General features: G+C 42.1%; 1 protein-coding gene and 2 non-coding genes across 3 annotated transcripts; all 3 read right to left on the bottom strand.

Moving 5' to 3' along the window:
• Positions 1-18,625: 18,625 nt before the first annotated feature.
• Positions 18,626-55,711, bottom strand: chd1 (chromodomain helicase DNA binding protein 1). The gene is made up of 37 exons (XM_036976723.1): positions 55,310-55,711; positions 53,599-53,733; positions 47,246-47,429; positions 46,761-46,868; positions 46,443-46,495; positions 46,187-46,333; positions 45,349-45,623; positions 44,363-44,588; positions 44,081-44,181; positions 43,695-43,873; positions 42,800-42,924; positions 42,193-42,409; positions 41,393-41,482; positions 40,607-40,797; positions 39,597-39,785; positions 37,174-37,336; positions 35,707-35,859; positions 35,155-35,226; positions 34,777-34,926; positions 32,727-32,875; positions 31,962-32,058; positions 31,438-31,533; positions 30,927-31,103; positions 30,478-30,638; positions 30,222-30,263; positions 29,992-30,125; positions 29,294-29,432; positions 28,126-28,276; positions 26,636-26,758; positions 24,552-24,689; positions 23,867-24,118; positions 22,865-22,993; positions 22,580-22,758; positions 21,377-21,476; positions 21,148-21,199; positions 20,711-20,951; positions 18,626-20,458 (listed from the first exon to the last, which is right to left on the bottom strand). Exons 2-37 carry the CDS (start codon positions 53,649-53,651, stop codon positions 20,092-20,094), a joined length of 5,403 nt encoding a protein of 1,800 aa, XP_036832618.1. The 5' UTR covers positions 53,652-53,733; positions 55,310-55,711; the 3' UTR covers positions 18,626-20,091.
• On the bottom strand, positions 24,194-24,321 carry LOC118964779. Its single transcript, XR_005051972.1, has one exon. It is a non-coding gene; the product is annotated as a small nucleolar RNA ACA64 (small nucleolar RNA).
• Positions 37,790-38,008, bottom strand: LOC118964774. The gene has a single exon (XR_005051967.1). It is a non-coding gene; the product is annotated as a small nucleolar RNA SNORA53 (small nucleolar RNA).
• Positions 55,712-56,290: the final 579 nt, after the last annotated feature.

Here is a 56,290-nt window from a genome sequence, read left to right as displayed (position 1 = left end):
GTAACTAAGATCAGATCAATTTTTTTTGACATACTTTATTATTGCCACTGTATATGATCACGCAGCATCCGGTCAAAAGGGTTGTTAAACCTTGATGGAGATTGCATGGTGGGTTTGCAATTTACACAGTGTTGTGTAGAACAGCACCGTGTCCTTTGTCGATGAGCCATATGAGAGCGGTTACACAGAGATGTTGGTGTTGATGGTGGGGGAAGGGAGATTTGCAAGTCAAAACCACAATTTCCTTTACCCATGTACCATTCATTGCTGAGAGAATGAACTTAGCTATAATCAATGTCATGACACAGGTACACTATATATACAAAAGTATGAGGACACCCCTTCAAATTAGTGGATTTGTCTATTTCAGCCACACCCATTGCTGACAGGTGTATACAATCGAGCACACCGCCATGCAATCTCCATAGACAAACATTGACTGGGGCTGTTTTTCATGGTTCGGGCTAGGCCCCTTAGTTCCGGTGAAGGGAAATCGTAACGCTACAGCATACAATCACACTCTAGACGATTCTATGCTTCCAACTTTGTGGCAACAGTTTGGGGAAGGCCCTTTCTTGTTTCAGCATGACAAAGCGCGGTCCATACAGAAATGGTTTGTTGAGATCGGTGTGGAAGAACATGACTGGTCTGCATCGTGTCCTGATCTCAACGCCATCAAACACCTTTCGGATAAATTGGAATGCCGACGGTGAGCCAGGCCTAATCGCCCAACATCAGTGCCCTACCTCACTAATGTGCTTGCGGCTGAATGGAAGCAAGTCTCCACAGCAATGTTCCAACATCTAATGGAAAGCCTTCCCATAAGAGTGGAGGCAGCAAAGGGGGGGGACCAACTCCATATTGATGCCCATTCTTTTGGTTTTGTGTAATACATTATTTGTTGTTTACTGTCTACTTCTTAGGTGCATATAATGTCCAGGGCATAACCCGTCCTGATCGCTGTGTTCACCATTCTATTTCACTTCACATTTGATGATATCTGAAGTGAGATAGAAAGGTGAATGTAGCAAATCAGGTTGGTTCCACCAAGCTAATCATAATATTGATACATTGATAATGTAGTCAATGCTCTCTCTGTGTGTGTGTGACCAACAAGTATCTTTGTTCTTTACCCCAGTCTCGTTAGCCCAGTGGCTAGTTAGCTAAAGTTAGCTAGTTGACGTGAAGCCTCTTGACGCAGTTCAGCATTTTCGACCAAAACTCGATGATGGGTGAGTCAAAGGCGAGTAGTGTCACTCCTGGTACCATGTTGTATCTTCTTGTCTAAAAAAGACTAAAGAAAACGACTGTTCTTTAAAACTTAAGTTCCTCTTTATTCAAGTTTACCTGGAGCCGTACAAGCATTGTGGCTCGCAGTCGGCATTCCAATTTATCCCAAAGGTGTTCGATGGGGTTGAGGTCAGGGGTTTGTGCAGGCCAGTCAAGTTCTTCCACACCGATCTCGACAAACCATTTTTGTATGGACCTCGCTTTGTGCTCGGGGGCATTGCCATGCTGAAACAGGAAAGGGCCATCCTCAAACTGTTGCCACAACATTGGTAGCACAGAATCGTCTAGAATGTCATTGTATGCGGAAGCGTTATGATTTCCCTTAACTGGAACTATGGGGCCTGGCCCAAACAATGAAAAACAGCCCCAGACCATTTTCCTCATCCACCAAACTTTACAGTTGGCACTATGCATGGGCAGGTAGCGTCTTCCTGGCATCCGCCAAACCCAGATTAGTCCGTCGGCCTGCCAGATGGTGAAGCGTGATTCTTCACTCCAGAGAATGTGTTTCCAATGGTTACAAGTGCTACTCAACACTTGGAATTTTGCATGGTGATCTTAGACTTCTGTATGGCTGCTCAGCCATGGAAACCTATTTCATGAAGCTCCCGACTAAGAATTTTTGTGCTGACGTTGCTTCCCGAGGCAGTTTGGAACTCGGTAGTGAGTGTTGTAGGATTTTTACGCACTACGCGCTTCAGCACTTAGCAGTCCCGTTACGTGAGCTTGTGTGGCTTGCCACTTCGCTGCTGAGTCGTAGTTGCTCCTAGACATTTCCACCTCACAATAACAGCACTTACAGTTGACCAGGGTCAGCTCTAGCAGGGCAGAAATTTTATGAACTGACTTGCTGAAAAGGAAAGCATCCTATGACGGTGCCACGTTGAAAGTCACTGAGCTCTTCAGTAAGGCCTCTCTATGGAGATTGCATGGCTGTGTGCTCGAGTTTATACACCTGTCAAAAACGGATGTGGCCAAATTGCTGAATCCACTAATTTGAAGGGATGTCCACATACTTTTGTATATATAGGGTAGCAGGTATGGGTAGCTGCAGCCCGGAGTATAGGCGAGTGAGTGTATGGAAAGCTTATCAGCAAAATAGGCAGATTTGTTGCCACTCAAGCATTTTGCGTAGCTGATTGGGCTACACCACGAGTCGATAGTAAGCTGACGACCAGTGCTACGGTGTTATGCCTGCCGACTTGAAGTGTGTCCTACTTGAAGTGTGTCCTACTTGAAGTGCTTCCTAATTGAAGTGCTTCCTACTTGAAGTGTTCCTACTTGAAGTGCTTCCTACTTGAAGTGCTTCCTACTTGAAGTGCGTCCTACTTGAAGTGCTTCCTACTTGAAGTGCTTCCTACTTGATGTGCGTCCTACTTGAAATGTGTCCTACTTGAAGTGTGTCCTACTTGAAGTGTGTCCTACTTGAAGTGTGTCCTACTTGAAGTGCGTCCTACTTGAAGTGTGTTCTACTTGAAGTGTGTCCTACTTGAAGTGCGTCCTACTTGAAGTGTGTCCTACTTGAAGTGCGTCCTACTGGGTATCAAGGTCGTGTCGCCATCGGTAGCTAATGTGGGAGAAAAAAAAATTCTCATTTATTTCAAGTAGGAAACCAGCTTACACAATAAATAACTAATATCGATAACCATCTAGATGTCACCTTGATACATACAGTGCATTCGGAAATTATTCAGACCCCTCAACTTTTTCCACATTTTGTCACGTTAGGCATATTCTAAAATCTATTAAATTACTTTTTTCCCCCTCAATCTACATACAATACCTCATAATGACAAACAAAGCAAAAACAGGGTTTTTAGAAATGTTTGCACATTTATTAAAAATAAAAAACAGAAATACCTTATTTACATAAGTATTCAGACCCTTTGCTATCAGACTCAAAATTGAGCTCAGGTGCATCCTGTTTCCATTGATCATTCTTGATGTTTCTACAACTTGATTGGAGCCTAAATTAAATTGAGTACCGACTAAATGATCTGAATACTTGTCTAGCTCTAGGAAGAGTCTTGGTGGTTCCAAACGTCTTACATTTAAGAAGGAGGCCACTGTATTCTTGGGGACCTTCAATGATGCAGACATGTTTTGGTACCCTTCCCCAGATCTGTGCCTTGACACAATCCTGTCTCTGAGCTCTACAGACAATTCCTTCGACCTCATGGCTTGGTTTTTGCTCTGACATGCACTGTCAACTGTGGGACCTTATATAGACAGGTGCGTCCCTTTCCAAATCATGTCCAATCAATTGAATTTACTACAGGTGGACTCCAATGAAGTTGTAGAAACATCGCAAGGATGATCAATGGAAACAGGATGCACCTGAGCTCAATTTCGAGTCTCATAGCAATAGCATGTTTTTTAATTTGTAATAAATTAGAAAAAAAAATCTGTTTCGCTTTGTCATTATGGGGTATTGTGTGTAGATTGATGAGGGGGAAAAAAATGTTGAATCCATTTTTGAATAAGTCAGTAACGTAACAAAATGTGGAAAAAGTCAAGGGGTCTGAATACTTTCCGAATGCACTGTACAGTCTACTATTCAATGGGGAGGGCATGAACAGCAACAACACCAGGACACAGTGCCCTTTTCTCCTGCTTGACAAGTGCTACTGTCCGGCAACTGCATGGGAAGTAGCCAATATCTGGTTGAAAGTCATACTTGATCACACGCATACAACGCATGAAGCAACAGAACACCCGTCATCAATACTTAAGTCAAAGATAAACAATCGTCAGTTTTATAACGTAAAATGTACAATTATTTGTGTAAAACTAACAGTGAAATACGACTCAGACTCATCCTCTGGCTTAAAAACATCAGTATGGTAGCTCAATGTATGGTATTGCATGGTAAGAAATGGAAGATGAAAAAAACTGCTAAATCAAAACCTTAAAAGCAGAATGCTTTTGAAACACCCACTCTTTTCCACACTCCCACTACTTTCCTTTTGACACACCCACTACTTTCCTTATGATACACCCACTCTTTTCCACACTCCCACTACTTTCCTTTTGACACACCCACTCTTTTCCACACTCCCACTACTTTCCTTTTGACACACCCACTACTTTCCTTTTGACACGCCCACTACTTTCCTTTTGACACACCCACTATTTTCCTTTTGACACACCCACTCCTTTCCTTTTGACACACCCACTCCTTTCCTTTTGACACACCCACTCCTTTCCTTTTGACACACCCACTCTTTTCCACACACCCAGTACTTTCATTTTGACACACCCACTCTTTTCCACACACCCACTACTTTCCTTCTGACACACCCACTTTTTTCCACACGCCCACTTTTGATACACCCATTCGCCCATACTCAGGTCACCATATTGGGATGCAGCTAGCCCCTTCTCCGAAATAGGTGCGGCAACTTCCTCTGAGGTGGGCCTTTAAGGATGTGATGCATAGAAATTGTGCACATAGAATGGATCTACTGCATATCAGACTTGCTTTCAATGAGAATGAAAGATCTATAACATTTGGCCGGTCGCCCTCAAAGCTACATACTGGACCTTTTAAAAGTGCAGAAAAAAAAAAAAAATGCACTTGTCTATTCCTACTAGAGATGCTGATAACTTCTTTATGGAGGAACATTTTACTTACTAGGACTGTGTCTCCCCTACAGATGTAGGATCTTAATTGTTGCAGGAAAGTTGAACTTAGTGGATTCAAGGTTTAAGCTTCTGTTTGTCATTTTCACTTTACATGTTCCACTTGATTTGCCCTAATAAAAAATTGATCAACCCCTACACAAATGTAAATGAATTACACTCCACACAATCATTCACATTTCATGTTGCTGCAGGATTATTTTCCTGCTGTGAGAAACTGGTCAAATTAAGATCCTACATCTGTAGCTATCTTAATAAGTCACTCTGGATAAGAGTGTCTGCTATGACTAAAATAGACTGTAATATACTGTATGCAAAATGTGAGTGTGTGTGTTGGCAGTTCCCAAATTAATCTGTTTAATGATGAAATTTGATATTGAGACCAGTTGAAAGATTCTAGTATATTCTACTAACAATACGGACGTGTTCATGTTCTTTGCTCAAATTATATCCGTTTCTAGTTTACATGTCATAGACAATTCACCTGTTTGGATGTTTTAGGGAACCATAATGCTGCTTGCTAAGGAGCTACTGCTGCTGGCCACTCTGGAGGAGTTGACTGAGAGAGGAGGAAACCTGGAGCAATTTCAGTCTGCCCATATTTCCCCCAAACCCAGAGAGCCAGATGGATGACCCTGACAGGCAGGACACAGTGGATGAGATGGTGCAGAGCTTCGGCCCTGAGGACGCTGTGAAGATCACACTCAGGATCCTGAGGAATTTAAAACAGTTTGATCTTGCAAAAAAAGTTAAAGATAAACTACAGACAAGTTATTCCATGCTCTAAAGGCTTACTGACTTCCCCTGGAGCAAGTGGAGACCAGGAGACCTATGATGACATTGAAGAAGGTGCAGGTGAAGAATATGTCGTCGTGTGCTATGATGATCTAGTTTGGGGGTCACCACAACCTCACATAATCATTCCTGAAGGAGAAGACCTGTGATGTCATAGACATTACCACCACTTCAGCTCCACGGCACATAACCATTCCTGAAGGAGAAGATGAAGAATATGAGACCTGTGATGTCATAGACATTACCGCCACTTCAGCTCCACGGCACATAACCATTCCTGAAGGAGAAGTTGAAGAATATGAGACCTGTGATGTCATAGACATTACCGCCACTTCAGCTCCACGGCACATAACCATTCCTGAAGGAGAAGTTGAAGAATATGAGACCTGTGATGTCATAGACATTACCGCCACTTCAGCTCCACGGCACACCACCATTCCTGAAGGAGAAGATGAAGAATATGAGACCTGTGATGTCATAGACATTACCGCCACTTCAGCTCCACGGCACATAACCATTCCTGAAGGAGAAGATGAAGAATATGAGACCTGTGATGTCATAGACATTACCGCCACTTCCTGAGAGAGCAGGTGAAGTGCATGAGATCTATGTTAACATACAATTATGTCTGTCATTCAGTTTTATTTTCAACTGCTGAAAAAGTACGACAAATAATTTAACTTTATTTCCAAAACGCTATATCCACAATTACATGTATTTTTTTTAATCAGAAATGATTGCATATGGGTGTCTTCGTGTGTGTGTAAAGTATTACTGTTCTCAGATTTTTCATTGAGATTTTAGATGTGTGCGAAAATTATTTTTTGTTGTTGTTGCAAAACACTATATATCCATTGTGGAATGTTTGTATCCTGTATATTTGACTGTGATGTGGTTGTCTCACATAGCTATCTTCAGATAAATGCACTTACTGTAATTCGCTCTGGATAAGAGCATCTGCTAAGTGTCTAAAATGTAAATGTTTTGAATTATTTAATTAATATTTGTGTGTCACAATGTATCATTTGTACATTTCTTTATAAAATGTTTAGTTATTTGTTGCATTTGACTGTGTAAAACCCAGCAGAACTACTTATTTATCTGAGTGAGGCAGATATGTAGCATTTAGCTAAATAACATGATTATTTGTCTATCTGAAATGAAATCATCAAGTGATAGACATGTATTTGTTTAATCTGTCATTGAACAGATTCATTTATTTTAACAATAAAAGCTAATTTAACAACATTACTGAAAATGGATATCTAACGTTTTTGGAATTAAACTCTACAATAGTTCAACACTGATTATTCAGGAAGAAAACATCTACTGCAAAACGATAACCTGTTTTCACTCTCTTTCTTGCTCACAGATGGCCTTTACCCCAATATCAAACTCAACTAAAAGGGATGCTGAAACGCAGTCTCTCATTAAACAATCTTCAAGTCAGAACACCATCCTCGTCTAGCAGAGTTTCCTGTGACAAAGGAGAATACATCAGCTTGATTAGCAGTTCTTTGAGTGCCTCGGACAAAAAGCGGTTGAGCAGCAAAGCCACTGAAATGTGCCCCACAATGCCATTTGTTCCAGATCTTCTCCTCACTACTCTAGAGATGCTAAACGCAGAAGAGTTTAAGAGATTTTTGAGTCACCTGGCTCACTGCCTGCTGTCCATATTTCCCCCCATCCCAAGACATTTGGTCTTGGCATTTAGGCTTTGCTCTTTGGAGTGCTCTCCACGTGAGATATTTTTAATTGTTCTGTTTAATTGTTTTATTTTTTTATAAAGGGACCCACAACGCTGACTGTTACAGATCTGCTTCAGGTCACTGATGAAACTGAGCATAGAAATGTGGAGTAAATGTACGTTTTTCCTATCTGGAAGCCTGCTGCCCGGCTTTCCTCCAATCCCAGACAGCCAGCTAAGGTACGCCAATTTAGAGGTCACAGTTGATAAGATGGTGCAGATCTTCAGCCCTGAGGGAGCTGTGAAGATAACACTGAGGATCCTGAGGGAGATGAATCTGCATAATATTGCAGATGAATTAAAGAGAGAACAGCAGAGGTAAGTGCAGGTTCTTATTTATTTTTATTTCACCTTTATTTAACCAGGTAGGATCTTATCTGTCAACCTTTATCTTAGCGAACGATCAAAGGAAGAGGAGATCGAGGAACATATCGAAGTTAATCTGTCTCAAAGCTTAACTGATACCAAGGACCAATTATTAAGGAACGTATTAGGAAAGGTCGACCTTTGCGTATGACTGACCCTCTCCAGGTAATATAATATCCTCACTGACAAGAAAGAAAGAGAGAAGTTATAATACATATATTTTATCTATGGGTTCAATATCTACTGGTATTGTTTTTACATTTTAGACATCTCCTGATAACTTGGTAACAGAGATATATGAGGAGAGCAGGGGAGCATACCGGTAACTTGTTCTTCTTTTCCATTTATATGAGAGGATAACTTGTTGAAATGTATACTTTTTTTAAAGAATGTAAAATGAACATATCATGATGCCACGTCATTGTCATATGCTCTAAACAGGTTCAAGTGCCCCAGTGCAGGTCTGTTCCCAAGTGGTGTAACCGTTCTTGGGTTTGGGATGGATGGGGAGGGGGAAGTGATCTATTGGACAGTCCCCTGGGACAGGAGGCTTCTAGCACAGAGAGGCAAGAGGCCTGCGGGACCCCTGTGCAAATTCACGTGCCTTAAAGGGTCTATCTGTCAACTACAACTCCCACACTGTGAGCTTCATTCTAGTGAGTGACGATTTCATGAAAGACATAGTGCTTCAAGACCACTGTCATTCCGAATGAGCCTATTGTAATAATTGTTTGATAGCTCATCATTTAGCTGTTATCATTACTCATCATTGCTAATCAAGTCAGAGAAATAAGCTCCACATGTTATTTTTCTTTCCCAGAGGGTGAATGTGACTTCCTGTCTGTAGCCCATGTGATGGATGACAGTTTGGAGTTTATCCGTGACGTTCAGATAACCGAAAAACATGTTCATATTAAACATCAATGGATTCTCTGCTTATGGCATCGTCAGGGAAGATGACTCACCCACTGTCCCTATACGTGCACTTATCTTGTTATTCTACAATCTCCCAGTTGTTCCTAAGAAGAGGTCCATCCTTAATGTGTTGTTGCTTCCCAGAAATGTTATGATCAGGGAGATAGGTAAAATAGATTAGAGACGTCAAACAATACTTCGGCTGGAATTTGCATATTTTGGTAACATTAATACTTGGATAATGTGTTATAGTTTAAACATTGGATAACCAAATGTAATTTTATGAAAACATTCAAAGGTACAGGAGGAGTGGAAGAGAAGGAAGAAACCTACATTGAAACTAACGTTCACTGCCAACTAATCCCAAAGAATACACCCTCTCCACTGATCTTACAGATGAACATCAAATAAGACCAAAGGTGATTGGATCTGATATGAGAATGTATTTGCACATTAAAATTATATCACTGACAAACTGTATTTTACACCAGGATGCAGCGTTTGTGGATTCTGAATCCTATGAAAACTACATCCCAACATTTCAGTTGTTCTTACAAACTGTTGTTGAACAAGTTGATCTTCTCCTGAAAGAAAATGATGGTGCAGAGTCTGTGTGGGATAGACTTGTCTGGCTTCCAGGTAACATAAAGTTGCTGTACTAGTATTGCAGTTGTTGTTATTGAATTAGTACATCTTTACATCATACGTTTTGGTTATAATGGACACAGTCTTATATCACCGTTAATCAGACGGTCTTCTTTTCTCATTCGCAGTTTCACCAACAGAAATCATCTCTACAGGTAACTTGATATTCCACTGAGATTTACCATTTTAAACATCACAATTTAATGATATTACAATGATAAACAAAGACATTATGGAATTAAAGAAATCTGATTCGTAGTGCTGCTCCTGTGTAGTAAAAATAATATTGACTTGAGGTCATAATTTATCTTTGATGTTTAGCATACATCTTGATTTAATCATCCCAAACTGTATTTTACAGATAGTGTTTTCCCCTCTCTCAGCGTCCGGCCCTCGCCCTGTAGCCCCTCCTGCCAATCCCCTTACTCTCTCAGGAGGGGACTTCATAACAAAACACAGAGTGAAACTGGAGGAACATATGGGGGAATTGCAGCCCACACTCCTCAAGCTTCAGGACGGTAACATACTGAACGATGTGGAGCGCTGAGAAGATTGACAACGTAAGTTCACGGATCCAGAGGAACGAGGCCCTTCTGGACATGATTATGAGGAAGGGACCTCGTGCCCAGGAACAGCTCTACCAGGCCCTAAAAAAAAGAGGACCTTAACCTGGTGGAACGCCTGGAAGAGGAGACATCCTGACCAAAGATTTGTGTGTAAGTTTATCCAACGGTTGTGCCAAAAATGACTACAACATGTATATGGACCAGGAGCCTAGAGATCAGGACAGGCTTGCTACACAGGTTCACTGGCTGCAAACAGCAAGCTTCAGGACTTTGCTATTTAACGGCATTATATATGTTTTAATGTCTGTATAAAATACACATGTAGATGGTAAGTATATATTTACAAGCCTTTTTACATTTTCATGTCAGTATTTTATACATACAGATTTATGCATCAGTCATTTCTATAGATGTTCAATGTCGCTGGAATTTCTGTCCGCACACTTGTGTTTTTATTGGTCTCATACTGTGATGGAGAGATGCTTGTATAAAAGTTGCGTCATTCTTGTCCATATAGAATGTACTGTATGAAAATGACCATATGCCATTCAACAGACTAGGCCTGGCTATATCTGTGGACAAGAGATCCATGCTAAGTGGTGGCAGGCACCCTGTTCTACAAAAACAAAAAATACAATAACCGTGTGAGGGCAATGTTCCGTGTTCATAATGCTCAATAGTGTAAAGTTATATTACATTTGATCTGAGCTACTCCACCTGTGTCAAAACATCCTGGGTGTGTCATGTTTCCATTGAATAGCAGCTCTATCCTAGCACGTCGTCCCTCGTTCCAAAAAACAGTTCACACATTGATGAGCCGCTTCCGGACCACAGATTAAAAGGGCTCTGTTCAATCGGCGTCGCAGAAATGGATCTTAACAGCGTGATTGACATTTTAGGGAAGTGTTCTCGCTTTAGTGGAGGCTGCATTCACAGTAAACGCTGCATATGTTGACTCAATCGGAAATGACTTTTACATTTCTATCAAAATGCTTCGTAATGAACAGGTGTAGACTAACAGTGAAATGCTTCCTTGCAGGCCCTTCCCAACAATGTAGAGAGAAAGAAAATAGAAAAGTTATAACACATAATAATAAAAGTAAAAATAAATACACAATGAGTAACGATAACTTGCCTAAATACACAGGCACCAGTACAGAGCCCATGTGCAGGGGTACGAGGTAATTGAGGTAGGTACAGTGACTTCAGAAAGTATCACACCCCTCGACTTTTTCCATCTTTTATTGTGGTACAGCCTGAATTTTTTTCATGGATTAAATGTTAATTTTCTGTCACTGGCCTACACACAATACCCCAATGTCAAAGTGGAATTTTTATAAATTAATAAAAAATGAAAAGCTGAAATGTCTTGAGTCTTCTTAATAAGTCATATAAATTGCTGACATTGAATATCCCTTTGAGCATGGTGAAGTTATTAATTACACTTTGGATGGTGTATCAATACACCGTCACTACAAAGATACAAGCGTTCTTCCTTACTCAGTTGCCGGAGAGGAAGGAAACCGCTCAGGGATTTCACCATGAGGACAACGGTGACTTTAAAACTGTTACAGAGTTCAATAGCTGTGATAGAAAACTGAGGATGGATCAACAGCATTGTAGTTACTCCACAATACTAACCTAATTGACAAAGTGAAAAGAAAGAAGCCTGTACAGAATAAAACATATTCCAAAATATGCATCATGTGTGCAGCAAGGCAAAGTAATACTGCAAATTTTCAAGCATAGTGGTGGTTGCATCATGTTATGGGTATGCTTGTAATCGTTAATGATGGGCATTTTTCAGGATAAGAAGGAAACAGAATGGAGCTAAGCAAAGGCAAAATCCTAGCGGAAAACCTGGTTCAGTCTGCTTTCCACCAGACACTGGGAGATGAATTCACCTTTCAGCAGGACAATAACCTTAAACAAGGCCAAATCTACACTGGAGTTGATTACCAAGAAGACAGTGAATGTTCCTGAATGACCGAGTTACAGTTTTGACTGAAATCTGCTTGAAAATCTATGGCAAGACCTGAAAATGTTTGTCTAGCAATGATCAACAACCAACTTGACAGAGCTTGAATAATTTTAAAAACAATAATGGGCAAATGTTGCACAATCCAGGTGTGGAAAGCTCTCAGAAAGACTCACAGCTGTAATCGTTGCCAAATGTGATTCTAAAATCTATTGACTCAGGGTTGAATGCTTATGTAAATTAGTGTTTTATTTTTCTTAATTGTTTTACAAATATAATTTTTCTGACACCATGACACAGTATTTTGTTTAGATCGTTAGCAAAAACAATTACAATTGAATCCATCTGTAATGTACAGTACATTTGGAAAGTATTCAGACCCCTTGACTTTTTCCACATTACAGCATTATTCTAAAACCGATTCATCCCCCTCCATCAACCTACACACAATACCCCATAATGACAAAGCAAAAGGTTTTTTGGGGCAAATGTATTAAAAATAAAAAGCTGAAATATCACATTTACATACAGTATCAGTTGGACACACCTCATTCCAAGATTTTTCTTAATTTTTACATTGTAGAATAATAGTGAAGACATTTAAACTATGTAGTAACCAAAAAAAGTGTTTAAATCAAAATATATTTTATACTTGAGATTCTTCAAAGTAGCCACCCTTTGCCTTGACTGCTTTGTACACTCCGCAATTTATTTCCTTCTTAATAATGCGTTTGAGCCAATCAGTTGTGTTGTGACAAGGTAGGGGTGGTATACAGAAGATAGCCCTATTTGGTAAAAGACCAAGTCCATATTATGGCAAGAACAGCTCAAATAAGCAAAGAGAAACAACAGTCCATCATGACTTTAAGACATGAAGGTCAGTCAATCTGGAAAATTTAAAGAACTGAAAGTATCTTCAAGTGCAGTCGCAAAAACCATAAAGCGCTATGATGAAACTAGTTCTCATGAGGACCACCACAGGAAAGGACCCAGAGTTACCTCTGCTGCAGAGGATAAGTTCATTAGAGTTACCAGCCTCATAAATTGCAGCCCAAATAAATGCTTCACAGAGTTTAAGTAACAGACACAACTCAACATCAACTGTTCAGAGGAGACTGCGTGAATCAGGCCTTCATGGTCAAATTGCTGCCAAGAGACCACTACTAAAGGACACCAATAAGAAGAAGATATTAGCTTGGGCCAAGAAACACGAGCAATGGACATTAGACCGGTGGAAATCTGTCCTTTGGTTCCAACCGCTGAGTCAAGTGATACGCAGAGCTGGTGAACGTATGATCTCTGCATGTGTGGTTCCCACCGTGAAGCATGGAGGAGGAGGTGTGAGGGGTGCTTTGATGGTGACACTGTCTGTGATTTATTTTGAATTCAAGGCACACTTAACCAGCATGGCTACCACATCATTCTGCAGCGATACCCATCTGTTTTGAGCTTAGTGGGACTATCATTTGTTTTTCAACAGGACAGTGAACCAACACACCACCAGGCAGGGCAAGGGCTATTTGACCAAGGAGAGTGATGGAGTGCTACATCAGATGACCTGGCCTCCACAATCACCCGACCTCAACCCAATTGATATGGTTTGGGATGAGTTGGACCGCAGAGTGAAGGAAAAGCAGCCACGTGCTCAGCATATGTGGGAACTCCTTCAAGACTGTTGGAAAACATTCCCGGTGAAGCTGGTTGAGAGAATGCCAAGAGTGTGCAAAGCTGTCATCAAGGCAAAGGGGGGCTACTTTGAAGAATTTAAAATAAAAAATATACACTTTTTTGGTTACTACCTGATTCCGTATGCGTTATTTCATAGTTTCGATGTCTTCACTATTATTTTAGAATGTAGAAAATAGTAAAAAAAATTAAGAAAAACCCTTGAATGAGTAGGTGTTTCCAAACTGTTGACTGGTACTCTATGTAAATAAAATAAAAAATATAAATATAAACCTGTTTTTCCTTTTCATTATGGGGTATTGTGTGTAGATTGACAAGGAATTTAATACATTTTAGAATAAAGCTGTAACATAAAATGTGGAAAAAGTCAAGGGGTCTGAATACTTTCTGAATGCATATAACTAGGGGTAAAGTGACTAGGCAACAGGAGAGATAAATAGTAGCGTATATGATGAGTCAAAAAGAAATGCTGCTTAATTTTAAAGGGTTAATGCAGAGGTACTTATTGTTGGAGCCAAAGCACACAAAAAAATCTGACGGAACATTTGAATTCACGGGCAATAAAGATAAAACACCAAGTTAAAAAACCTAGCTGTTATTTTAGATTCTGAACTCAATTTTGAATCACACATTAGGAATGTGACCAATAGAGCTTTTTACCACCTGAGGAACATTGCCAAGGTGCGGCCGTTTCTCTCTCAGGCTGATACAGAGAGACTCATCCATGCTTTTATTACAAGCAGGCTTGACTACTTTGATGCTCTCCCATCTGGTCTATCCAAGAACGCCATTAGTCAAGTGCAAAGCAGAATGCTGCAGCACGAGTACTGACCAAGACCAGACAGAGAGCACACATTACTCTGGTTTTAAGGTCTGCACTGGCTGTCTGGAGTTTTACAATTCATTTGAAGATTCTTCTATTGGTTTTTAAATCCTTTCTCGATTGTGGACCCCAATACATGTCAGACATGCTTTTAAGTTATGTACCCAGTAGATTCCTCAGGCACTGGCCTTTTAACTATCCCAAAGCCTAGGACCAAGAGGCATGGAGAAGCAGCCTTTAGTTACTATGCCTCCAGCCTCTGGAACAGCCTGCCAGAGAACCTGGGACAAAACTGTAGACATATTTCAAATAGATCTTAAAACAGACCTTCTTAGCTTTGCTTTTCCTTTTAGTCGTTCAGTTTTTGTTATTTTTATGTTTATCCTCTTATGGTTGTTGAGTAGTAAATATGTTTTTATTTCCATTGTTTTTATTATTATTGTTTCCTGTGAAGCACATTACGTTGCATTCCATGTCTGAAATGTGCTGTATAAATAAAGCTTGATTTGATTTGATAGTCAGGGTTAACTATTTAGCAGTCTTATGGCTTGGGGGTAGAAGCTGTTCAGGATCCTGTTGTTTCCAGACTTGATGCATCGGTACCACTTGATGTGTGGTAGCAGAGTATACAGTCTATAACTTGGGTGGCTGGAGTCTGACAATTTTTAGGGCCTTCCTCTGACACTGCCTGATATAGAAGTCCTAGTTGGCAGGGAGTTCCGCCCCAGTTATGTATTGGGCCGTACGCACCACAGGAGGTTGTTGGCACCTTAATTGGGGAGGATGGGCTCATGGTAATGACTGGAGTGGAATCAGTGGAATGGTATCAAATTTGTTCAACACATGGTTTCGATGCCATTCCAGCCATTATTGTGAGCCATCCTCCCTTCAGCAGCCTCCACTGGTACGCACTACCCTCTGTAGTGCCTTGCGGTCAGATGCCAAGCATTTGCCATACCAAGCGGTGATGCAGCCAGTCAAGATGCTCTGTGGTGCAGCTTTATAATTTTTTGAGGATCTGAGGGCCCATGATCGTTTCAGCGGGGTAAGAGGTGTTGTCGTCAAGACTGTTGGTGTGTGTGAACCATGATCGATCCTTAGTGATGTGGACAGGAACTCTCACTCCACTACAGCCCCTTCGCTGTGAATGGGGGCGTGTTTCCTGTAGTCCACGATCAGCTCCTTTGTCTTGCTGATGTTGAGGTTGTTGTCATGGCACCACAATGCCAGGTCACTGACCTCCCTACAGGCTGTCTCATCGGATCAGGCCAACCACCGTCGTGTTGTCAGCTACTTGATGATGGTGTTGGAATTGTGCGTGGCCACGCAGTTGTGGGTGAACAGGGAGTATAGGAGGGGAGTAAGCACACACCTCTCAGGGGTCTCCGTGTTGAGGCTCAGCATGGTGGATGTGTTGTTGCCTAACATCACCACCTGGGGGCAGCCTGTCAGAAAGTCCAGGATCCAGGCTAATGGTAGAGAAATTAACATTCAATTCTCTGCCAACAGCTCTGGTGGACATTCCTGCAGCCAGAATGAAAATTGCACTCCCTAAAAACGTGACATCTGTGGCATTGTGTTGTGTGACCTTTTATTGTCCCCAGCACAAGGTGCACCTGTGTAATCAACTTATTGATATGCTACACCTGCCAGGTGGATGGATTATCTTGGCAAAGGAGAAATGCTCACTAGCAGGGATATAAACAGTTGTGCACAACATTTTAGAGAAATAAGCTTTTTTGTGCATATGAAACATTTCTGGGATCTTTGTTTTCAGCTCATGAAACATGGGACCAACATTTTACATGTTGTGTTTATATTTTTGTTCAGTTTCGACAGATTACCTTGGCGTTCTTGGGCACAGGGACTATGGTGGTCTGCTTGAAACATGTAGGTATTACAGACAGGGTCAGGGAGAGGTTTCAAATGTCAGTGAAGACACTTTCCAGCTGGTCAGTGCATGCTCGGAGTACGCTTCCTGATAATCTGGTTGGCCTTGGTGCCTTGTGAATGTTAACCTGTTTAAAAGGTCTTATATTGGCTATGGTGAGCATGATCACAGTCCGGAACAGCTAATGCACTCATGCATGGTTCAGTGCTGCTTGCCTCGAAGCAGGCATAGAAGGCATTTAGCTAGTCTGGTAAACTCGCAGCTGGGTTTCCCTTTGTAATCAGTGATAGTTTGCAAGCCCTTCCACATCCGAAGAGCATCAAATCTATCATTTCTAGGATTTGATCTTAGTCCTGTGTTGACGCTTTGCCTATTTGATGGCTCGTCAGAGGTCGAAGCAGGATTTCTTAAGCGTCCGGATTAGTGTCCCGCTCCTTGAAAGAGGCAGCTCTAGCCTTTTGCTCAGTTGCCTGTAATCCACGGCTTCTGGTTGGGATATGTACGTACAGTCACTGTGGGGAGAACGTTGATGCACTTATTAATGAAGCCGGTGACGGCTGTGGTAAACTCCTCAATGCCATCGGACAAATCCCGGAACAAATTCCAGTCTATGCTAGCTAAACAGTCCTGTAGCTTAGAATCTGCTTCATCTGACACCTTCCATATTGAGTGAGTCACTGTTTTGTTAAAGCAGTTTGGGCCCTGGCTGGGCCACTCAAGGACATTAAGACACTTGTCCCGAAGCCGCTCCTGCGTTGTCTTGGCTGTGCATTTAGGGTCGTTGTCCTGTTGGAAGGTCAACCTTCGCCCCAGTCTGAGGTCCTGAGCAGGTTTTCATCAAGGATCTTTCTACTTTGCGCCGTTCATCTTTCCCTCAATCCTGAGAAGTCTCCCAGTCCCTGCCTCTGAAAAACACCCTCACAGCATGATGCTGCCACCACCATGCTTCACCGTAGACCGTGATGCTTGATATTCAGGCCAAAGAGTTCAATCTTGGTTTCATCAGACCAAAGAATCTTGTTTCTCATGGTCAAAGTCCTTTAGGTGCCTTTTGGCAAACTCTGTGGGCTGTCATGTACCTTTTACTGAAGAGTGTCTTCCTTCTGGCCACTCTACCATAAAGGCCTGATTGGTGGAGGGCTGCAGAGATGTTCGTCTTTCTGGAAGTTTCTCCCATCTCCACAAAGGAATTCTGGAGCTCTGTCAGTGACCATCGGGGTTCTTGGTCACCTACCTGAACAAGGCCCTTCTCCGATTGCTCAGTTTGGCCGGGCAGCCAGCTCTAGGAAGAGTCTTGGTGGTTCCAAAATTCTTCCATTTAAGAATGATGGAGGCCACTGTGTTCTTGGGGACCTTCAATGCTGCAGAAATGTTTGTACCCTTCCCCAGATCCGTGCCTCGACACAATTCTGTCTCGGAGCTCTACGGACAATTCCTTCATCCCAATGCCTTGGTTTTTGCCCGCACATGCACCAACAATTGTGGGACCTTATATAGACAGGTGTGTGCCTTTCCAAATCATGTCCAATCAATTGAATTCACCACAGGTTAACTCCAAAGGGTCTGAATACTAATAAGGTATGTTTTTAAAATGTTTAATACATATGCAACATTCTAAAAACCTGTTTTTGCTTTGTCGTTATCAGGTAGTGTGTGTGAGGTGAGGGGAAAAAATGTAATCCGTTTTAGATTAAGGCCGTAACATAATATGGAAGTGAAGAGGTTTGAATACTTTCCGAACGCACTGTAATCCATTTAACGGGATGGGAGGACAACACAGTGGAGGCTGCAGAGGGGAGAACGGCTCAATGGCCGGAACGGAGCAAATGGCATCAAACATCTGGAAGCCATGCCGTTCTCGCCAATTAAGGTGCCACCAACCTCCTGTGCATGAAATTGAAACATGCTAATATCAGGTACTTTGACCTCTTATTGTTTATCAGTTAGAAAATGCTAAAAGTTAACTGTTGGTGACAGTAGCTAGGTAAACAACCAACTTGTGGATTGTATTTTCTCATAGTAAGTTACCAAAAAAGTAATTTGTTATTTGGGTGAATGAGCTATTTAAAAAACTTACAGGCATGCCTCCTGTAGCTAGAGATAGCATAACCACAGCTTTTATGCTGTCCTGGTATATTGTCTCTTAAATCGGTTGAGGGAAAGATGGATTCTGGGTCATAGTTTAATCCATTGTAAAAAACTGGGGACCACTGTTACAGGACATAATCCAGAATTCCAGTATTGTGACATCTGCACCAACACGAAGACCATTCCAGATTACAAGTGAGTACAGTGATTGAGTTTAATGACTTTATAAACTATATAAAACAATGATCTTAAAAATCCATGCATTTTCAGTGTAAATTCATTTTGAAATATAGAGAAAAAAATCTATGTACAACTGAACTGTAACAGCAGCTTCACTCCGGCTGTTCACCAGAAATACACTTGGCTGCATAGAAGATTTGACATTATTGCCTATGTTAAAAAAAAAAAGAAAAAATGATTTCTGTAAAAAGACTAGTTTATTTGAGATCTTACAGGCGTATTGTATTTGATAGACCCCTCCTGGTTTTCCACGACATGTCTGAGTAAAACTTGAGCTTTCAACTCGTCTATTCCAACATGTATTCACAACAGAATTCACAAAATAAACAAATAAACAAAGAAGTTGCTCTAGAGCCCTCAAACTCAACTCTGGACCTCCAAGCTAGTTCACTGCTTTTTTTCATTCTTCTCCTCTAATCAGGGACTGATTTAGACCTGGGACACCAGGTGGGTGCAATTAATTATCAGGTAGAACAGAAAGCCAGCAGGCTCTGGACCTAGGTAGGCGAAGAGTTGAGTACCCCTGCTCTAGGGGAATAATGAACTAATAGAATATTTCCCCGTTTACCAAAGTTATTCTGAATAGCATTTATCATTAAAGTTAAGTGTTGTACGAAACTGACATTTAAAACGGACAAAAAAGCCTGAGTTGATGGGGAAAGGTAAGAGTTGTAATAACAAACCCAAAAGAGCCTGAGAAGAAAAAAGCCCATTGATTTACTATTTTACAATAATTTACAGTAGTATAATTCGTGAAAAGGGACATTTTAAATTGCTCACAAAAAAAATCCTGGTTATTTTACAGCGGAGGCAGAAATTAAATAATTAAAGCATGATGCAAAAAAGAAAAACAGATCGTCAAGGTGGTCACTAGAAACACTGTAAACGAGGTACTTTGGAAGGTGAGCCCAAGTCATTCAGACTGCTTTTTGACGAGACCCTTACATCCACTCTTAGCATGATTATGAGAGAAATACATAAACGTTACTTTTCTTCTTGATTTAAACACTTCTTTAAATAAACGTGAAAACCACATTAAAACGTGAGAGAGACAAACAGTCAATAGCAGGATCCAGTGTCGTGGGTTGGTGAGACAGCACTCGAGGGTATTTGTGTCCGTTGGAGTAAAAAAAGGCGTCCATTTTATAAAAATAATAAAAGAAACTATGCTGCGACACCGATGGCACAGCTTTTAACTCTTAAATACAAAAATATGCAATTTGTCTGCCAACCCGCTCCCACCGCCATCGTTCCTGGGACGTGGTCCACCGTTGGAGTTAGGACACCACAGATACAGTGCGTAGTACAGCTTTGTTTACTTCCACAGTCCCCATAAGGCATTTCCTGTGTTCAACGCATGTCTATGGCTGATACTCTCCCCGCTAGGCTAGCTCCTCCAGCCCAGGCCGACGCTGGCGGTTATGTCTTGCGGCTGCTCCAGATCTGCTCCGGCGTGCTCTTGTGGTCTGACGAGTACTCGAAGGGCGACCGATGGCCTAACGGCGAGCGTCCGTCGTAAGGCGAGCGCTGGTCGCGTGGCGAGCGTTGGTCACGCGGCGAACGGGGACCGCTGGCCGATGCCCGTTGGTCCATCTGCCAGTCTGCGTGGTAGCGGTAGGAGTCACTTCGCGATGACGACTTGTGGTGGCCCGATGAGTAGTCGGAGCCCGAGTGGTGTTCGGAATGGGAGCGGTGGTCTGAGTGGGAGCGCTCCTTGCCGTCCATCCGTCCGTCTCGGCCTGACCGGTGCTCGTCCACCTTCCTGTGCTTACTGTCGCTGTAGTATCTGATGAAGAGGACACCGTGAGCAAGACTGACCAGCACAGAAAACCAATATACAGAAATTATTAGGTACAGAATTGTTTGATCCACAATGGGACCAATTTATTAAGCATCGAGTTGCACTAGATTCTAGAAATAACGCCCCAAAACCTAATCAGTAGAACAATAATGAAAATGCCCTGAATTGGCACAAACTTGAAAAGAACCATTTACCACAAATAGGGGGAAGCCTTTAAGAGTATATAGTTGGTCTTACCTGCTGTCCTGCCGGTCTGACCTGTAGTGGTCTCTGTGGTCTTTGCCATTGCTGAAGGCCGAGTAGGGTCTCTTCCTGGAGTCCCCCCCGCTCCCCGACATCCTACTGTAGGGGTCGGAGGTGTGCCTGTCCCGGCTGTCGCGGTCCTCATGGTAGCGCGACGCCGAGTGATGCCTTTCAGAGCTGTAGCTGTCCCTGCTGCTGTCGTCGTGGTGAGAGTTGTCCTTCAGCCTCTCGATGTCTGGGCCAAGAGGACGGGAAGAAGAACCGGGATTAATAAGGCCACACACACACACTTGCTTTTCTCATTGTTCATTAATATTTGTTTTATGTATCCCTCATTTAACGTGGTCATTAAGATGACGACCCCCCCCCCAAAAAAAGAGAAACTAGTCCAAGATGGTGAACAAACAGACTAAAATGGTGAGAGTTCATACCTGCATGTTTAAAGCCATGGGTATTTACAGTGCTAGTGATCCCATCTGCTGCCTGTAAAACAGATCAGCATAAAACACTGCCATTAAAATTATATTTGGAAAGATAAGAAATGCAATCTATATTTGTATCACTTTATTGCCCAGTTAAGCCTTTATGAAGTGATTGAATTGTATTTTCATATCCCCGACATGCTGGAACAGCAACTCTTCCATCAGGGCTTATACATACCTGAGCGTTCTCTTGTCTTTTCTTGATTGCGTGCTTATACAGTTTATGCAATTTTCTTGCATCAAATTCTGTAAATTTTGAAACAAATATCCACAGGTTTCTGGAGATAAGGGGGGGAAAAAGTGATTTAAGTCAACACTGGTCATTGATACAACGAGCCCCATAACAAAGTAACGGTATGAATGCAGTCAAAGGTACATAACCAGCTCAGTTGGATTGGTAAAGGACATAAATCCACATGCCCTGAGCTCTGTTTCCATAACCCCAGTGTTATGAAACGTTACAAAACTTCTAATCAGGAAATTAACATTCTGTCAGTTTGCCAAGGCCATCCCCAAGGATGGGATGATCTTCAATGTTGTTTGTATTTATAAAAAAGCATTCCAGCCTGTGTGAATCTGTAAAGGACAATCAACGAGGGGCTATGCGTTTTCTGGAAAATAATGCACAACGTGGAAGGTTTGTTCCACAACACGCTAGAACGCATAGAGCCCCAAGTTAATTATCCCTTTTTGGCTATAATTTAACACAATTACCGCTGAAATGTGTTCATTTGCAGGTAAAAATGTGTTCAACATCCACTGAAGTAGCTAACAAGTTCACTAGACAGCTACAGGAGTTGCCTTGGTAACCAAACAGACCAAATCAGTCCTAGTTTGCCAAATCAAATTCCACAATGCCAATAATGTTTTCAATTCGACTTTTGTGTTCAAAAGCAGCTGAAACATGTAAGAATGAACTACAGCCATTGAATTGTACCGTGTAAATATACTGTGTGTCATAGGGAAATAATGCACCCTCTAGAATGCCCTTCAAGCCAATCAGAACGAGTATTCAACAATCATGGTATATCAGACATTATAAACTGGGTGGTTGTTGCCCTGAATGCTGATTGGCTGACAGACATGGTATATCAGACTGTATACTGCGGGTATGACGGAGCATGTATTTTTACTGCTCAAATTACGTTGGTAACCAGTTTATAATAGCAATAAGGCACCTCTGGGGTTTGTGGTATATGGTTAATATACCACGGCTAAGGGCTGTATCCAGGAACAGCCATATACCACACCCCCCCGTGCCTTATTGCTTACATTTACCACGGGTAAATAACAGTACCACGTATTTCAGAGAGCTGGATCTTAAAATCCGCAAATTGATTGTAACAAAACGCTGAATGTGAAAAAATATCAGGCGCATTACTTTCTCCACTGTTTGATCTGCTCGGGGTTGGAGTACTCCTTCAGACACTCGGTGATGTGGTCTCCGATCTTGATGAGGCACTGGCGCGTGTGCTCCAGCTGCTCGCGTTCCGACAGGCCCTTCTCCGGACGGTCCAGCTGCTTCAGGGCCGCCTTGACCGGTCGCATCCTCTCCTTACACTGAGGGACACAGACAGGATATACACGGTTAATGGAGGGCCAAAAATTGGTAAGACAGTATTTTGTTACCGTCCCGACTCACTGAGCAGACTTGTGTGTGACTTACCACACTGAAGGTCTTCTGGTCCAGTTCCTCCGACTCCTCCGAGATGTTCTCTCCCCCTGCTGTGATGTGGACCGGAGTGTCACAAGTTTTCTTCACCTTCTCCCGTACCTCAGTCTTCACCTCGCTCGGCTGTAGGAAAGAAAACAGTCACAATTAATAAGATGCCACGCAGAGACATTATAAACCTTGGAAATAAGACACCAAAGATCCTACATGCTTAACACAATAAAGCACAATAAATGACTAATAGGGCACAAAAATGTGTTAACACCACACACGGAAAAAATACAAGTGACCAACCTTGACTTTAGTGCTAATACATTTATCATATTTGCAGTGCAACGAACTGCACTTCAACTATTCACAATGTGGTGAGGTCTTACCTGGTCTTGTCTAGAAGGGATACAGCTTTGTCAGTGTTTCCTCTATATTCATTTAGCAGCAGCAGACTGTTAAATTGTTGCCGCCACTCCAATATATATATATTTTACTTAAATATTTATTTTTGACTTAAAATGACCAAAACCAGATAAAGTAAATAGAAAAGATAATGGAGTTATATATATACATTTTTAAATAAGATCATCTTTGAGAATTAACAATCACCAAAATAAAAACTAGAGAGTCAGGGAGTACATAAATGTGACAGGTGACAGGTGTCCCCCCCCCATTGATTTTTATTGTAATATGTTTGAGTCACTCAGATAGCAAACATGTCAAAGGCTATGACAACATGTGTAGAATTGCAGGACATTTGCTTTAAACAGCAACAGTGTCTATGCAGTCAAGAGTAGGGCGTCAACATTTTTAAAATTGGCCACGCCCACTACCCCACCCTTAGCCACCGCCACTGAAAAAAAAAACCTAGAGGAAACACTGTCAAATGAACATCAAATGCATTTTATCTAAGCCCAAACCCCTTCCAAACCTTAAATCAATTTTCCTAACCAGCTACAAACAATCTTACAGAAGCTGTATCCCATCTAGTCAAAACTATCTTACCTTCTCCCCTGTGACCTCTTCCTGTTCATGTACTGGATCCACGGGCTTGGTTTCTTTCTTCTCTTTCAGGTCCTTCTCTTTCACCTCGCGGCTCTCTTCTTTCTTCTCCTTTTTAACCTCTTTCTTCATCTCCCTTTCTTTGGGCTCCTTCTCCTCCTCTGGCTCAGGCTCCTCCTCTGGCTCAGGCTCCTCCTTCACCACCACGCGCTCCGTTCGACCCCTTCTGGGTGGCAGCTTTACCGGGACCACCTCCTGGGAGGTGGAGAGATGGTTAGAATAGCTTGACAGCCTCGATGCAAGATTACCTTAACTGAATTCTATACGTATGCTTGTGGGCACATGGGTTTAATCACACTGCTATACAGAGCAGGCAATAAGCTTAACGTACCACAGTACTGTCGGCCCAGTTCTCTCTCCCTTGACAACTGATATATCCAAGGTTATTTTCAGACTGGGCCCATACATTGAGTTTAGCTGACTGATTACTGGGGTTAATTTGATCTGTTACTCGTTGTTATTTAATTAAGGGATCCCTTGTCTACTATCCAGAGCCATAAGGAGTCTCCGATCATAATTGGAATAGGGTAAAGTTGCCCCTAGATGCCGATCTCGGTTCAGTTTGGCATTTTCCCCACTAATGGCTAAGGTTAGGATTGGGGGAGAGGAAGCTGATCATTCCACATACCTTTTCCTCCTCAATCTCGTCCTCGGAGGACTTGTCTGAGTGGGGCGTAGAGGACGGACTCTTCACCACTTCGTCCACCTTGGCTGGCTTCACAGCTTTGGTCTTCTTACTCCTCGGTTTCCTCTTCCTCCAATTGGCCTACAACAACAAAAAGGGACTTAATCATTCTTTACAACAAATTGAAAAAACACATGGGCCCTTGAAATAGAATGTGTGCTGGGTTTTGGACTTGTCAATGTCACAATTGGATGTTTAAAATGAGTAATTAATCATCCTCCTGGTGATTATATTTGCCACACTTGGATTTGGATTCTCTGATGGCCAAAGCAAGCTCAATCATTGGTCCATACATATATAAAATATGTAATACTATTTATATAATATATTTTTTTCTCCCACCATAGCCTTTTCAGAGACACTTGACACGTTGTTGACGATAAAACTGCAGACAGTTTGTCATGACTAACTTCTTGTTTTTGACACCAACTAAAACCACTCAACTCTTCACGTTATTAGGAGGAACTGACACTCTGTCATACAGACCAGACATGACAAAGAGACCAAAAGAGGTCTCTGCTCTGCTCTGATCAAATGGCAGCACCCACGAGATCAACAACATTCCTTAAAGCTGGTCTGGGATTGGTACATACATTTTTGGACTTGATAGTCAGCGATGCAAAGTTAAAACAGAATATTGTCCGACTTCCGCAACAACTAAGAACGTGAAGCACAAGGCTACACTTCTCCACTGTTTGTCTTGCAGCTATCACATTGCTGCAGAGTGAAGGGCACCAGAGCATAAGCGCAGGTACTCCGTTGGAGACCGCAGTCTTGTATCGTGCAGCTCGTTGGACTGGACTGTCAGTTATTGTATCTTGAGCATGGTCTATGAATTTAAAAAGCTTCAATTCCCTCGCTTTCATCCCCCATCTGCTTACCAAAACAAGTGGCAAGGCTGCCGCTTTGTTTTGAGAATCCCAGACTAACTTGAACTGTGGACTTCTTAAGGTGTAAATTTGAGACTAAATGAAACACTACACAACACCTCACCTGCATATAGCTAGGAATGCAGACAGAGGAATTCATCATCTTATTGCAGAGGAACTGCCAATGGAAAAGGAGATGTACTAAAGCACACAGACTGTGTATTCACCTTATGACGCCTGGCAACAACAAGGGCACATCCAATTTGTTGCAATTGTTTTCCTCCTTTCCGGGTCCATTCAAACAAGCAAAATATTGTTAAAAATTAAATAAAATTTGCCAAAAACTTAAATACCGTGCACATAACATGAAAGGTATGTTTGTTCTATGTTGAGGAAAATATTGAACAAGTTTGTTTTTATGCAGTATAAGCACTCCGGAAGCCCACATTCTCTTTGGCTTTGACTGGCGTTGTTAGCTTTGTGGCACAACAGCTAGCATTTATCCTAATGTTATCTCCATAAAATGTTCTCGGCGTGGTTTCGGTCATTGATTCGGGGCGGCAGGGTAGCCTAGTGGTTAGAGTGTTGGACTAGTAACCGAAAGGTTGCAAGTTCAAATCCCCGAGCTTATACTACTCTGTCGTTCTGCCCTTGAACAGGCAGTTAACCCACTGTTCCTAGGCCGTCATTGAAAATAAGAATTTGTTCTTAACTGACTTGCCTAGTTAAATAAAGGTAAAAAAAATAATAATAATAAAAAATGGATGTTGTCTAACATTTACCATTTTATGCATTGAACTTTGATTAAAAAAAGGGATACAGCCTTACGACCATTTGATACAGTCTAATATGCTAACTAGCCAATGACGCCAGTCAAAAGCTATGAGAATGCTAACGAACGTGGGCTTCCGAGTGCTTATACTAAGTAAAAACAAGCATACGTTTTTTTCAATTATTTTCCTCTAGAAAGAACTAACACAACTTTCAATTTTTTGGGCACATTATTTAAATAGTTTTGACAAAAGTAATTCATATTTTCTTGTTCGTGAATGGGCTGGGAGGAGGAATACAATTACGTTAGATCAGGAATTGGGTCAAGTGGGCGTGGCAACATAATAGTGTGTGAAGAGTGTGATCCAGCCAGTTATGGACACGTACCGTCCCTGCTTGCCTCTGTGCTTCCTTTTTGGCCAGGTCCTTGCTCAGTAATTTGATAAGATAGTCTGCTCTCGTCTGCAGTTGCTTGGCCTGCGGCTTCTTGTCAGGGTCGTCTGGTAGGAGCTGGTTCACACAAAGGAACAGATGTGTAAATGAATACAACTATAACACAAAAGCTCTTACCTAGTAGTAGTAGTACTGATGGTAGTAGTAGTTGTAGTAGTAGTAGTGATGGTAGTAGTAGTAGTAGTGATGGTAGTAGTAGTTGTGGTAGTAGGTATAGTAGTAGTGATGGTAGTAGTAGTGATGGTAGTAGTAGTAGTGGTAGTAGTAGTAGTGACGTTAGTAGTGGTAGTAGTAGTTGTGGTAGTAGGTATAGTAGTAGTGATGGTAGTAGTAGTAGTAGTGACGTTAGTAGTGGTAGTAGTAGTAGTGATGGTAGTAGTGGTAGTAGTAGTGATGGTAGTAGTAGTGGTAGTAGTAGTGATGGTAGTAGTAGTGGTAGTGGTAGTGATGGTGGTAGTAGTAGTAGTAGTTGTAGTGGTAGTAGTGGTAGTAGTAGTAGTTATAGTGGTAGTAGTGGTAGTAGTAGTAGTAGTAGTGGTGATGGTAGTAGTAGTAGTAGTAGTAGTGGTAGTAGTAGTGATGGTAGTAGTAGTAGTAGTAGTAGTAGTAGTAGTAGTAGTAGTAGTAGTGGTGGTAGTAGTAGTGGTAGTGGTAGTGATGTTAGTAGTAGTAGTAGTTGTAGTAGTAGTGATGGTAGTAGTAGTGGTAGTGGTAGTGATGGTAGTAGTAGTAGTAGTTGTAGTGGTAGTAGTGGTAGTAGTAGTAGTTATAGTGGTAGTAGTAGTAGTAGTGGTAGTAGTAGTGATGGTAGTAGTAGTGGTAGTGGTAGTGATGGTAGTAGTAGTAGTAGTTGTAGTGGTAGTAGTGGTAGTAGTAGTAGTTATAGTGGTAGTAGTGGTAGTAGTAGTAGTTATAGTGGTAGTAGTGGTAGTAGTAGTAGTAGTAGTGGTGATGGTAGTAGTAGTAGTAGTAGTAGTAGTGGTAGTAGTAGTTGTGTTAGTAGTGGTAGTAGTAGTTGTGGTAGTAGTGGTAGTAGTAGTGATGGTAGTAGTAGTAGTAGTAGTAGTAGTAGTATAGTAGTAGTAGTAGTAGTGGTAGTGGTAGTGATGTTAGTAGTGGTAGTAGTAGTAGTAGTTGTAGTGGTAGTAGTGGTAGTAGTAGTAGTTATAGTGGTAGTAGTGGTAGTAGTAGTAGTAGTAGTAGTAGTAGTAGTAGTAGTAGTAGTAGTAGTAGTAGTAGTAGTGACGTTAGTAGTGGTAGTAGTAGTAGTGATGGTAGTAGTGATGGTAGTAGTAGTGGTAGTGGTAGTGATGTTAGTAGTGGTAGTAGTGGTAGTAGTAGTAGTAGTAGTTGTAGTGGTAGTAGTAGTAGTTATAGTAATATAAAAACTGTGGTGCACATACATGTAATTTATTCAGACTCACCTTATGTGTCAGGTTGAGGTCAGGGTCCATTTTAATCATTTCCCAGCTGCCGTAACCATACTCGTAGATTCCTATGAGCAGGCTAGAGTCGTCCTCCTTGCCCCAATCAATGTCAAAGTGTGCTGCCTTGGAGTGGCATGGAATTGTGTACCTAAGAAAAGAGAAGGGTTTGGATTCAGTAAGAGTAGAAAGTTTCATTTTATATTAATTGGTCCTAAAACTAGGTATGCAACAATCATATTTACATTGTAAGTACAGATTGGTTTCATAGTTCTTACAACATTGTGAAAGTCATGTCTGCCCTTTAATGAATAAATAAATGTTGTGGATTTAGATAGGCCTATGCCAGGGGTTTTCAACCGGGGATTCGCAGACACCTAGGTACTGCAGGGGGTCCGCAAAAATATAAAATAAGATTTCTTATTTGTATTGAAATGTTCATGAATAGTGTTAGCAACAGAATAAACCACCTTTAATTGTTTTTATTTTATTACATACCTGCATTAGAAAAGAGGAGAATGTTATTTCTAATGACGTCAACTCCTAATATTGAGCAAATTATACTAATTGAAGCCAATTAGACTCACTGGAGAACATGAAATATAGAACGCTTTGGGAAAAAAACAGTCAATAGGCTATTTTTTGCTAATGTATGATGGGGGTTCCTGGGTCACCAGTTTGCCAGGAAGTGGGTCCCTGGGCAAGAAAATGTTGAAGACCCCTGCCCTATGCTATATAATACATGGTGTGGATTTAGATGGGCCTATGCTATTTAATACATGGTGTGGATTTAGATGGGCCTATGCTATTTAATACACGGTGTGGATTTAGATGGGCCTATGCTATTTAATACATGGTGTGGATTTAGATGGGTCTATGCTATTTAATACACGGTGTGGATTTAGATGGGCCTATGCTATTTAATACATGGTGTGGATTTAGATGGGCCTATGCTATTTGTTATGCCAAGGGATTTCTGTTTGTATTGGCTGCTATGAGAGTGTAAAACTTGAAACAATTAACTGTTGTGTGATGGAGGAGTTGAGTAAAAGCAGCATGGCTTTGTTCCAAATGGACCCTGGTCAAAAGTAGTGCACTAAATAGGGAATTAAGGGAGCCATTTGGGACGTAACCCAAGTTTGAGGTATGAGACCGAATGTAGACAGACCTCTTCCTCTCATCGGGGTCGGCAGGAATGGCTTTGTGGAGCGGCGCCAGCTCCTCCTCGTGGGAGATCACCAGCTTGGCGTTCACCTGGACTCCCGAGATCCTGAACGTAGGGCCTTTCACTTTCCCTCTTCTGCCTCCTGGTGGTGAGGCAGAGAGAGGTTTAAAACCAGTGACAGACACTTATTGAGCAACTTAACAGTGGATTTTGACATTGTTTGGATTAGCAGGAGAGAGATGGATGGATAGAGATGGACTGGAAAGAGAGATGAATATATTGGGATGGATAGAGATGGACTGGAAAGAGATGAATATATTGGGATGGAAGGATGGATAGAGATGGACTGGAAAGAGATGAATATATTGGGATGGAAGGATGGATAGAGATGGACTGGAAAGAGATGAATATATTGGGATGGAAGGATGGATAGAGATGGACTGGAAAGAGAGATGAATATATTGGGAGGGAAGGATGGATAGAGACAGACAGACAAAAGACAAGTGGAAAGTACCCAGTGTTCGACTTGGGCAGGTGCTAACCGGAGCTGAGTACCAGCACCTCAAATTCTAAACTGTTTGAGCCCCTGTTCCTTTTATAGAATATTAGCTCAAATGTATTGTGGAGCTGCTGCACCTAAATATAAAACACCCAAAATGAGTATCGGCACCTATTTCAGTACAAGTCAAACACTGAAGTACCTGACGTCTTCTCTGGTCCACAGGGGTTCTCCCGGAGAGTCTTCAGACAGCCGTTGTGAACCGTCTCCGCCAGACGCTTCAGGTCATGTTCAGACTTGTCCACTAGTTCGGCATCACGGGCAATAGCATCCAGTCTGAAAGAGGTTGATTTTTTTGGTTGGTCAAATAGCATGTTGACAAAAGTTGTCAAATAACTTAAACCACATTTCGTAGTTTTTGCCTGCAGTTACCTTTCAAGTGGTCCACCAAACTTTTTGTAGCTTTTGATAAATCTATGTAGGAAAAGAGAAAGTTGTGAGGCAAAGTCGAGGTAATGGAAGTGAGTGCATTTTCTACATCCCCAAAAGGTATTGGGGGGGGGACTTTTCCCACAGGATAGATGACATTTAACAACATCACGTGTATCCCAAAATGTTCCCCAAATCCCTATAGTGCTACTAAGGGAATCGGGTGCCATTTGGGATGCATCTCATGTGTAGTGCTTACCTTCGTATCTCAGCATCGCTGAAGCCCTTGATGTTTTCTCGTGGAATGGTCCGAGGTCGTCCTCGTTTCTTGGGCCTCTTGCGATCCGAGACGGAGTCGCTGTCGGAGCCGGAATACCGTCTGTTTCTACTACGCCGGCTCTCACTGCCGTTAAAGTTGACCTGGAACCACATATCAAACAACAATGTATTATTAGAATGAGAACCATGTTCTCTGAGGGTTTCAATGGAACCCGCAGCACATCCTCCACTGACAGGGGCGGAACTGTTCGGCACAACATATTAGTTCAGAAGACAAAGAAAGCTACCAGTCTATTACAATTCTAAGACGGAAGCATTTAGAAAAAAAATCTGGCATTACTGTTATGATTCATTGATAAACCCAAACTCTGCATTGGAGAGTACTGCTGTGTGTGCGTGTGAGAGAGGAGGGAGTGCCCCCAAGCTAACCTGTTTGGCACAGTTCCTCATGCGGGGCAGCAGGTAGATCTCCTCCAGCTCTTTCTGCCTCTCCTCCTCCTCCATCCGCCGCCGCTGCTCCTCGGGGATGATGTCATCCCAGCCCCGATGGTGGCGCTCAGAATCCATGACGATCTCCTCCTCCTCCATCATGGAGAAGTTGGCCACCTGGCAGGGAGGGGTCAGAGTTAGGTCGAGAGGTCACAGAGGCTCAGCGGATTGACTTATCATTTGATTTGTTTTACTCTTATTAGGGCCCGTTTCCCGGACACCGATTTAGCCTAGTCCTGGACTAGAAATAGCATGGTAAATGGAGAATATTCATAAATATTTTTTGGTCCAGGACTAAACTTAATCGATGTCCAGAAATTTTGCCCTTTACGTTTACATAATAAAAAAATTAAACACACTATTGTACTTATTTTAATTCTTACTAGTGCCTTTCTTTCCATTAGTGGTTATTTTTTTAAAAGCCTTTACTTGCGTTGAACTTGATAAATACCTTGAACTGTGAGAGCAGCTCCTCTCCAACAGTGGAGGGGCCGGGGTCATTCTCTCTGGTCTCGGCTCTCTTCAGGATATCGTCGATGTCCATATCCTGCCAAAGTGAAACCCGAAAAGTCAGTTTATGAAAAATGTATTAACTTCACCGATCCACAGAGGGGAACCTGAATTTGTCAACCAACATCAGACACACAGGGACAATATAGGTCTACATCAGAACAAATGCAACATGAAAGATTAATAGGAACTGCAAAGTACCACAGTTTGGACCTACAATGATAAGGATTAGGGTTGTCAGGATATCAGTATCATGGCAAGTAAACAAAACATGAAGCAGAATTCATATCTTGTTGAAAACAAACAGCCTTATTTTTCCATCCAGTCACATTTGTTTACCCCTCCCCCATTATATAACTATTTTAAATTAAGCAGGTTTTTAAAGTTTAGTCTGCTTTGTGTCCTTTTTTGTCACAAAAAAATGTGTAACATAGTATCGTGATAGTGATGAGGTGAGTGACAAACCTGAGGCTCCTGCTCCTCCCCCTCCTGCTCCTTGAACAGCTCCTCGGCACCAAACTTCAAAATGGCCGACAGCTCCTCCTTGTTGAACGGAGTGGCACTGCAAGTGATGGAAGTTCCAAATGAGAACACAAAAAACCTTGCAGGGATGTGTGTGCATGACCGTGAACACCTCAGAAGGATGGTGTGTGTATTTGTGAGTAAGCATCTAGAAGGTAGCTATAGGGTGTGTGTTTGTGAGTAAGCATCTAGAGGGTAGCTATAGGGTGTGTGTTTGTGAGTAAGCATCTAGAGGGTAGCTATAGGGTGTGTGTTTGTGAGTAAGCATCTAGAGGGTAGCTATAGGGTGTGTGTTTGTGAGTAAGCATCTAGAGGGTAGCTATAGGGTGTGTGTTTGTAAGAGACTAAGCACACTGAGGAAGTATGCGTTTTGTTGATGTAGTTGAGAGTGTAAGGTGTAACTGGCTATGTGCGTATAAAGCAGCATGTAGCCTAGTGGTTAAGAGCGTTGGGCCAGTAACCGAGAGGTCGTCGGTTTGAATCCCCAAGCCGACTATGTGAAATTTATGTTGACGTTCCCTTGAGCAAGGCACTTAACCCCAATTGCTCCTGTAAGTCGCTCTGGATAAAAGAGTGCTAAATAACTAAAAATTAAAAAATGTGTAAAGAGTAAGTGCGCTTGCATGTGTTCTCGCGTGAGTTTGTGGGCTCTTGCCTGTGTGTAAGCACCTAGAGATGCGAGTGTGTTTTCAGTGTGTATTTGTGTACCTGGAGGGGGCGGTGCCGGTGTGGAGGACCGTCTTGCCCGTGGTGTCCATCCTCTGGATGACTAGATGGTCCAGCACCATCTTCTTCTTGGCCCGCTCAATGATCTCCTCCTCCACCGAGCTCTTAGTCACCAGGCGGTAGATGTTCACCTGGGAGACATACAGGTCTCATGTTGGATGTTCACAACTATGTAATGCTTTATTATAGACGGGGAAAGCATGTTTGTTCAGGATATAGGGTGAATGACAAAAATCAGAGGAGATTAACAGCAATAGCTTTACAAAACTACTCAATACAACATGGACTCATATGACCATGTATCTTGGTCTAGTGCCTGCGGTCATTGGGTATCAATAGAACTTGACAATGCGTGTTGTGCGAACAACGGCCTGTTTTCTATTATAATTATTTTCTTTTCACAGTGAGTCATGCTGAGACCAAGGTCTATTTTACAGATGAGCCCTGTATACATCAATATACACTACATGTCGGCCGATTAATCGGCAGGGCCGATTTCAAGTTTTCATAATTGGTAATCGGCATTTTTTGACGCCAATTATGGCCAATTACATTGCAATCCACGAGGAAACTGCGCTGCAGGCTGACCACCTGTTACGCGAGAGCAGCAAGGAGCCAAGGTAAGTTGCTAGCTAGCATTAAACTTATCTTGTAAAAAAAACATCAAATTACACATGATTGATGATATTACTAGGTTAAATAGCTTGTCCTGCGTTGAAAATAATCAATGCGGTGCCTGTTAATTTATCATCAAATCACAGCCTACTTCGCCAAACGGGTGATGAATTAACAAAGGAGCATTAGAGGGGGAAAAAAAGCACAATCGGTGCACCAATGTACCTAACAATAAACATCAATGCCTTTCTTTAAATCAATACACAAGTACATTTTTTAAACCTGCATATTTAGTTAAAATAAATGCATGTTAGCAGGCAATATTAACTAGGGAAATTGTGTCACTTCTCTTGCGTTCAGTGCAAGCAGTGTCAGGGTATATGCAGCAGTTTGGGCCGCCTGGCTCGTTGCGAACTGTGTGAGGACCGTAATTAATTTGAAAGAATTTGACATAATTATGACATAACATTGAAGGTTGTGCAATGTAACAGCAATACTTACGACGTAGGGATGCCACCCGTTAGATAAAATATGGAACGGTTCCGTATTTCACTGAAATAATAAATGTTTTGTTTTCGAGATGATCGTTTCCGGATTTGACCATATTAATGACACGGCTCGTGTTTCTGTGTGTTTATTATATTATAATTAAGTCTATAATTTGATAGAGCAGTCTGACTGAGCTGTGGTAGACAGCAGCAGACTCGTAAAGCATTCATTCAAACAGCACTTTCCTGCGTTTGCCAGCAGCTCTTCGCAATGCTTGAAGCACAGAGCTGTTCATGACTTCAAGCCCATCAACTCCCGAGATTAGGCTGGCAATACTATAATGCCTATAAGAACATCCAAAGGTATATGAAATACAAACGGTATAGAGAGAAATAGTCCTATAATTCCTATAACTACAACCTAAAACTTCTTAAGTGGGAATATTGAAGAACTGGGAAAATTGAACCACCAGCTTTCATATGTTCTGAGCAAGGAACTTATTATAATACATTAATAAAATCAATTTAGTTTAAGTTAAAATAAGTGTTCATTCAGTATTGGTGTAATTGTCATTATTACACACATACATCTTTTTTATTTTTTTATCAGCCAATTTAAATCGGTATCAGCTTTTTTTGGTCCTCCAATAAATCGGTATCAGTTTTTTTTGGTCCTCCAATAAATCGGAATCTGTGTTAAAATCATAATCGGTCGACCTCTAATACAAACAGCCCTCCATACAGACCTCTACACTACACATCACTATACAGATAGATGGTAAGAGAGACCAATGACCAATAGCACATAGCTCTAAAAACCTGTATTAATCAACTCTATTTTGGTTTCTTAACCGCTTTGTCATTGGGTAACAAAAACTTGACGTTGAACTTGACCGCAAGTCAACTTCACAAAGTAATTGGTTGCATACCTGTCTCTTCTGGCCAATCCTGTGGGCTCTGGCCTGGGCCTGCAGGTCATTCTGTGGGTTCCAGTCAGAGTCAAAGATGACCACCGTGTCGGCCGACGCCAGGTTGATGCCCAGACCGCCCGCCCGCGTTGACAACAAGAAGCAGAAATCCTGGATGGGAGGAAGTGAGATGTAATAACGTGTGGTGTAAGATGGTTCATTACAGTAGATTTCCAATTATATATTCGCCCCATCAGTGAATTATTGAGTAAAACTATTGAGTAAAATTAGCAAGGTTGGGGTTTTCAACTCAGTCGATTCAGGAAGTAATCTGATTTGTCCCCAACCCTGGCTGTTAGCGTAGTAGTAGATATTATGGAGCATTCATTCCACACTTACCTCAGAGCCCTCAGCGTTGAAATGATCCAGCGCCTGTTTCCTCATCTCTCCCTTGATGGAGCCGTCCAATCTCTACAAAGATAAGACACATTTAGTCCTCGTCCCAGCAAACTCTCAATGTTCTTCAACGTTTAAATGTTTTTGTATTTTGCTTATCTTTTGGGGTTTAAGTATAGTAACTTTAGGACCTTCTAGGTACTTTGCTTAGATAACCACTGAGCTGAATCCTGACTAGGAAAGCACCTTATTTACCATTTTTAGTAAGCCATTGTGCCTTAAGCCAATACAAGATTTGCTAAAAAAATTTAAATGTTGAACAGACTTCTTTAGGGAGTATTCAACCTACAAATTCCTTAAAGCCCAAACTTCTTCTTGGAGATCTACGATACACCAGTATATGGGAAGGGGATAGGAAGACGAATGTGGTGAAGTCGCCCTTAAACACTGATCTTGCGTCAGTTTACAATTTCTCTCGCTAATGGGTTAAGTTTAGGATTAGGAGATGAGAAGCTGATCCTAGATCTGTACATAAGGCGCCAGAGAGCTGCTGACCTGGAAGAGGAACTGGCGGCTCTTCAGGTACTCGGCCAGGATGTCCAGCATCCGGACCATTTGGGAGAAGATGAGCACACGGTGGCCACGCTCCCGCAGACGCAGCAGCAGCTTGTCCAGCAGCACCAGCTTCCCACTGCTCCGGATTAGGTGCTGCAGGGGGAGAGGGGCAGGGGGAAAGGGCGAGGGGCAGGGGGCGAGTGCCAGGGGGAAAGGGTGAGTGGCAGGGGAGCAATTGGCGAGGGGGGCAGGGGGAGAGGGCGAGGGGGGCAGGGGGAGAGGGCGAGGGGGGCAGGGGGAGAGGGCGAGGGGGGCAGGGGAAAAGGGCGAGGGGGGCAGGGGGAAAGGGCGAGGGGGGCAGGGGGAAAGGGCGAGGGGGGCAGGGGGAAAGGGCGAGGGGGGCAGGGGGAAAGGGCGAGGGGGGCAGGGGGAAAGGGCGAGGGGGGCAGGGGGAAAGGGCGAGGGGGGCAGGGGGAAAGGGCGAGGGGGCAGGGGGAAAGGGCGAGGGGGGCAGGGGGAAAGGGCGAGGGGGGCAGGGGGAAAGGGCGAGGGGGGCAGGGGGAAAGGGCGAGGGGGGCAGGGGGAAAGGGTGAGGGGGGCAGGGGGAGAGATTAGTGTGCGTCCATGCGAACTCTGGAAAGAATTCAATGTTAATAATAAATATCCTGATATATGGATATTGGACAAAACCCAGCATCACCTTCTTATTAAAGAGGCCAACAGTAACTAAACATAGGCCTCTAACTTCACCACATTCCGTGAGCAAACTTATGAAAGAGTGGTGTAACCAAGAGTAGCACCAGTGTAACAGCCAAAACATGTCAACTAACGCGGATGAGTGGCTTGTGGCTGAAACACACACATTCAGCATTTTTTTTAGGGTTGATGTTTACAGTTCTCACTATTTAAGGCAATGTAAAAAGTAGTCCACAAATGTGCCTACATTTCTATAATATGAAAATAGTTTATGATTAGTGAATGTAGATATTTTGTTAGATTTTTGTCCCTATTAGCTGAAATCATATTTTTTCAAAGCCATTTTAGCTGTCGTGCTAGCTGTTCAGCCTGAACAGATTATTAAAATATATATTTTCAAATCGCATAATGCAGATGTCAACTCCCTCAGAGGCACGTGCTGCTAGGCAACCCCCCCCCCCCCCCCCCCCCTCACACACACACACACTTGCAGGGCTGGCCTGCTCCCTGCGTTGCTAGTGTTGTTAGGAAAACGTGACGTAGTGTTAATGGAATGTCCAGCAGTTGTTAAGTAATGAATATGCTAGCAAAATATAATTTTTCAAAACCCAAGACTGAAATGCAGCTACTTTCCCACGTTTAAAACTCAATTTAGGCTTCAAGTCAGTGGACGTGCTCCCGCCCCCCCCAGAATGCCTTAATGCCAAGGTTTGACAATTGAGTGAGTAAAAAAGTTAGTTTGCATGTACATTTACTTCCACCCCCACTCACCTGTAAGGCCTCCTGTTTGTTGTAGAACTCGCTGTCCTCCGGGGGCTTGATGAGATAGCAGTGATTGCAGCACTTCTTCAGCTCCATCATGATGTTAAGGAAGCCAGACGTGCTACCTTTGGTACCTTTACTCAGGGCCTTGTAGTTCCTCGTCAAAATCCACCTGTTTGACCCAACACAGGCTTAGTAGTTAAAAAAATACCCCAATACAGCGTGATTACTACCATTTGTAATGTATTTAATACAATTTGTATTCATTTCTGGATTAACTCGTTTGGAAAAGGAGCAGGAAACAGGAAACCTGAAGTTACACCTACATCCTAGGTTTAGTTTATACCCGCACTTAAATACCTAGACTAGTTTATACTAGGTTTGGGAAGTTCAATTTTCCTCTGTCCAGTTTAAAAGTGCAAATTAGTCCAAGATAAGGCTTCATTTCTGTCCGGGAAACAGCCCCTCTATGTTATGGAGCCATATAACTGTTTACAAGTATATTGAGGTGAGGTGACTGACTGTTTTTTTAATATAAAAGGTGAAGTACATCTTTGATATCTTTTAGAACATTGCACACTCCTTATGAAGCCCCCAAAGTCCCAGTGGAACTACAAGGGGGTGTGTTGTCCACCCCCCAGCCAAGCTGCACTGGTTGACAACAGAGTTGCCAGTACAGAAGGAGGGCTGGGGAGGCAGGTAGACTGCTCTACAACACCAATGACTAAAACACCTCCGACTGCACAGCCAGAAAGCTGCTGAGAGCCTCTGGGCTGAAGCTGCAGCACTCGGAGACAACACCACCAGTACAGGCACACCCTCCAGAGGTGGATCTAAGTGTTCAAATCTTCCTAAAATGTTATACCAGAGAGATTCCTTTGATGTAATTGATCAATATATTGTGTTAAATGAGGCCAACTGGGTCTAAGCTGTGGAACTGAATTACTGGAGATGTCCTTGATGTGCATAAACATCGACCTAGTCTGCTCCCATGGTAGTTTCTATTGGTTTCATGCTTCTGGTAATTTGCATTGCAGGATATGGCAGAGGGCAATGATGCAGAGAGTTGAGTTATGACGTTACTTGTAGTTCTGTTCAGAATGAGTACTATCTAGTGGAACGATAAACCAAAACTTACAGACGACGACGTCTCCTTCCTCTTACCCAAGCATTTTGCTTTATGTCGATAACTTTGTGGTTTTTCTACACAACGTTCCTGTAGACTGTTCTAGAACCATTATTTGGTCAACAGTAATAGCAGGAATCAACATGATGTACAGGCTATGAAAGTGTCCGCCTGTCCCCCCGTTTCGCTATCGGCTACCGACTTCCACTGTGCGCACGGAGGAAGGAGAGAAGCAAATCAGAAGAGTACGACCATTCCCAAAAATTGCGGGGAAAAATACCGTTTTCAAAGACGCTACTGTTGTAGTTACAGAGGGGAGAGTCACAGCTTGTTTCTCACCTTTAAATATTGAGTTTGTGACAACTTTACAACCGGAGTAGGTGTGGCCAGGGAGCGCAGCGCTCCATTTGCAGTGAACAGGCCTACATCAAGTAACCTAGCCCTAGTGTAGGACATTAGCCTACATTTACTAATAAATTAATCAATAAGCCTACATGGCTATCTAGCAACAATATCACATTTAGAGTTAGCAATCCAGCTAAGTGTTTTGAGTTCCCACTTCCTCATGTGGTGAATAATATAGCCTGTAGGACAATGTGCACAAAGATGTCTGGAAATTCTCTCAAGAGACAAATAAAATCGGATCATTCTGGATCCCCATTTTGACAAGTTGCACTTAAAAAAATATCAAATCATGCTTCCTGTATATGTTGGATAAAATAGTTTTAAAAAAAAATCAGTCTACCATCTAAATTATGTTATTTTACACAGAAGAAAAAAATATGGTCTAGTGTAAAGTAAAATGTATGTTGTTATCGAACAAAATAGTTCCATTAGTCACAGTATGTATTTTGGTCCACATCGCCCAGCTCTAGCATCCCTCCCAAGAATGGTATAGCGTAATCGCAAAAAATATATATTTGCCCAATTTGGAATTTTGTTCAATTTACAAACTCTAATATCCATATGTTCTTACTTGTAGTACCGTTTCTGAATAAGTAGTAATTTAAATTTACAGCTTTTTTTTTGTTAAAATAGGCCTACATTTTGATTCTCAATTTTACCCACTCAAGTTAACGAATATATTCAGATATTTGCTTAACTGTGCCCAACCCTAGTAGTATCTGTTCTGACTTATAGTACGGTTTCTGAATGAGTAGTATTTATCTGTCCTTAGTTCTAGTACTGTTTCTGAATGAGTAGTATTCGTCTGCTCTTACTTGTAGTACTGTTTCTGAATGAGTAGTATTCGTCTGCTCTTACTTGTAGTACTGTTTCTGAATGAGTAGTATTCGTCTGCTCTTACTTGTAGTACTGTTTCTGAATGGCGCTCATCTCCACTCTGAGGATCTGCTCCACTTTAGCAGGAAGAGACTTCTCCACATCCTTCTTGACTCTACGCAGCAGGAAGGGCTCCAGCTCCTTGTGTAGACTGGTGTAGCCAGAGTCCCTACCCTTCCCATGTTCCTCCTCAAATATCTCCCACGAGTGGAACCTGAAAACACAGACATACACACAAACATGGGCAGAAGGCCAGACATCAGCAATACTCAAGAGGACCAAAAGCTCCAGAACAAGGACAATGAAACAGAACATATTTCAACCAGCTTGGTACCTTGATTCCAAGTCACCCCATAATATTATAGAGGACACAGTTCTCTGATACACACAATTAACTTATATAGGACAGTTAGTCTTTACACAGAGGGTTGGGCCAGTAACCGAAAGGTCACTGGTTCGAATCACAGAGCCCAAAAGGTGCCAAATCTGTCGATGTGACCGTAAGTGCAAGGCACTTAATCCCAATTGCTCCAGGGGCGCTGGACAGTGTTGCTTGGAAGGAGCCTACAGTGTTGCTTGGAAGGAGCCTACAGTGTTGCTTGGAAGGAGCCTACAGTGTTGCTTGGAATGAGCCTACAGTGTTGCTTGGAATGAGCCTACAGTGTTGCTTGGAATGAGCCTACAGTGTTGCTTGGAATGAGCCTACAGTGTTGCTTGCTAAGTGCAGTTTGCAGTTGAGTTTTGGCCACATGAAATAAAAATGCTGTGTTGTTGTCGTTTTCCAGTAACGTTATTCTATGCTATTATATACACGGTTCTGTTATGTAGAATACTGTGATCAGTGTGATATATTTTCAGAGACATTCAGCTTTGATCTAACTCTACTAAAAGAGCACCATCAGATATGCAGCCGTTAACTCATATAGGACAGCTAGTCTTCTCACACACACACACACACAATTAAATCAAAATAGGACAGTCAACACCCCCCCCCCCCCCCCCCCCCGCCACATACACACCGGCTAGGTGACCTACTTTTCGGGCATGATGAAGTGCAGCAGGGACCAGAGCTCTTTGAGTGAGTTCTGCAGCGGCGTGCCGGTGATGAGCAGCCGGTGGTTGGACTTGAAGTCCATCATGGTCTTATAAAGGAGCGAGTCGTCGTTCTTCAGCCGGTGGGCCTCATCCACGCCGATGAAGGCCCATGGCACATTCCCCAGGAATCCCTGCATAGTGGACACAAAGTGGCAGTTATACAATGTGGTGCCAATGGCTCACTGGGTTAGCACATGGTGATGGCCACACCAGGGTTGGGTCTTCCATGTTAATGTTGACAAGTAAATCACTTGGGCAAAAGCTAAATGACTACGGGGCGGCAGGGTAGCCTAGTGGTTAGAGCGTTGGACTAGTTGCAAGTTCAAATCCCCGATCTGACAAGGTACAAATCTGTCGTTCGGACCTTGAACAGGCAGTTAACCCACTGTTCCTAGGCCGTCATTGAAAATAAGAATTTGTTCTTAATTGACTTGCCTAGTTAAATAAAGGTTAAAAAAATACAAATAAATTAATAAAAGGGATACTTCATGATTTTGGCAAAGAAGCACTTGATCTACTGACGATGAGGCCCTTTAGCTACTGACCCAGAGTCAGATGAGGCCCTTAATAAAATGACCCAGAGTCAGATGAACTCATGGATACAAGTTTTGTCATCTGTGTGCAGTTTAGCTCAGGTATTATTGTGTAAATAATTAATTGATTAATGACTTTTTTTGCTCTTGAAAAATCTTTCAACTCACAAAGATCTAAGAAACGTGATCTTACCTTATCTTTTAGGAGAATTTCATATGTTGTTAGCAGGATGTTAAACTTGAGTCTCTTGTTCTGAACGTGCATCCATTCATGTGTTCTGATCTAAAAAGTAACAAAGGAAGAATTCATAATTAAATGCCGCCTCAACTCAAGAAAAGGTGTCTCAATCTTTAAATAGTATACTTCATAGTAAAACACTCCTCAAATATCAAGTACCAGAAACCCCTATTATTTAGCCTTTATTTTACTAATCAAGTCAGTTAATAACTTCTTATTTACAATGACGGCCCACCCCGGCCAAACCCTAAACCGGACAACGCTGGGCCAATTGTGTGCCGCCCTATGGGACCCCAATCACGGCTGGTTGTGATACGGTTTAATTAATTAATTAAAGTGGTCTTAGACCGCTGCACCACTCAAGAGACCCTATGCAATATCAGCAGTTTGAAAAACCCTCTCATCTGTTCTGAATCATAAATAATCTAAATGGGGAATATTATTGTATACCCCCATCATATCCATCACTGAGGATGTGGCCTATCATGTCATCCATCATATTGTTAGAAACGTATGCTATTCTCAATAACACAAACTCCAATGCAAATCAGAGGCAAAAAATAGGTTTATCTGAGAAGGCCAAATCAATATGTTATGCTTGGGAGGTAGATGTTCATTCCCTCGTCCGTCCCCCGCCCCCCCCCATCATATCCATAACTACCATGTCATCCATCGTATCCATAACTACCATTCCATCCATCATACCCATAACTACCATGTCATCCATCATATCCATCACTACGGCTGTAGCCTACCATGCCCCGGCTGCTAATGTCACCCAGGTAGACCACCACGTTCATGAGCGGGGCCCACAGTTGGATCTCTCTCTGCCAGGAGACGAGCGTGGACAGGGGCACCACCAGCAGGAATGGTCCGTACAGCTGGTGTTCATGGAACTGGTAGTTGAGGAAGGAGATGGTCTGGATGGTTTTTCCCAGGCCCATCTCATCTGCCAGGATGCAACTGTTCCCCCTGGGAAGAGAAGAGGATGGTGAGAAAAGTGTTAGGAGCACCGACAGGATTATGCAAACTATATATAATATTTTTGTTATTTTTTATTTAAGAATTATACAAAAAAATGTATCGGTCCTTATTTTATTTTTTTTAAGGTATTTTTTATCTTCAGTAAAGTTAATCTAAGTGATTTTATTGTCTGGTTTCAGATGGTGAAAAGTTAAATCGAAATCAAATTCAGGATGCCTGGGCTTCGAACAGTGATATTTAATATGAATTACGGAACACCCAAATGCTGAGTTGAGCCAAAAAAATAAATATTTTTTTTTACAAATTATTCTGCAAAAAATTGGAATACAACAACCATGGTGACAACAACAACGGAAGCTCAAGAAGACTATGACGTACTTGCACCATGAGTGAGCCATCCAGTTCAAGCTGTCTAACTGGTAGTCTCGGAGCTGCAGTCCTTCTCCACCGATATAGGACGGCTGTTTCTTCATGGGAATAAATCTCGGCCTCTGTTTCAACACCTGACGGGGGAGACAGGAGAGAGCGTGAGTGAGTTTGAAGTTCAAAATTAAAACAAGTCATTGCAACGGAGTCCGCCAGTTCTCTGTCATTCCAAAAAAAAGGGATGACCGCTCTAAGTCAACTACTCAAACTACGGCCCGGTTCCTAAAACGATCCCAAGTCTCTACAACTGGGTCCTTGCCAGGTCCTCAGTTTTTAAAGGGAATGGAGAGGAAACAGAAAAAGACTTCCCCTCTCCAATCCAATGTGTTACGAAAGGACAGACCACGAGGGGCTTTAAGTGGAGGAAATGGGTTACGTTAAATAAAAGACAAACAACCAGGAATTAGGCTAAAAGGAAATTGTACTCAAGAACAGATCAATATATATATATATATATATATATATATATATATATATATATATATATATATATATATATATATATATATATATATATATATATATATATATATATATATATATATATATATATATATATATATATATATATATATATATATATATATAAATAATATATATATATAATATATATAATATATATAATATATATATATATAATATATATATATATAATATATATATATATGATTATCGGCTGTGTATGAAATTGTTTTCTTCGAAGTACAATCTATTTTGGGGCTTAGTTGTGGTCAATTTGCAGTGTAGAAATTATTATAGTTTATGTTCCAGCCCCCGAACAACATCCGCTCCGACTGAATCTAGTCGCCTATACCTGGTCTAGGGGCAATATCACCCTACTCTTTACCTTGCAGTCTCTGGAGGGAATGGTCTTGGACTGGTTTCTGCGCATATAGTCATCTATGCTCTTCTGGTACTTTCTGGAGATGAGGGCTCCGTCCTCCCAGCTGCACTCGGAGTACGACAGGCCCTGCCACTTGCACAGGTAGTCCGGAAAACCGGCCGCTGACTTCTGATTTGAATGCCCTGGGTGACATTAAAACAGAATACACGTTACAATTCCAGATCAAAACAAAAAATGTTTAGGCAATACTTTAAGAATGTTATTTATAGAACTACCACAAGACTGACTCTGCATAAAGTAGTGTAGCCTGCCCTATACATCTCAATCCTATGTCCCAGCCCCAAACCATAAACAATGGAAGGAACGCCTCGGCAGTTAGGACATCTCACCAATGATCCTCTCCACCAGCTGATATTGTGAGTGTAAGTCGTCCATGAGTTCCTGTTGACAGTTGAAGTATTCCACATCCTCTGGTGAAGAACATTTTATCCTGGAGAAGGAAAACATAGTGAAAAAACCCAGAACTCAAAAACACCTCTTCCAACCAATATCCAAGGCCACATTACAATTGAAATGTACACATCTGTTTTGTAATATATTTTTAATTATTGATAGTTTATCTTTTTGACTGATTGACAAACCAATTTCCCCTCACGGATTAATTATCTTACCATTTCTTCTTGTCCGATTCCTTCTTCTTGAAGTTGTCTAGTTTCTTCATGCCCTTGACGTTCTGCAGCTTCAGCGTCTCCTCCGTCTCCCAGGTGTTGTGGATATGGGACCAGCCTTTCCACTTGAACAGGTACTGCTGCTCGCCCGCCTCCTTGTTGGGGTTGAAGTTGGCGTTGGGGTCTCCGTCCGCCTCCACTGCGTACACTGTGGTGGTGCCTCCAGTCGCTGTGGGGGGAAAAAAATAACAACCGGTGTTTAGTATGGAAATAATACTAATTTATTAAAAATCTCAAACCGAAAAACTAACTAACTAACAAACAAGCAAGCAATATATAATGCCAGGTCAGGTCAACTAAAAGAGACCATGTCTTTGAAAGCTGCATCCTCTGCAGGTGGAGAGGGTTAGTTCATGGTGTCAGCGTAGGGAGCAGGTCAGAGGATAGTAAATTACTCGGATGATCTGGCACAGGGCAAGTCTGGGTACCAGCCTGAGTCTTATAGTCACTGGACTTCTCTTCTACTCTGATGCACCCACTTGAGAGATGCCTCAGCAGCTCTGGGCGCCAGAAAGCTCACCACACAAAGCTTAGAGTAGTAGCCGGTCAACCTCACTACGAGCACTCTGCCTCACCACTTTCTCCCGTTCCTCTCACGCTACAAGCAGCCAGGTGAAATTAAAAAAGCAGGTATTCAGGTACTCTGAGGTACTCTGTTCAGATGCATTTTCTAAACAAAAACATGTTCTACCTAGCCAGCCAAGACAAAGAGTTGACCGGTTAGTCAATCTGCAAATCCGTGGCTCAAAAACGGCAGATACATGCAACAAAAACCCAATAAAAAAAGATACAAAACAATGAAAAGAACACTAATTAACTAAATATGTAAAAACATACAAGACCCCAGTCTAGGTTGCTACCAGGGCGTCATGGCAACTATCAACTTAGTTGAATGGGTACACTGACTCTTCTGGTTTTTCCCCCTTTACCTCCTCTCCTCCCTATCCGCGTCTCCATCACGCGCTCCAGGGTCTCAAACTCATCCTCGTCCGGCGGAGGCACATCCTCCCCGCACACCTCCACCAGGTCGTCAGAGTCAGTCTTCTGCTCCTCGTCCTCCTTGTAGCTGACGTTCTGCGTGGCCTGGCGCCTGGGCCCCTGGTTCGACGACGACTTCTTGCCGTCGTAGTCGTCGTCCGAGGATGAGCCCGCAGAGGGTTTTTTCCTCTGCACATTGCTCTTCTTGCCGTTTCTGGCGTTGGCCCTGAAGGGAGAGAGAGCAGACCAGACACGTTACGGTGAGTTCTGGACAACTGCTTTGAGAACAGGAGAGTTGCAAAGTACCAGGCAGTGGTGCTGCAACATATGGACCCAACATATGAGCAGAAATGTCATTCTGTGAGAGTTCTAGTCAATGACTGAAAGGGTGTTTCCTCTCCTTGACCCTTAAAGGTAATTTGATCTTCAAATCAAATTATATTTATCACATACACAGATTACAGCAGGTGTAAAAGGTGCAGTGAACTGCTTACGTGCTAGCTGCCTCAACAATACAGCACATATTTATAGCCAGAGTGCATTGACCGTCAATTGATGAATTGTGGTGGCTGAGCATCCATTCTAAAAGGATTGGTTTGGATCCAGAAACTGTTACCATGCTGATACTGGGGCTAAAATCAAACTGATCTATGGGATCAATGGACCTAATAGGTATAAACTTTGAAAATGAACTATTTCCACAGTGAAAGGGCAAAAATGAGGAGTCTCGATGAGATAAATAGTAATCTGTTGGCATACAACAGCTTTCGAGGGAGGAAAAAAACTTACTTGGTTGGAAGCTTCCTGCTTTTGACTTTGTGACTGGGCTCGTAATCATCCGACTCTTCACTGTGCTCCTGTTCCTGTGCTGACGAGTCAGAACCGGAACCACTTCCAGAACCCGATCCAGACCCGGAGGACGATCCTGAACCCGATCTAGAGGGAGCATTATACCAACAGTATAGCCCACAGAATAGCCCACAGTATAGCCCACAGTAAGTGTGTTTGATATCACTGCTGAACGGTGTCAGGGAGTACAACTCACTTTCTTCTCTTTCCACTCGAGTCGTCATCCGAATCCTCACTGCTCGACGAATCCTAAAAAACATCAAATGGAAAACAGATTAGAAAAGAAGTTCCAAATAACATTTTCTAGCCTACCTGGGTGTAATGTTGTAAGTTATAACATATATCACCAAATCAACGAATGACAGAACTAACTACCACCAAACACCAGGCTATAAATCTGAGTGAAATGTTATTCAAATTTTAAAGATTAAAAATCTCCCGTCTTCACTGAATTTGAGCCTTAGAACACACTTTGAATAACGCTGGAATTAGAATGATTAATAACGCCACCCACCGATCCACTGTTTGAAGAGCTCTGTTGTTGTTGCTGCTGCTGGAGTTGCTGTTTCCTGAGCATAGCTGACCTTTGAACTGCTAGGATACTGGGGTTGGACTTCCAGAACTGAGATAAAGATAGGAGCGTCAGCTACAAGTCAAGTACAGTTCCCCCGTGGACAACACAGTTGTACAAAATGGGGCTGTTGACCAGGGTCGTATGTATCAATGGTCTGATTTAGGTTCAATGCAGCCTTTTAGATTGCAATGAATAATGTGACATGGTAAGGAGAGACTTGATACTGAATCAGCTCTTTTACTCTGAGATGCTTGACACATACAGCCCCAGAACTCATTATCTTTTGATTAGATCTCTTATATTGTTTGAACTATCCAACCTCTACTCTTTCACTTCAACCTGACAAGATCATGGTGTGCTAACAACAGTGAATCAATCTCAAAATTACATTTCACGTAGTTTTAGCTGAATGTCGGTGTTCCTACCTCGGCTCCGTCGATCTTGGCTTTGTTTTCTGGTTCGTTCTTCTCCTTGGATTTCCCAGAGTCGGAATCGGACTGGCTGCCGGAGTCTGAGCCGCTTCCTGAGCCGCTTCCTGAGCTGCTACTGGAACTGGAACTGGAGCTGGAGCCCGATCCAGAGCCCGACCCGGACTCATCGTCCGAGTTGCTGCAAGCAAACAAATTATTTCTTAGACTAAGATCAACACAATAACCTATATTTGAAGTGGACTGAAATAGGTGTCTGGACTCTGTAGTCATTTTGGATGCCGGTACCATTTACATTTAGGTGCCAGAACTCTGCAATGTTTTTTTTTTATGTGTGCCTTCTAAGAGGTGCCCGTACTTAAGCAGTAGAAAAATCTAGGTGTGTTCCTGCCCAAGTCGAGCACTGATAACTAAACACACAGAACTCTTAGGAAATCCTAGAGCCATGTCTAAAAAGGTTTCATTTTAGATGAGTCAGTTGTGAGCACACATTCCCTCCTGCGTGCGAATGTGCATATCTCACTCTGCCTCAAAACAACAACAGAAAGCATATGTGGTGCTCCAGCTCTTCAAACAACACGGCTAAACTTGAGTATGGAGGCCGCTGGTAAGGACTTAGGTACAAGCTAAATAACATGTTAATGGTGATGCACAACATATCTGTACTATCTACATGAACATGTAAATAAACCAATATGCCATATTTTGGTAAACAAAAACAATACTGTGCTGAACAAAAATATAAATGCAACAATTTCAAGGATTTCACTGAGTTACAGTTCAAATAAGAAAATCAGTCAATTGAAATAAATTAATTTGGCATTAATCTATGGATTTCACATGACTGGGAATACAGATATGCATCTGTTGGTCAGATATGTAAAAAAAAAAATGTTTTTACATTTGACCACCATTTGCCCCATGAAGCGCGACACATCTTCACATAGAGTTGATCAGGCTGTTGATTGTGACCTGTGGAATGTTGCCCCACTCCTCTTCAATGACCGTCTGAAGTCAAATCCAATTTTATTGGTCACATACACGTGTTCAGCAGATGTTATTGCGGGTGTAGTGAAATGCGTGTTTATAACTCCGACAGTGCAGTATTATCCAACCTTTTGGCCCAGTGTTGTCCGGGTTTGGCCAGGGCAGGCCGTCATTGTAAATAAGAATTTGTTCTTAACTGACTTGCCAAGTTAATTTAAGGTTCAATTTTTAAAAAAATAGACTAACAATTTCACAACATATACCCAATACACACAAATCTAAGTAAAGGAATGTAATTAATAATATATATAAATATATATATGGATGAGCAATGTCAGAGTGGCAGACTAAGATACAGTAGAATAGTATAGAAAACAGTATATACATAAGAGATGAGTAAAGCAAGATATGTAAACATTATTAAAGTGGCTAGTGTTCCATTATTAAAGTGGCCAGTGATTTCAAGACAATGTACACAGGCAACATCCTCTAATGTGCTAGCGATGGCTAATTAACAGTCTAGGGGTCAACCGATTATGATTTTTCAACACCAATTATTGGAGGACTATATATATAAAATATGTAATATTTAAATAATGCAAACACACAGTGTTGGAGAAGAAAGTAAAAGTGCAATATGTGCCATGTAAAAAAAGCTACCGTTTAAGTTCCTTGCTCAGAACATGAGAACATATAAAAGCTGGTAGTTCCTTTTAAACATGAGTCTTCAATATTCCCAGTTATGAAGTTTTAGGTTGTAGTTATCATAGGACTATTTAATATACCTTTGACTATTGGATGTTCTTATAGACTCTATAGTATTGTCAGCCAAATCTCAGGAGTCGATAGGCTTGAAGTCATAAACAGATCTGTGCTTCAAGCATTGCGAAGTGCTGCTGGCAAACGCAGGAAAGTGCTGTTTGAATGAATGTTTACGGGCCTGCTGCTGTCTACCTCCGCTCAGTCAGACTGCTCTATCAAATCATAGACTTAATTATAATATAATAAACACACAGAAATACAAGCCTTAGTTCATTAATATGGTCAAATCCGGAAACGATCATTTCGAAAACAACACGTTTATTCTTTCAGGGAAATATGGAACCATTCCATATTTTACTGAATGGGCGGCAACCCTAAGTCTAAATATTGCTGTTACATTGCACAACCTTCAAAGTTATGTCATAATTATGTAAAATTCTGGCAACTTAATTATGGTCTTTGTTAGGAAGAAATTATCTTCACACAGTTCACAAGCTAGGCAGCCCAAACTGCAGCATATACCCTGACTCTGCTTGCACTGAACGCAAGAGAAGCAACACAATTTCCTTAGTTAATATTGCCTGCTAACATGCATTTATTTTAACTAAATATACACGTTAAAACATATATACACACTTGTGTGTTGATTTAAAGAAAGGCATTGATGTTCATGGTTAGGTACATTGGTGCAACAATTGTGCTTTTTTCCCCCGAATTAGCTTTTGTTAAATCATCACCTGTTTGGCGAAGTAGGCTGTGATTCGATGATAAATTAACAGGCACCGCAATGATTATATGCAACGCAGGACAAGCTAGTTCACCTAGTAATATCAACCAAGTGTAGTTAACTAGTGATTATGTTAAGATTGATTGTTTTTTTATGAGATAAGTTTAATGCTAGCTAGCAACTTACCTTGGCTCCTTGCTGCACTCGTGTAACAGGTGATCAGCCTGCACACGGTCTCCTTGTGGATTGCAATGTAATCGGCCTCCAAAAATGGCAATTACCGATTGTTATGAAAACTTGAAATCGGCCATAACAATTAAATCAGTCGACCGCTATAGCAGTCTGATGGCCTTGAGATAGAAGCTGTTTTTCAGTCCCTCAGTCCCAGCTTTGATGCACCTGTACTGAGCATGCCTTCTGGATGATAGCAGGGTGAACAGGTAGTGGCTCAGGTGATTGATGTCCTTGATGATATTTTTGGCCTTCCTGTAACATCGGGTCCTGTAGGTGTCCTGGAGGACAGGTAGTATGCCCCTGGTGATGCGTTGGACAGACCACACCACCCTCTGGAAAGCCCTGCGGTTGCAGGCGGTGCAGTTGTCGTACCAGTCAGTGATATAGCCCGACAGGATGCTCTCAATTGTGCACCTTTAAAAGTTTGTGAGGGTTTTAGGTGCCAAGACACATTTATTCAGCCTCCTGAGGTTGAACAGGCACTATTGCGCCTTCACCACACTGTCTGTGTGGGTGGACTATTTCAGTTTGTCAGTGATGTGTATGCCGAGGAACTTAAAACTTTCCACCTTCTCCACTGCGGTCCCGTCGATGTGGATAGTGGGGTGTTCCCTCTGCTGTTTCCTGAAGTCCACAATCATCTCCTTTGTTTTGACGATGTTGAGTGAGAGGTTATTTTCCTGGCACCACTCCAAGAGCCCTTACCTCCTCAATGTAGGCTGTCTTGTCATTGTTGGTAATCAAGCCTACTACTGTTGTGTCGTCTGCAAACTTGATGATTGAGTTGGTGGCGTTCTTGGTCACACAGTCATGGGTGAACCGGGAGTAGAGGGGGCTGAGCACACACCCTTGTTGGACCCACATGTTGAGGATCAGCGAAGTGGAGGTGTTGTTTCCTACCTTCAGCACCTAGGGGCGGCTGTCAGGAAGTTCAGGACCAAGTTTCACAGGGCGGGGTTCAGACCCAGGGCCTCGAACTTAATGTTGAGCTCAGAGTTGAATGCTGAGCTATAGTCAATGAACAGCATTCTTACACAGGTATTCCTCTTCTCCAGATGGGATAGGGCAGTGTGATGGTGATTGCATTGTCCGTGGACCTATTGGCGCAGCAAGCAAATTGAAGTGGGTCTAGGGTGACAGACAAGGGTAGAGGTGATATATGATCCTTGAGTAGTCTCTCAAAGCACTTCATGACGACAGAAGTGAGTGCTACAGGGCGATAGTCATTTAGTCCAGTTCCCTTTGCTTTCTTGGGTAAAGGAACAATGGTGGCCATCTTGAAGCATGTAGGGACAGCTGACTGGGATAGGGTGAGATTGAATATGTCCGTAAACACACCAGCCAGCTAGTCTGTGCATGCTAAGGATGCAGCTTGGGATGCCGTCTTGGCCGGCAGCCTTGCGAGGGTTAACGTGCTTAAAATGTCTTACTCACGTTGGCCACGGAGGAGGAGAGGCCACAGTCCTTGATACCAGGCCGCGTCGGTGGCACTGTGTTATCCTCAAAGCGGGCGAAGGTGTTTAGCTTGTCCGGAAGCAAGACGGTGTCCGCGTCATGGCTGGTTTTCCTTTTGTAGTCCGTGATTATCTGTTGACCCTGCCACATATGTCTCGTGTCTGATCCGTTGAATTGCGACTACACTTTGCCTGTTTGATTGCCTTGCGGAGGGAATAACTACACTGTTTGTATTCTGCCATATTCCCAGTCACCTTGCCATGATTAAATGCCGTGGATATTGGCGGAAACTGGAAGACGCGGTCATACACGTTGATCCAGAGCATCCCATGTCTGGTGAGTATGAAGACCATGGAAGAACCGGGACATTTTCAGCTTCCAGGAATTCTGTACAGATCCTTGCGACATTGGGCTGTGCATTATCATGCTGAAACATGAGGTGACTGCATCAGATGAACGGCACGACAATGGGCCTCAGGATCTCGTCACGGTATATTAGTGCATTCAAATTGACATCAATAAAATGCAATTGTGTTCAAAGCTTATGCCATACCAGATCCCCATCATAGGGCACTGTTCACAACATTGACATCAGCAAACCGCTTGCCCATACGACACCATACACATGGTGTGCGGTTGTGAGGTCGGTTGGACGTACTGCCAAATTCTCTAAAACATTGGAAGCGGCTTATGGTAGAGAAATTAACGTTAAAATTATCTGGCAACAGCTCTGGTGGACATTCTTGCAGTCACCATGCCAATTGCACGCTCCCTCAAAACTTGAGACATCTGCAGCATTGTGTTGTGGCAAAACTGCTCATTTTAGAATGGCCTCGTCCCCAGCACAAGGAGCACCTGTGTAATGATCAAGCTGTTTAAATAGCTTCTTGATATGCCACGCCTGTCAGGTGGATGGATAATCTTGGCAAAGGAGAAATTCTCACTAACAGGGATGTAAACTAATTTGTGCACAACATTTGAGAGAAATAATATTTCTGAGCGTATGGAACATTTCTGGGACCTTTTTTTTCAGCTCATGAAAAATGGGACCAACACTTTACATGTTGCGTTTATTTTTGTTCAGTAGTATATATAAATCCTATCAAATATTTCTTCATTACTTTGGCTTTAGTGACTGCGTTGTGCAGTAAAACTCATCAAACATCAGGGTGTGAGATATCACAACAAAACAGAAAAACATTCATTAGAAGACAGTGGTAGCCAATGGATTGACACTGACGATGTGAAACAAGAAAAGCATGACGACTCAAAAGCTATGTCATAAGGAAGCATGTTGTTTTACGTCACACACACAAACTGTTTGCTGTTGTATTTGTGCTTTTGCCAATGTCTTATCTGTGTTATCCGATTTGTCTTGCATTGTTTTTAACCCAGCCCCCTCCCCACAGGAGGCATTTGCCCTCATTATAAATAAGAAATTGTTCTTAATTGACTTGCCTGGTCAAACAATGGTTAAATTTCAAATGTAATATAGTGCCAGCATTAAAAATGACAAACACAACTATGGTTTGCCAACTTCCAGGTATTATCTATAAGCACATAGTGGTCTCATTTTATGTTCATTTCAACAAGGATACGAAACAACTTGCTTATTCACTTGGAGCATCCAGTAGAGTGATTGTTTTGTCGCTAACTTGTCATCAACATATCGGCTAGTCCACACACACACACACCTTTGCATCCAGTATATATACAGAACAAAAATATAAAACGCAACATGTAGTGTTGCTCCCATGTTTCGTGAGCTGAAATAAAAGATCCTATGCCCTCCCAGGCCCACCCATGGCTGCGCCCGTGCCCAGTCATGCGAAATCTATAGAATGGAACCTAATTTCTTGATTTCCTTATTTGAACTGTAACTGTTGTGTTATATATATATATATATAATAAAAGCGTAAACACATAATCATCAATTAGCAAGCTCCAATGTAAAAGTTTGTCCTCAATGAAGATCAAACAAGGGATGTTCTCTATTCTATAGGAACCAAACAGAAGCAAGCGGGCTGAAATGGGACTGGGACTCGGATCTACCTGAACGTGTCCAATAAGAAACTTTTGTTTCCATTGCAAATTGTTTAGCTATGGTTTGCACTAATGAATACACCCTGGACCAGTTGGTGGTCACATCACTGTCATATTCCCCAAACAGATGGAGACACATTACCTTGACTCTCCACTGCTGTTGCTCACACCCTCATCTTCACTTCTTCCAGCCATCTCTTAGAGTCCCAGATATATGAGCTTCTGAGAAAATGTTATAATCCAAGCTGCCCTGGTTTACGTGTTGGATGCAGTTCACCTGTAAAATCAAAAGCCACAAAAATAAAAAATAAAATACAATTTTGAATTATGTACATTCAGTGTATTTAAACGAGATAGGCATTTTGTCAATAGTCTAACTTTTAATAGCTGCATGTGTTTTAGGTTCACAACCGTGACTGTTCTAGATTCATAACCTTGTACAAACTGAGAAACAAGTAATTTGCTAAACAAACACATTCATTGTTTTATCCTTATATTAATATAAACGTTACCTGATTATGGTTTGACTGCTTCCTAGTGTTTGCCCTGCACTGCTTCCCATGTAAGATAGCTACAAGAAAACAGTATTCTATAAACCCGGTGTGTTGTTTATAGCCATCTAGCTATTCTAAACTTGTTTAGCCTTATATGACGTTAGCTAGTTAGTAGCTAGCTACATTGAACTATAGAGCAAATTAGCTAACACACAAAGCCTGCTGGTTTGTTTTCATCCCTGTCACATTACGTCTGAATGCAAACGATAGCGGTAAGTTACCAAGCCAGCGCTTTTCCGACCGCACAGGCCTGTTGTGAGGCCTGCACAGCATGTGAGTTTCGCGCACTGTCCTGGACAATGCGCCGCACTCCAGATCTCTTTCGCAGGAGGCCCGAAGCAAGATAGTACCACGCCTACAGTATTCTTCTCTCGCATACATCGACAAAACAGAGTTGCGCAGCAAGCCAGAAAACTAGCAATGGCAAACCAAGCTCTGGCTGTGTGCAGAAGACAGATTTATTTCTGAGATGTTTAGCATTAAACGCATCATTTCAGCTGCTAGCTTTTGGCGGAATTACACTGATGCTAACTGCCCAGCTATAAACTAATATATAGCAATCCGTCTATAAGCGTACTACATTTAAATCCACATTTTTTCCTCTAGCTCTGAAAAGTTGTTTGCTAACCTAGCTAGTTGCTAGCTGATGTTCTAGCTAAACAGTAAACTGAACTCAAGACCATTAACTAGCTAGCACACTGGCCTTGAAAGAGGAAAAAGCAACTAACCTTAAGCCACGTGAAACAATATTTAGCTAACAATAGTAAGTTATGGACGTTTAACAAAATATTTTCCACTTGTGGCAATTATTTACCCAGTTATCCTTTATTTTTTCATATGTGGACATCTGAATGACCTAGTTAGCTTACTAGCTAGCTTAACAGTCACATTTTAGCAAACAAACTAGCTAGGTACTGTAGCTTAGCTGACAAGTTAGCTAATCTAACAAACCAGGTCATGGGGAAAGTGTTAGGTAGGTTTACTACATAAAACTTGTAGCCAATTGTGATTGTACCATTGTTTCTAACAGTGCTCTAATCAATATATGCAAATTCCCATGACCTCAAACACATTCACATACTCATCACGTTTTATAATCACCCTTTTCCCGCACTCCTAAGCTAGCTCCCTCGTTGCTAATAGCTAACAAGAGTGTTTATCAGGTCGCTTACTTCCCAAAAAAATATAGCTAGGTGACAGGCTCCTTGCTTACTATGGAGTTATTTAACTAAACTAAGCAATAACACCATATAAACGCAAAAAAAAATCAATCGGGGTTTGTTTAGTATTTTAGGCTACCTTGAAGCTACGGCGAACTGCCAGTCTGATTCTGCCGTCCGACTTCAGTGGTCCTTTTTTCTTATTTTCTTTGGCTAGCGAACTAGCAGCTAAAGACAGCTAGCTAGCTCCCGGGCCGGGGTGAGCAGCCCCAACGGATCTTACTAGAATTCGAGCCAAGTTTCTTGATTTCTTCCTCCAGAAGTGTAAAAATATGTTTCACTTTTAATTTTCCGTTTTGAATTCGAAACAATATATGATTTAATTGACAGCGATTGTAGATAACATTTCAGCTGCGGGTCCTACTACAGCCGGTCTCCGCCATGACGCCGTCGAGTTCACTCTGTAACATTAGCGATGTTGAGTGTGGAAACCCCGGGTAGTGACGTAACGAAGATGTTTTTTGCAGTCTCTTACAACTGCAAACTACAACAGACGAAAGGTGATGGTAGTCGTCGACCTATTATGTGAAATATAGTTGTAATTATAAAATAGGTAGCTAGTAGTCCACGTGAGAATTAAATAGCATTTGGTTGAGTGCTGGTTATTTTGACACCCTTCACTGCAATGCTTGCTTCGACCAATCATTAACCTGCTTCAAATAATTGAATCCCAATTTATCTATTTGGACAAATACTTAAAATTACCCTCTACATCTCTTATAATGGTCCTCATCACCACATGTTTTATGTAGATGATGTAACTGTTTCTAGAACTCCCTCTGCCAGAGGATAAATATATTATTTGGTAAATCAAGCCTCCTGAATCTCAATAAAAATGACAAATGCAAACTAACAATTTGTCAGCACAAAGTAAAAATTTCTATATATTGAATGGTTATGGAATTTAAATGAGTGCCGATTTCAACAGGTTATGGTCAGGGATATCTAGCAGAGTAACATGAGATAGGTGGTAAAAATTCAACTGTGGTGGTTATTAGGGGGGGGGGGGGGGGGGGGGGGTTGCCAGGGACCTCACGTTACGATATTATCACGATACTTC

Source organism: Oncorhynchus mykiss, chromosome 5, assembly GCF_013265735.2.
Source record: "Oncorhynchus mykiss isolate Arlee chromosome 5, USDA_OmykA_1.1, whole genome shotgun sequence".
In the NCBI taxonomy this organism is placed as follows: domain Eukaryota; kingdom Metazoa; phylum Chordata; class Actinopteri; order Salmoniformes; family Salmonidae; genus Oncorhynchus; species Oncorhynchus mykiss.
This window is presented reverse-complemented; position numbering and strand designations above follow the sequence as displayed.

Bases quoted from the DNA above. Each gene is read 5' to 3' on its own strand.
- chd1 (XM_036976723.1), bottom strand. From the start codon at position 53,651: ATGGCTGGAAGAAGTGAAGATGAGGGTGTGAGCAACAGCAGTGGAGAG. The intron at 46,496-46,760 runs GTGGGTGGCGTT...GATGTTTTTTAG, and splicing joins GCTCTTCAAACAGTGGATCG to GATTCGTCGAGCAGTGAGGA. The intron at 44,182-44,362 runs GTAAGATAATTA...TTCCTTCTCCAG, and splicing joins GAATCGGACAAGAAGAAATG to GATAAAATGTTCTTCACCAG.